The sequence below is a fragment of the Mytilus californianus genome, unplaced genomic scaffold (assembly GCF_021869535.1).
Source record: "Mytilus californianus isolate M0D057914Y unplaced genomic scaffold, xbMytCali1.0.p SCAF_3, whole genome shotgun sequence".
Classification (NCBI taxonomy): Eukaryota; Metazoa; Mollusca; class Bivalvia; order Mytilida; family Mytilidae; genus Mytilus; species Mytilus californianus.
The window spans coordinates 49107123-49179211 of record NW_026262679.1 but is presented as its reverse complement, the minus strand read 5'-3'; the positions used below and the strand labels follow the sequence as shown (position 1 = coordinate 49179211).

General features: G+C 32.9%; 1 protein-coding gene and 4 long non-coding RNA genes across 7 annotated transcripts; 2 read left to right on the top strand and 3 right to left on the bottom strand.

The window, feature by feature from the left end:
* Positions 1-22510: 22510 nt before the first annotated feature.
* On the bottom strand, positions 22511-23543 carry LOC127734770 (galactoside alpha-(1,2)-fucosyltransferase 1-like). Its single transcript, XM_052244779.1, has one exon. It carries the CDS (start codon positions 23463-23465, stop codon positions 22530-22532), a length of 936 nt encoding a protein of 311 aa, XP_052100739.1. The 5' UTR covers positions 23466-23543; the 3' UTR covers positions 22511-22529.
* Positions 23544-34741: 11198 nt separating this feature from the next.
* Positions 34742-38118, bottom strand: LOC127734774 (uncharacterized). Its single transcript, XR_007997750.1, has 2 exons — positions 37731-38118; positions 34742-35481 (listed from the first exon to the last, which is right to left on the bottom strand). It is a non-coding gene; the product is annotated as an uncharacterized LOC127734774 (long non-coding RNA).
* Positions 38119-39064: 946 nt separating this feature from the next.
* Positions 39065-42462, top strand: LOC127734772 (uncharacterized). Its single transcript, XR_007997748.1, has 2 exons — positions 39065-39460; positions 41723-42462. It is a non-coding gene; the product is annotated as an uncharacterized LOC127734772 (long non-coding RNA).
* Positions 42463-45401: 2939 nt separating this feature from the next.
* On the top strand, positions 45402-48791 carry LOC127734773 (uncharacterized). Its single transcript, XR_007997749.1, has 2 exons — positions 45402-45795; positions 48052-48791. It is a non-coding gene; the product is annotated as an uncharacterized LOC127734773 (long non-coding RNA).
* Positions 48792-54730: 5939 nt separating this feature from the next.
* Positions 54731-58262, bottom strand: LOC127734777 (uncharacterized). Of its 3 annotated transcripts, none has more exons than XR_007997756.1 (4): positions 58217-58262; positions 56143-56256; positions 55544-55696; positions 54731-54934 (listed from the first exon to the last, which is right to left on the bottom strand). It is a non-coding gene; the product is annotated as an uncharacterized LOC127734777 (long non-coding RNA). The 3 variants fall into 3 exon arrangements; XR_007997757.1 differs by lacking the exon at positions 58217-58262 and adding an exon at positions 58129-58174; XR_007997755.1 differs by lacking the exon at positions 58217-58262 and adding an exon at positions 57953-57998.
* Between the last annotated feature and the right edge of the window lie 13827 nt (positions 58263-72089).

The window sequence follows — 72089 nt, the reverse complement described above, 5'->3', positions numbered from 1 at the left end:
AGGGCTTACATAATTTGGATTATATGTAGCTTGACATTATGAAGCATTAATAGCCTTTTGAGACATAGAATAAACAGTCAGTTTAAAACCCTATTTTTCACGGCTTCAGAAACATGGGACTCAAGAGCCAGTACCGCTAACCTGCAATAAATGCATACTATATACTATAGTCCAGACTTTTATCTTGATTTCAAACACAGCATGGTGGACTAGCAGATCATATGCACGTTAAGTATTTCAACGCGAAAACGAGCACAAAAAAGTCATGTTTAACTTTCAAACTTAAAATAGTCAGACCTCATTTGAAGGGAGTTCCATTTATCTCCTCGATTTGACGGGAACTGCATAACTTCAACTTCAACCTAATAAAAACCAAAAACAGAATGTACGGAAAACGATTGTTTTAGTCGGAAAGAATAATATATTGTAGGGTAACCCAGTTGACCGCAGATACTAGTATTCTAAAATTAAAAAATAAACCAAGACAAGAAAAGAAGTTGATAAAGACAAAGCAACAAGCTCCCAAGTCAGGAGCCTGTAATTCAGTGGTTGTTGTTTGTTGCTGGGTAACATATTTGTTTTTGGTTCATTATTTTGTACATAAATTAGGCCGTTAGTTTTCTCGTTTGAATTGTTTTACATTTGTCTTGTTATAGCTGAATATGCGGTATGGGCTTTGCTCATTGTTGAAGGCCGTATGGTGACCTATAATTGTTAATTTCTGTGTCATTTGGTCTCTTATGGACAGTTGTCTCATTGACAATCATATCACATCTTCTTTTTATATAAAGCAGTTAGTTTTTGTTTGAGCTTTATATATATCCTCACCTTGTCGTCACATGAAAGAAAAAAAAATGTTGAGTTAGTTCTTATTTACGCTTTAATAGACAAAAATATATTATAAACAGTTTTAAACTAGAGCATACGTCTTTCATCTAGATCTATGTGCATCTTCAACAATGGGCACTCTTCAACATTGTAGACTTAGAAATAATTCATGACTTAAATCTCTTTTTTTTTTTAAGGTTTTCTGCTGATTATTTTACTATCTACAGTTTGTTTTCTGCTGATTATCTGTCTATTGTCCATATTTTTGCTGAAAGTAAAAAGAGGGTAAAAATTGTCATTTATTGGCAATAACTCCTATTAGAGTTTGGTAACATTTGGCCAAGTAGTGTCAGAGAAGAATTTCTTTTTTTTTTTAAAGTTTATAACAACTGACTGATGGACGGAAAAGGACGCAGAATGAATGTAAAACAAAAATTTCGGTAAATACTTGTTTAAGGGCAATAACTCCTATAAAGAACCAACTGACAATTTTAGCCGTGCTGACTTATTTGAAGCTATTGTCTTGCTATTTTAAGTTTATATCTATCTATCTATTATAGTTTTCAAGATAATAGGCAAAAATGATAAAAAATGGTAAAAGTCGTCATTAAAGGCTAATAAGTCCAAAAAGGATTTGATTGACAAGTTTGACCATGCTGACTGATTTGTAGATCTTGTCTTTCTGATCATTTCTTAAATGAAAATTCTCTCTATCTACATGTTTTACAGTTTTCAAGATAAAAGCTAAATATGAAAAAAAAAAATGCCAAAATTTGTCATTTAAGGACAATAACTCCGTTAAGAAGTCTTCTGACAGTTTTGATGTAAATGGACAGTAGGTAGATTTAAACGTTCTGAACATTTCTGCATCCCCCAAACCAGATTTTCTTAGGGATTTTCATGATAATTAACAAAACATACATTTTTCCATATTTTCTTTTTTTAGTCATGTTGGCCATATTGGTTGGCAGGCAGGGTCAATAGACACACTTTTTAAAACTAGACACCTAAAGCAGTTTCAGAGGAGAAATTTTTATTACTAGTTAATGGGGCAGACTACTACAGACAACTTACCCAAAGTGGTGAGAATAGCGCACTAAGGGAGCTACCATTTGACTTTTATGGGTGGGGGGGGCTAGGATGAAAAATTTTGTCCTGCATTTTTTTAGTTGTAATCTCTGTCCTGCCTTTTTATTTTTCACTTTATTCGGATGTGCTTTTTTTATTAGTTTATCCTGACTTTTTTTACATAAATTGTAATCCTGTCTTTTTTTTTTGCAAAGTTGCTCATCCTGCCTTATTTTTTTTACTCAAAACTGCTGCCTTTTTTTCAAATTTCATCCTAGCTCCCCCATAAAAACCAAATGGTAGCTCCCTAACATGACTAAGCTCTTTGTGCCAGGTGAGCTATAAAGATTTGGATTCATTATATTAAAAGAAAATGAATAGTAAATATTGATTTAATAGTACCCAACCAATCAAAATCTACTAAATAGAGACCCTAGAAGTCTGTATCCCTTATTACTGGCAAATATGTAATCTTGGTGCCAGTAATAAACGTGAAAATGAACTTTCTTAAATAACTCAGAACAAAATACAAGTAGCATACCAGTGTTCAGCTATTATCTTACATGTCTAAGATACATGAGTTTTTTTTATAAGTTGTTATTGGCTTTGAACTAGCTGTCAGTAACTGTGAGTACTCTCAGATCTGCACTTAGTGTCTTTTTGTTGTGGGGATGTGTAAGTACCCGTCCACTCTGTGTTTTTGTTAGATGTATTTATATTTGTATTCATCTGATGAGTTAAGCCTTTTTCAACAGATTTTATAGTTTGTTCTTATGTTGTACTGTTACACCACTGTCCCAGGTTAGGGGGAGGGTTGAACGCTAACAAACATGTTTAACCCCGCCACATTCTTTATGTGCCTGTTCCAAGTCAGGAGCCTGTAGTTCAGTGGTGTCGTTGGTTCATGTCTGTCATATTTGTTTTTCATAAATTGTTTTGTTATAAATTAGGCCGTTAGTTTTCTCCATTGAATCGTTTCATATTTTTCATGTCGGGGCCTTTTATAGCCGACCATACTTAATGGGTTTTTCTCATTGTTGAAGGCCGTACGGTTGCCTAAAATTGCTTACATCCACTTCATTTGAACTTTGGTGGATAGTTGTCTCATTGGCAATCATACCACATCTCCTTATTTTTATAAGTATAAAACTGACAAAATTTGGAATGAAAATTTTCCAAAAAGAGTGGTCACCACCGTCACCTGCATGTACAAAGCAAGCATCTGCCATGGATGCTTCAAATGTCACACAATTCCCAATTCCTGCCTCATATGTCAATATCAGGTATATTGAAATGACATCTGTGGACTTGTTTGATTCATGACAGATTTAAACTATCACTAACACACAATAGCAACTTTAAGCAATTCACGAATCAGACTTAAAAAAGTAATTTCTTCCTAATAACTTATCTGGATTTGTTTTTGAGTAAAGAGTGTATCACTTTTATTGAAATGATCAAACTGATAACAACATCTAACACATTTATCATGACAGATACTTTTCAAGAGTGGGAAGTTGACAATTGGAAACTGAAATCCTCACATTTGTGATCCTACATTCTAGATGTCTGTCAACATTGATCTCAAAAAAATAGATCTAGTCACTTAGCAGACACTGCTCCTGTGCAGTATCCCAAACATAGGGACACATAAGGAAAAAAAAAGGAAAAAAAAAAGATCCATAGAAACAAAGAACATTATCAACATATTTAAAAGTGAAAGTAAAGAATTTTGCAAGATGACAAATAAGTAATATAAAATATCTGTGGTATGATATTGTAAAAGGTTTTATATGCAATATAAAATATTCCATGTTCTAATATTTGCTAAAGACTGCTGATTCTTTTTTAATTTCATTTCCCCATGTTTTTCTTCAGAGAATCCTAAGATAAGTAAACGGAATACACAGTGTAAGTACAGTCTTTTTTATTGAAATGAATGTATTCTTTTAAAAAATTGGCCATACAATTTCCAAAGATACACAACATTTAGAAGAAAATGGAGAGATTTTTATTTTACTGTCATTTCAAATTTCAAGAGTGAGCAATCCAGAACAAGAATATATATGGTTTTTTTCTTGCAGGGTATTAATTTGCATGTCATATAATGCACTACATTTCCTCTTATAATGTTTTCATATTCAAAACTATGAGTGCTTGGATTTCTTTTATATTGTTGTAAAAGACCTCTTTTATCTTATTCTCTCAATCTAATGGGAGATAACTCAAAAAAAATATTTTTTACTCTCGTGGAAATCTTAATTATTTCATAATTTCCATAATTTTCCGAGATTAAAAAACACAAGAACAAATATGTACATTCCTTCGTTTAGACATTTGTTCAATAATTATTGACATGATCCTTGTACAAAGGGTTCATGCATAGTGAAATATCAAAAATGATAGTTATGAATAAACTGGTTTATTCATTTATTTGTTGACACTGATATTTGATATCCCATCCAGAATTCCAGTTTTCACTATTTGAAGTAATACTGTTTGAGAAATTTTAAACTATATTCTCAATTCTATTAACTTTTTGGAATATTTTCTTACATTTTTCACTATATCAATAGATTTTTTATTCTATATCCTAAGTGTTCTCATTAATTTCCCATGATATATATATATCCCAATTAAACAGGCGCTGAGTCTTTATATTAGATCCAGAATTTTGTAATTTTTGATCATTTCCAATATCACATTCAAAATAATTATCCTCACTTTACAATTTTTTTGGAATATTTTATTTATATTTTCACTATATCACTTGATTTTACTATATCCACAGTATTCAGTTTGTATTTCATTCTCCATGATATAATATGTCCTAATTTAACAATATTAGATCCAGAATTTTATAATGATTATTTCCAATATCACATTGCATGAATTATTTCCTCCTTGATACATTCATGACAACCCATTCAAAGTCACATTTTAAGAAGCAAAATTAAATGCCTCTAAGAATTTAATTCAAATAAAATAGATCCCAATATTTTATGCAAATTGATTCCAATAGATTTCAAACACTGCGAATAAAAATCCAAAATGAAAAATTTGAAGGGATATATGAAGAAACACATAACATATCCATCTGAAGACTGAAACTGAAAACACCTGAATAGCTACTTCTTGTTCCACTGACAACTGGACAATACCATGTATAAGGGTTAAAAATTTAAAGATTCATTTATTATGTAAAAACAGTTTTAATTTTCATACACATTAAAATGCAGTTCCGAAAATTTTTGACTGATATAGATTATTGGGTCAAAATAAGTTTAGTCATCTATATTGGGGGCTTAAAACAATGAAAACCAATAATATTTTCTTCCCTATCAATTTTATAATAGAATAACCCTAGGTGAAGAAAAACTCCAGGAAAAAAGCATGTTGTATGGTTGGGTTAGGTGAATGAAAATCAGTACAGGTAGCATCAATGTAGACTCAACTCTAACAATACCAACTGGTCAATTTAAAAGTCCCAATTGTATTGTCTTCTTTTACAATCTGGTTGAACAATAGGTAAAGGTAAACAGCAACACCCATAGTAAAGTCACAGTAAGAAGGTTCTGTATGAAATCTGTCTCCTATAAATAGTTAACAAGGTAAGAAGACGAGCACAGTTGGTTTCCATGGAAATGCCGATTGTTTATTGAAAATCACGTCCTCCAAACGAATATATTGTCAACCAAGAAATCAAGCTCTGGGATATCGTATCAACTGGCAGATATATAATAGTACTCCAAATGCAGGCGCTACTTCTACACGAACTACAACATAGAAATTGAAAGTTTATAATTGGGAAGCTGAACTCATCCCTTTCGTCGTAAACATTTGTACTCAATTCACCCATATTGTCAATTTCTAGATGTAAATCAAAATATGAAACATACTTAACTGTATTTGTGGCAACCTTAATTAGAAGTTTGATTGGATAGATGCGTTCAACATTATCACCGTACTTTAAATTGTTTAGTGAAATAGCATCAGGTATATAACGGAACGTGAATTTCAAGATATTTTTTTCCTAAGAAGCTCCTGTAAGAAGTCTGTCTCATATTAAAGAAAGGCGAAGAGACCAAAGGGATATTCAAACTGATAAGTAGAAAACAAACTGACAATGTCATGGTTAAAAAAAGAAAAAGACCAACAGATAAACAACAGTACACAAACCACAACATAGAAAACTAAAGACTGAGCAACACGAACCCCACCACAAACTGAGGGGTGATCTCAGATGCTCCAGAAGGGAAAGCAGATCCTGCTCCACATGTGGCATCCGTCGTAGTGTTCATGTTAGTACAAACCCAGTAATACTCTAATTCGGTAGGTCACATTCGGGGAAAATGGAACGGGATTGTAATTACGAAAATTGGAACATATCCGCTGTCTTCTGTGAAACGGATATTCCGTAACGGTCAACCAACTCATGATGGCGTCCGTAAAATATTCAGAGACTCAAAAATTTGGTAAGCACATGTCCTTCCTCCATGACAAAAATGTTGTTGCTACCCTGGAGATAAATGCCTAAACAACTTCGTTTTTAGGTGAATAGACTTCACATAAAGTGCTTGATATATTTGATGAGTTTTGATAAAGGAAATAGGTACTTACAATTCACTTGAAACCTCAATGTATATCCACCTTACCAAATAGGAAATCTTGAAAAATCATAGGTCTTTTCTATCTCCCTTTGTAATTTCAACCAAAGATGCCTAACTGGATCCTCCGTCACTGTATTTGGTGAATAAGTAACATAAGTGTCATTACAAGCAATGTTGTATTGTTGGGTCTGCCAATCGTTCCATGAAACCTCTTTTCAATATATTGACATTAATTATAAACGCAATCAAACCTGGACTTCAGAGTTATAGAGAAACTACTTATTACTCCAGTGGCGATGTAATTAGATGTGGATACAAAAGAGTCGTAAGATATGTTGGAGTACATACAATCTAAGACTCTTGCAATAGTATAAACACATTATAATGTTCTTCTTTTACACTACTGTACACCATTCATAATAAGGAATCGCCAACGAAAATACTAATATATAAAATTGAGAATGGAAATGGGGAATGTGTCAAAGAGACAACAAACCGACCACAGAACAGACAACAGCAGAAGGCCACCAACAGGTCTTCAATGCAGCGAGAAATTCCCGCACCCGGAGGCGTCCTTCAGCTGGCCCCTAAACAAATATATATACTAGTTCAGTGATAATGAATGCCATACTAAACTCCAAATTGTACACAAGAAACTAAAATTAAAAATAATACAAGACTAACAAAGGCTAGAGGCTCCTGACTTGGGACAGGCGCAAAAATGCGGCGGGGTTAAACATGTTTATGAGATCTCAACCCTCCCCCTATACCTCTAGCCAATGTAGAAAAGTAAACGCATAACAATACGCACATTAAAATTCAGTTCAAGAGAAGTCCGAGTCTGATGTCAGAAGATGTAACCAAAGAAAATAAACAAAATGACAATAATACATAAATAACAACAGACTACTAGCAGTTAACTGACATGCCAGCTCCAGACTTCAATTAAACTGATTGAAAGATTATGTCTTCATCATATGAATATCAGGCACAATCCTTCCCGTTAGGGCTTTAGTATCATACCATCATAACATATATGAGAAGAACATAACCCGTGTCATGCCAACAACTGGTTTTTAAATAAATGTGTTTAGTGCCGATGCAAAGACCCTATAAGTGAATCAATATTAACGCCAAAATATGCAATCTTTAATGACCTGACAACAGTATCGTAACTATATCCCTTCTTAATAAGTCTATTTAAAGGTTTTGTTAGTTTCAGAGGTGAATACTGACATTTTTGTGCTTTATAAAGAATATTTCCATAAAAAAATGGATGTGAAATACCTGAACGTATAAGAAGTCTGCATGTTGAGCTATATTTACGAATGATGTCCTTATACCGATGATAAAATTTAGTAAATGTTTTGACTAGTTTGTGATATCGAAAACCCTGGTGTAATAATTTTTCAGTAATACATAAATTTCTCTCGTTAAAATCTAAAACATTGTTACATACACGAGCGAATCGTACAAGTTGAGATATATAAACACCGTAAGATGGTGACAAGGGAACGTCACCATCTAAAAATGGATAATTAACGATAGGAAATGAAAAATCATCTCTTTTATCATATATTTTAGTATTAAGCTTTCCGTTAATGATATAGATATCAAGATCGAGGAAAGGGCAGTGGTCATTGTTAGTATTAGCTTTATTTAAAGTAAGTTCAACAGGATAAATTTCTTTAGTATACATACTGAAGTCGTCATTATTGAGAGCCAAAATATCATCCAAATATCTAAAAGTATTATTAAATTTTTGTATCAGATGTTGTTTCGATGGGTCTTTACTGATTTTTGTCATAAATTGTAACTCATAGCAATACAAAAAAAGGTCCGCAATAAGTGGTGCACAGTTAGTCCCCATTGGAATTCCGATAACCTGACGATATACGGAATCTCCAAAGCGAACAAAAATGTTATCTAGTAAAAATTCAAGGGCATATATAGTATCAAAGCATGTCCAATTGACATAGTTTTTTTGTTTATTGCTACTAAAAAATGACCTAAAAGAGTTTGAACATATATATTCACATTCTGACTTTTTAAATGCCCATTTAATTAGGTGTGTGAATTTTTTCTTAATGAGAATGTGAGGCAATGTGGTATATAGGGTAGAAAAATCAAAACTTTGAACAGATTCAAAATCACCAATATATGCATGCAATTTATCAAGTACTTCCAACGAGTTCTTAACACTCCAAAAGTAATTAATTCCACTATTTTCGAAGGCCTTATTTGAACAATTTATTATCAGGTTTTTGATTGTACCAAGTGTACTGGTAAGAAGAATAGACAATTTAGTAGTGGAACAATGGCTTGAAGACGAAATGAATCTATATTTGTAAGGTGTTTTGTGTAGCTTCGGAAGCCAATACATAGTTGGGACTTTCATTGTATTTGGTTCTGCTTGTAAATCGGTAGCTAAAAGTTTATGTTTGTTACAGATGTCGTTTTCTGAAAATGGAGTCAGTTGGAATGTTGGTGAATTGGTGATTTCTTTTTTCAGAACCTCAATGTAAAATTTACGTCAAACAATAATAATATTATTAGCAGCTTTATCGGCCGGGACAAAAACAAATTCCTTGGCTAGTTCTTTTAGTTTATGTTTGATACGAGAAATAGGTTTATTGTGGTTATTGTTAAGAGTAAAATGTTCTTTAAAATGTTGAATACGTATATCAACTATGTTCATTACTGATTTAAAAAAAGAGTCCAAAGATTTTTTGTCAGCTTTTTCCCGTTTTATCCATTTCAGACAGTAAGTATGGAGTGAGTCGTGGATGATATTACGACACTCATTCCAATCAATTATTGACGGGGGACGATATTTAGGTCCTTTACTGAGGAATGATTTTAACTCTCGGTCTTGAACGATGTTAAGATCTCCTGTTATAACATGGGAAATGGGTCCATAAATGTATTCGGAATTACTGCAATTACATGAAGTAGGTGTATTTTCACTGATATTAACATCTTTACACAATTGGCTATAATTAAACAAAAATTTCCGGGTAGATTTCTTGTAAATATAACAAATAAGAGGGAGCTCAGTATTATCAAAATATCCCGGAATTTGTTCTTTAACAGAATGGTCGTTAAAAATACCGGCAATATTTACAAAATCAAAACCTTTATTGACATACTTTATTTTAATAAACTGTTTTTTATGATCTTCAGGGCGATCAATTTTGGGAAACAGTTTAGAATAACAATATGCCATTATAATTTGAACGATTTCATACTTAGGACTGCTATATGAAATTGTGTTGCAATCCTCTAAAATTTTATTTAACTTATTAACCGGTAATGAACAGAGCTTTGTTAACAGATAATGTCTGCCGTTGTTTTTTGAAATAGAAATCAGGTCCGAAATATTGGTATGATTGGTCCGAAATTTTCTTTGATTGCGATTTTTTCTACGACCATGAGAACGGTTTTTACGAACAGTTTTAGAAACTATATCCAAAATGTTAACAGAATCGGTTCTTGATATATTACCAATTCCCATGATATTATCATTAAGACCGAGAGGGTAGACTGTCTGTAATTTTTTAATCCAATTTAATTCAATTATTTTCCGCGATCGTACAAACTTTGAATGAGATTCACCAGGCTGCTTATTTACTACTTCTAAAGGTTGAACTGCTAAATATTTAATAGGATGATTGTGCTTCTTAAGGTGTTGATAAATGATACTTTTGAATTTATTGGGTCTTTTAAAACGATACAGATGTTCTTGAGTGCGTTTAGATAAATATCGTCCAGTTTCACCTACGTACTGAATACCGCATCCCGGTTTGTTTCATGTGAGTAAATAAATTATACTGTTTGTTTTTCAAGTTATATCAGTTTCAAAATTTAAAGAAAATGTGCGACCATTAAACGTGGACCTTACCGTATTGTTGGTGGAAAGACGGGGACATGTAAGTCATTTTTTGGCATGACACTTATCGATAGAAGGGTAACCACGATTTTTATTGTTAAAAATGTTAGCGATGGTAGTATTTTTAGATAAGCGATTTTGAAGATTGAGACGTGTAGATACCCTTTGAACGAGTTTAGTATTTAATATTTTTCCATTTCTAAGCTTCATATTTGTTTTTTGTTTGTGAATTATATTAGAAAGGAGCAAAGACTGGCGTCCAGAATATGAACCAGCATACAATGAATTAAATTATGTAAAAATGATAAATCTGTTCGGCTAAAGATGTCAAACGCTATCCGTATTAATTACCCGAAAAAGAAAGGGTATATTAGGGTAGCGACTGACGTCTGACTAAATAGTAGAATGGGGCTGAATATTGAAATACTACTTTTTTATAAATATTCCTAAAGTAATGAACTAGAGAAGTTCTCGCTCGGACACACACTCCATAATCTAGTATATTATAAGAGCATAAACCTGAAGCACGGGGAGGCAATCTACTGTCTCCACACGGCACTAAAGACAAACTCTGTAAAAAATAAAATTGAGAATGGAAATGGGGAATGTGTCAAAGAGACAACAAACCGACCACAGAACAGACAACAGCAGAAGGCCACCAACAGGTCTTCAATGCAGCGAGAAATTCCCGCACCCGGAGGCGTCCTTCAGCTGGCCCCTAAACAAATATATATACTAGTTCAGTGATAATGAATGCCATACTAAACTCCAAATTGTACACAAGAAACTAAAATTAAAAATAATACAAGACTAACAAAGGCTAGAGGCTCCTGACTTGGGACAGGCGCAAAAATGCGGCGGGGTTAAACATGTTTATGAGATCTCAACCCTCCCCCTATACCTCTAGCCAATGTAGAAAAGTAAACGCATAACAATACGCACATTAAAATTCAGTTCAAGAGAAGTCCGAGTCTGATGTCAGAAGATGTAACCAAAGAAAATAAACAAAATGACAATAATACATAAATAACAACAGACTACTAGCAGTTAACTGACATGCCAGCTCCAGACTTCAATTAAACTGATTGAAAGATTATGTCTTCATCATATGAATATCAGGCACAATCCTTCCCGTTAGGGCTTTAGTATCATACCATCATAACATATATGAGAAGAACATAACCCGTGTCATGCCAACAACTGGTTTTTAAATAAATGTGTTTAGTGCCGATGCAAAGACCCTATAAGTGAATCAATATTAACGCCAAAATATGCAATCTTTAATGACCTGATAATTGTTTTAGGGACGGATAAATCATACTTAAGCAAAAATCAACTATGATTTAAAAACAAAATTCTCTGAAAACGACATAATTTTATTTATAACATATTTGTTACATTTGGAGGACGTGTTTTCAATAAAAAGCGGCATTTCTGGGTACCAACTGTGCTCCTCTTCTTGTCGACTTGTTCCTTTATCTATCCCATCGAACTTGAGATAAAGGACACAACTGATACAGTTAATAGATATAGGAAGATGTGGTATGAGTGCCAATGAGACAACTCACCATCCAAGTAACAATTTATAAAAGTAAACCATTATAGGTCAAGGTACGGCCTTCAACACGGAGCATTGGCTCACACCGAACAGCAAGCTATATAAGCCTGTCTCATATCTTTACTTACATCTAGAAATTGACAATGAGGCTCGTTTGAAAACAAAACTTTACGACAAAAGAGATGATTTCAGCTTCCCATATGTAAACTTTCCCTTTTTAAGTAGCAACATTCCAGCAGTGCCTGCATACATAAGCATTTTATTTCATTTAACAAGACAAGTGAATATGTACACTAATATCATAGAATTCATCTATAAATTTCTAATGTATTTTTGCTGTTCATTTCAATGCACGTATATATCTGTATCATTTGAATAGAAACAAAAACAAAATATAATTCCAAAAAACAAATCCCGCTCTATCAAAAAGTAAAGTTTGGAATTGATTTTTGGTATCAATAAGCGAACTATTACTTTTAAAAACTTGTGGATATTGATATTTATATGACGCATATACAACTTTTATTTATATTCTTCAATACTGCACTTCCGTTTAGAAATCCCGACATCGTTTTCTTTCTTTACTGACTTCACTGACTGTTCTGTAAATAAAGATATATATGAGCATAAAACTTTAAAATTTCGTACGTCAAATGTCCTACTGATTTGTCTATGATCTTATGTTATGAATTTAAGCAACAGTAGTTTACCGTTGTATCGATTGAAAAGACCATTCAAGTTACAAACAAAAACCGAGAGACTCCATAAGGAGAGAGAACGGGTGCGTTGACAAGTTAAGAATCCCCTGATATGCATGGATCACCCGCCCAGCGAATACACACTCAGTCAAAACATCTCAGTCAACAATAGCACACATTACGGATTTGACCACTATCCTGGTATCTAAAGATCTAATACCGACATTTCATTTTAGCGAAAACTTGTCGCTTGTGAGTTGATATTGACCGTGAAACGTATGAATTGTCGATTCCAGTTCTTCCTCGTAACCCTGCTTATGAACAATCTATTTTAATTAGATTGGCTTATGAAGACCGTATAGTGTAAACTTATGAAAACGAATGAGAAAAATATTTAACTGACTATTCGGTATGTGTTTTGCTCATTGTTGACAATCTTTGGTATACAGTTGTCATTGGCAATCACAACACATCGTCTTATTTTTATATATTTTATGTTATTGACTACTATTAAAACAAGAGGCTCTCAAGAGCCTGAATCGCTCACCTGTAATTTATTGCTTAAATCTTTCATCAATGATTATTTTTGCTTTTCAATATATCTTAATGAGTGGCTTAAAAATGCCATTTAAGTGTTCTTTGTATATGTCATATTTTCTCCAATAGCAAAAAATAATGCATTTTACCCCTATGTTCCATTTTTTTTAGCCATAGTGGCTATGTATCTTGACGTACAAGGAAATAAAATACAAAATGTATACTAGATACTCTGAAACTCATTCAGCCCAAGTTTGGCTGAAATTGATTTAGCAGTTTCAAAGGAGAAGATTTTTTTAAAGTAAGCAAACTAGATGAACAAATTGTGAAAACATGTCTTTAAAGGACAATAACTCCTTAAGGGGTCAATTGACAATTTTGGTCAACTTATTTGTAGATCTTACTTTGCTGAACATTTTTGCTGTTATCAGTTTATCTTTATCTATAATAATATTCAAGATAATAACCGAAAACTGCCAAATTTCCTTAAAATCATCAATTCAGGGGCAATAACCTAAAAATCAGATACCCGATTTAGCTGATAATTTCAGGGCAGGTAGACCTTGACCTAATGAATACTTTAACTTCTTGTCTGATATGCTCTAAATGCTTTAGTTTTTGAGATATAAGTCAAAAACTGCATTTTACCCTATGTTCTATTTTTAGCTATGGTGGCCATGTTTTCAGAGGAAACAGAAAATAAAACTCAAACATTATTCTAGATAACCTAAGAATCATTCAGCTTAAGTTTGGTTTAATTTAATTCAGTAGTTTCAGGAGAGAAGATTTTTTAAAGTTAGAAAACATGATAAACAAATTGTGTAAAATTGTCCTTAAAGGGCAATAACTCCTTAAGGGGTTAATTGACAATTTTGGTCATACAAAAACTTATTTGTAGATCTTACTTTGCTGAAATTTTTGCTGTTTACAGTTTATCTTTATCTATAATAATATTCAAGATAATAACCAAAAACTGCAAAATTTCCTTAGAATTACCAATTTAGTGGCAGCAACCCAACAATGGGTTGTTAGATTCATCTGAAAATTTCAGGGCTGATAGAACTTGAACTAATGAACATTGTTACCCATGTCAGATTTGCTCTAAATGCTTTAGTTTTTGAGATGTAAGCCAAAAACTGCATTTTAACCCTATGTTCTATTTTTAGCCATGGCGGCCATGTTTTTTTACGAAACAGAAAAGAAAACTGTAACTTTATTCTAGACACCCTAAGAATCATTCAGCTTAAGTTTGGTTGGAATTGGTTCAGTAGTTTCAGAGGAGAAGATGTTTGAAATAGTTTACACCGGACGGACGACGACGACGGACGCCAAGTGATGGCAAAAGCTCACATTTCCTTTGGAAAGGTAAGCTAAAAATGAACCTAAAGTACGACAAAATATAGATGGAGCAAAAGAAGTATGTAACTAGTAGAAATTGTTTTTCAAAACAGGTAAATTATCAAAAAGTTAAGGGGAATCATGGCGTTTTTCATAGGGATGGATGTACGAGAAGAGCTATTATCTTTCCATGAAATTACAGAAACAGATCATCATTCATGACATTTTAAAGTATGTTAATTGTTTTGCTAAATGAACAATGTGGTTATATTTTGACACTTAAGTGAATATCATGATATATCACAATGTCGTCATTGACATGTTGAAAACAAATTATTATCAAAAGTACCTAACTCAAAAAAATTTTGGATGATGGTCGAGGCCGTAACTGGCTACATACTACAAATGAAAGTTTACGAGGGGAAACATATTATCCTGTTCTTATGGTACGCTTCAATGTACTAATGTCGTAATGAATCTTTTGAGCTCCACTTCTCTATTGGGAAAAAAATTACCACGTATTTGTTGATAGTTTTTGTCGACCATTGGCCTCGGTGAATATCATATCTCTGGGGTTGATAAATCATTGTATCAACCTCATCAAAAGTCAATAATTGTACAATATGCCATCAAAATATCCCCATTGCTTTATTTATTCTTTCAAATCGGATGACTGATAATTTGTTTCCTATTAACCCTCAAATGATAAAATCATAATTCTGCTTTGTAACATACTTTAATCACGATTATGATTCATTATGGTATTTTGACGTGAGTAAGGCACATGTTTCAAGATAGTGGAACAGAAGTTCATTACTCGTCAATAGAATCTATGAAATAGTCACACACACAAAAAAAACGACGTCTAGATGACACTCGTCCACGTGTTAAAGGTTGCCTATTGGACTCACAGCATGTACAGATCTGTCTACATTACATGACAGTACTTTTGTATTTTGTGTGTTTGTTTTAAACACACAAGAACCAGAAAAGTTGTTTAGAGCAGAAAACATGTTGAATGATAGTATATAATGAAACTTACACTCAAGGCGGTTAAAATACATTTCCAATCTGGTATGCAAAACAATATACATTGATATCTTAGGCTTTTCATTCCATGTTGAGTGCCTTTACTGTTTCCTCTAAGGTATTACATGTATTCTGTAACATCCGTGTGTTTCTTGGAGTTGAAATTCTTTTCATATAAACATCTCAATGTCCATATGTCTAAATTTACTGACTGGCCCTGACACAAATTCGAACTTTAATAATGAAAATATCTAGTCTGGTCAAAGTAATGTCCAGGGATTGAATTATATGTTTTCCCCAAGAATGTTACCGTCATGTATTGTTATAATTTCTACATAAAACACAATTGTGGGTAAAAAATCGACATCAAGAGCAAGTACTTTTATAACGAGTTAAAATAAGTTTTCGGACATTATGTCTTATATGTAGGTTGATCCTGGTATTTTAATTGTTTTTGTATTAAATTTTACAGTTTCTCTCTATGTAAAAAGAATCCGGAAAAACTTTAAAATTGGTAAAATCGTAATTCAAGGACTTATAAGGAGTCAATTGAGAAATTCTAGTTTTATGGAGATCGTGTCTCAAAAAGTTTGTGCCAAAAAAAATGTCAAAAGTGTCATTCAAGAGCAATTACTCCGATAACGAGTTGACTGAAGTGCTCAGCCATTATGACTTATTTGTAGATCCTGATCTGCTGTTAATTTATGCTTTTTTCGCAGTTTAAAAAAAATAAGCAAAAAAAAAAAAAACAGCAAAAATTAGTAAAAACTCTTCATTTAAGGACTAAAACTCCTATCAGAAGTCAAATGGCAAAATAAGATATTTAACGTGTCCCGTTCAGTTCATTCAATGTTTTGGTTCCTGTTTGCCGAAAACCTTTATGCACGTTGTGTCACATTTTTCTCAGCAACTACATGTCAGACATTCTTGATATATGGCACAGAGTTTATCCTTATGTTTATACCATACAGTGTGACTTGTGTTTTTTTTTTTTATTATTATTATTATTATTTTCCACTTCCTGTCCGCTACAAACATTTATCTTTAAATGTTATTCGTATCCATCATATTTTTGTCGCATTTAACAAATTGATTATTTTTATGGAAACTTCTTTTGAGGACACCATTATGTATATTTGCCTTGATATCATTGGTATCTCACCAAAGGGGTGAACAAGAGTAGAAAAACAAGATAATAATTGTACTACTCCCATACTTCAGTAAAACCCTTGCTTAAGTGTCTTTACGGGATGTATAAATACGCAGCAACGTCTGGTCGGAATGTAACATAAAATCCGAGCCTGATTGGAGAGAGTGTCATGCTCTCTGAGCGTTCAAGAACTCTTTGAGGGAACAGCAGGTGGTCCTTTGCAAAACAAAAATTCGGCATTATCCAAAACATCCTCCGTCTTTTTCCATTGGAAATCGAATAATTCTCCCTTCAACTCGGTCGACCGACATTGCATAAACTACCTTGTGCATAAATTAAATTCGTCCTGAATAAGCATGCAATATTTGCTACGATATAGAGTCAACAACAGTGACCAGATATATCAGTAGTCACCAAAAGATCACAGTACTTTATACTTCATAAATTATCGTATATATTTTTCAAGATGATACCAGTAAATAGATGTTTCAAGTATTTGGCTAAAATTTAATATTGATTTAACACTTCAAAATTTTACATAATTTGTAAATTTGCGGTACACATGGGTCTTTCAAATTCTCGAAATTTTCAGAACAGAACGCATATGTTTTCATGAAAAAATGCATTATAAATCAAAAGTGAGACATTCATTTTCTCACAAATGTGGCAAAAAACAATATAGAAATGTCCCTATCGTTCATTTTTTGTTAAACAGCGCTTATTTATAATATAAACTATAACTTTTAGCTACCTATTTACAAGCAGAACCGAATAACATGAAAGTTCCAAATATGAACTGGCTTCCGAAGCTGCACAAAACACCTTACAAATAGATTTATTTCGTCTTAGTGCAAATTCTGGTTATGACAAAAGACAAACAAAAAAAATGAATGTCCTATACTGATTTGGGCTGTAAAAACTCAATGTCCTATGACTTGCATGCAGAATAAAAGTATGTGGCCTATTACACTACAAACCACTAAGTCTGAAAAGCCCATATTTTGACTGGTCGACCACAGATTTGACATGATTCGACATAATCTCGATTTTACTCAAATTTAATCTCGACTTTACTTAATAAGTCTGATTGAGTGCTTGATAATCCTGGTATACTCTAAATATGATGTCAACAAATTGCTGACCAGTCTTGACTCAGTCTGGACCAGTCTCGGCCAGAATCAACCTGTCTTGACCTATTAATTGACTGTCTGAATCAGCCCATCTATCTCAGTTTGGTAGTTTGGTTCATTGCTGTCAAATTTTAGGATTTGCTTAATAGGTCAAAAAGGCTAGAAGTTTCAGTTCAGACTAAATTCAGATACTTGTAATCACCTTTAAAAATTTCTATAAATTTTTCAAATCAACTTGGATTTTCATATAACTCTACAGCAATCTCAATTATATATTGATCTTACATAATGCCAGGTTGTTTGGTAGTTTGGTTTATTGCTGTCAAATTTAAGGATTTAATTAATAGGTAAAAAAAGCTTAAATTTTCAGTTTGGACAAAATTCAGATAGTTACTTTTAAAAATGTCTATAACTTTTTCAAATCAACTTGAATTTTTATATAACTCTGCAACTATTTCAACTACATATTGATCTTACAGAATGGCAGGTTGTGTGGTAGTTTGGTTTATTTGTGTCAAGTTAATGGATTTAATTAATAGGTAAACAAAGCTATAATTTTCAGTTAAGGCTAAATTCAGATAGTCACCTTTAAAAATTTGTATAACTTTTCCAAATCAACTTGGATTTTCATAACACTCTACAGCTATCTCAATTGTATATTGATCTTACAAAATGCCAGGTTATTTGGTAGTTTGGTTTATTTCTGACAAATTCTATGATTAAATTAGAAGGTAAAAAAGGCTACAATTTTCAGTTTTGACTCATCATAGTCAAAAACATAATATGTCTGCTTTTTCTTTAAAAAGACCAAAATTGCTTTCTTGAAAACTAGAACAGATAAAGTAACATTGTATATTTAAAATATATACATGCTCTGTTATTAAGACAATAATTGTTAATTCAGCATATGATAATATGCTTACTAGTATATGAGTTATTGTCCCTTAATGTCAAATTTTGCCTTAATTCTAAATCAATAGGGTATTTTGAAAATTGTATACATGTACATGTATATTAAAGGTAGATAACCAATGTAAATTGCAAATATACAGTATTTTTTCAAGTTAAGATCTCTACAATTGTGACAATCATAAAAAATATCAGGGAAATTAGATGACAGGTCAAAAAGTTATTGCCCCTGAATTGTCAAAATCTATAAAGATACTAAGATAATCATGTTTTATATAAAAAAAAAGTTCAAATTCATAGAGAAAAAGTTTTCCTCATTTAATTTGTCCATTTGATGATTATTTCTTGCTTTTATTGTCCATTTTTAATTTGTCTGTAAATTGTTAAAAATGAGTTAATTCATATGAATATGAAAATATCGTGTATGTCCATGATAATATATCAAAGATGATGATTTAAGCCAAAAAATAAAGAGCCAATATGTTATACTTGATCATTAATAAAATTTGACAATCAATCAATTACTACAGTAAATATCATTTAAGTGCGTTACCTATTATAAAACATGTATACTGAGAAAAAAAGTTTAGCAGCATATATTTTTAATTCAATATATTTTAACAAACAAACTTTACTTTTAAATATAACAAATATGTTAGTTTATATTGTGTTTTGTTATAATCTAAACTATTTTATTGATTGCACAAATGTTTTGTTTGGATATTTGGATATTTAGTATTTTTTTTTGTTTTTTTGTTTTTTGTTTGATAGCAATAGTTTGAATAATTAAATCTTCATGTCCTATGGTCACCAAAGGTGAAAAAAATGGAGACGCTATGCCTGAAGTGGATGAAAAATGTGTTTTGTCCTACTATGGTTTGCACCGGTCCCACCTGCCTAATAAATATTGCACGGTCCCTTATTAAATGGTCATTTAAAAGCCTGTTGTTCAGTGGTTGTCGTTTGTTGGTGTGGTTAATATGTGTTTCTCGTTTTCGTTTTTTATATAGATTAAACCGTTAGTTTTCCTGTTTGAATTGTTTTACACAAGCTTTTTGGTGCCCTTTATAGCTTGCTGTTCGGTGTGAGCTAAGGCTCCGTGTTGAAGGCCGTACTTTGACCTATAATTGTTTACTTTTTACACATTGTGACTTGGATGGATAGTTTTCATATATAGGTGCGAGACTGCAATTGGAAGTAGGTAGACTTCAAGTCGAACATTTTATTACAACCCAATCTATTTCATATCTTGCTAGACTAAATACTGATCATTTAAACCCACCATTGAAAGGGTTTTTTGGTAAAAAGGTGTTTCGCTCTGATCTTCTATCAATTCAAAACAGTTGACCTTGAAGTTTCAGAGAAAACTTTTGGAATTCGACCAATTAGAATCAAAGTTTGTCTCTAGTCGCCATGTCTTTTTTTATCCGATTGTCACGAAATGCGTATATTTATATAGAATCTTCAATAAATGATTCCTGTGGAGTTTGTTTTAACTTGACCTGGTATTTTAATACATGTATATACGTTATAAAAATCTTATCTTTCGACGAATGGATGGACGGACGACGGATGTAAAGTGATGACTATTGCTCAGACGGCCTTGTTGTCCATGTAATTATTTTAATAAATAATAATAGTTCATTTTCATCCCAACGTAAGACTAATTAAAACAGTTCTACACATCCAGCATTTCATGGTAACAAATTTTAGAACAAGTTTAGGAATAGTTCTTAATTTTTTAATTTGTAGGAGGGAAGTAAACTAAGGACTTATTAATAAAATGTACTATACTTTAATGTTGATCAATCATTGCGTCTGCATCAAATATTCGATTTCTACATTGAAATTATGACCTGTTTGTTCTAGTCAAAGTCAAAAACATGGTTTATGCTGTTAAAGTTGTCTATGGAGTACAAGGTACAGCCACCGATATTAGAGAATAGGACGATATGACTTTATAGAAACAAGTAATATGTACCGATTATCAGAATTATCGCAGCGAACGAGTTCAAAAAGGCTTCATATTGTGTCGAGCAACTGAAATTAATTCTATTGTTTGTCTTCTCTACGAGTGTAAAAGGGAAGCGACGAGATATAACACAATGATTTAACCTACATGGCCATTTGAAAGTCCAAATAATTAACACCTTTTAAACGAGATTAGTGTTGGTCTCAAAAGATTCTACTGCCACTTAAAACATATATTGCTGTTGACTGATTATATGGCGACCATTGGGTATTCTTCAGATACGGTCCGGGGGGGGGGGGGGGGGGGGGGGGAGGGGGGGGGGGTAGTTGTAGGGTGTTTGTGCACAATCGATTATTTTAAGTCATTGCGATGATTGATCATATTTTTTTAGATTATTTTAGAATTTTAGACAATGCCTCATTTTTCATTCACAACTATTATTGCCAACATTTTTACTAGTTAGCTCATTTATTTTCAAATTGTCTTTAGAAAGACTTTTTTTTTGGTAAGTTTATATGTCAAGTCATTAATTTTCTCTCCCTGGAATATCAAATAGTCGTCCCATAAATTCGGGACCAATTGAAATGAGGACAATATTTTGGGTATATAACTTGGTAGGAAAAATTACGAGAAAACATGTTTTGAAAAATTGGTTGTTTTTAACGATGGAAGATGTCTTGTTTTCTTGTCTCGGGGTTGAAAGAGGAGGGTAACCTTTACCAAACAATCTTTCAACCCATGTCATGTACTAAATTGATGGCATCATGTGTTAAACAGTTATCAACCAACGGTATATGTCAGTAAAACTGCACAGTTTCGGTGACTCTTCTTGGCCGGACGACGTCATTTTATAATTGCCACCGACTGAATTGTTCAACAACTATATTACTTAAAAGTCATGCAATTTTGTATTTTCGTGATCAATAAAAAATAAAATGAGCAAAACAAATCTAATTTTTTTTTTTTTTTTTTTTTTTCAATTTTTTTGAAAAAGGGGGGGGGTCTTCAAACGATCTTCAAGGGAACATTTAGGGATTGCAGTTAGAATAGGACCATTGGTCTGGACAGGGTGGTAATCTTAATTTCTGTAGCCACATTTCTCTATTCTTTCCGTGTTCACCCATTGTTCTTTATTCTTTATATATTAGTACCTCATACATGTCATTATTCTCTATAATTCTTAAAAGTTTCATTTAAAGGCCATTTTAATTGTGCTTCTTTTTCCATCCAATTAATTATGTATCATGGAGTCAATATTCAAAGTGGGACGTTGTTATGAAGTCGCACAGAAAAACGGACATGACTGTGTATTCATACATCCGTACAACTAAACGAACACACATCAGCAAGAATAACTGGAAGGGCATATGCACCCAGTAATCATGGCATACTTCCTCATGTCTTTAATAAAACGCTCCCAAAAAGGTTAAGAGGTAGCTGCAGCTGTTTACTTATACCAAACAATCAGTATAGCCAGAAAGTCTTCACAGAATTTTAAAGGGTGAAAAATAATTTCGTCAAAACTAATCGAGGACGGTCATACATTCGGGAGTTACGCCGGTGTAAGATGTCTCTAGTAAGTTGATGCAGAAAAACAGAATATACGGGTTGTCTCCTTTGAAAGACATATATATCTGGTATCTAAGTCATGTGTTCCTGTTGCAGTCAAACAGACAAAGGACAGGAAACCAGTCTACTATACACTGTAATGATTAAACAATTCGTCATTGTAAACAATCGACCCTTAGTCAGACAACTTTAGTCGCTCTTGCTTTTAACGTTGATTATTATGATTGTGTTGTGTTTTTATTTACTATGGAATTCCTACCCAATCAGGATAAAAGAAATCAGTGAAGTTCTTATTATATTGAGAACCAAGAAATGTATTGGGTCTGGCAGGCCATTTATAATATATAGTCAATCCATTTGCTATCCATCCCATCCACCAACCGAAAGTTCCAACGGATGTTATCACGTGATTACAATTTGAAAGAATCGTGAAATCTACTTCTGGTTTATTATTAGTCAGCAATTCAATCTTGTAATTTTTCAAGTCTTTGTTTGAAATAACATTCTTTGATGTCCATTCTTTATCGTTGGAAGCAATAATAAATAAAATTGTTTTATTAAATTTCGAAGACATATAACGAATAGCGCTGGCAAAATAATTTTTCGTAGGAACATTGTAACCGCGTTGAAACTTTTTAACCATATCGCCGCGACGAACATGTATACCTACAGTTATGGTATCTGATCTTGAATGAAATCCGTGTTTTGATATCAAATTCTTGATTACGTTTTCTGAATAAGTAAGTAGATGACGTTTAAACACCAACACTTTTCTTATCCTGTCTTCGTATCCATGGAAATACTTCCAAGAATGCAAATAATGTCTAAGTCTATAATCACGTGATGAATTAAGTTCCCTGAATTTGCTGTCGTAAGCACAACACCCAAACTTCTCTGTTATAATCGGCATTTTATCACAAATATGTCTGCTGTTATGTTTTTGTATATTCTTGTCCTTGATATCAAATATTGTGTTAAAGAGGTCATTTTCTGTAATAACGAGTGTCATGTTGAGATGGAGGGCTATACCAAAAGCTGAAGCGAACTGAAATATTGCATTGCCAATTCCACATGTTCCGCATTCAAACATTGGACATATTTTATGCTTAACTTTAAATGTCTTCGGTTTCGACATTAACATTTGTATCCGGTTTTCAGATAGAGCATTTTCATCTGTCATATAGAACAACTTATATTCAAAAATTATAAAGAAAACTGCTGTAACTAGGGATATCACAATGCACCTACTACACCAACCATTATCTGAAATATAAAACAAAATGTTCTCAACAGCAACAGACTGTGTACTTACGGGTATAAAGAATAAAAAACCTTCACATTTCATATTTATCTGACTATCTAGTTAATAGGGATTTTGGTATTTAAAATGTTCTATCCAGCTCTGAAAGATTGGATACACTGGTGTAAGTCTGTCTGTCTGTCCTTCCGTCAGTCTATAAGCCACAAGAAATTTTTGGTGTACTTTTCTCAAGAACTATAAATTAAAGATTTCTTAAATTTCGAATCAAGTTTTATGTGAGCTGTGTAATGCATTTTCAAGTTCATCCAACTTTCTATCAAAAGGTTTCTTGTCATCTTACAAATGTAAGAAACTAGCCCTCACTCGACGTAACTCGCCGTAACAAGAAAGGATGGAGCATTCATTTATTAAAACGTTATTCTATCTTTTCACTTCCCTTAGAAATGTTGTTTACATAAAATGTAAAGAGTTTTTTTTAAATCATTTGAGTTGTAGACATAATATATTAACTTGATGGATGATAATTATATGATATATAATTAATGATTCAATCAAAAATAGAAAATCTAATTCTTCCATAATTTTCGACAAAGAAAGAAAATGAAGTATTTAGACAATTCGCATGAATCGTACAAGATATTTTGATAAACATGACAGTACCATGTCGTAACATATGAAATAGAGTAAATGTACAACTTTGGAATGGAGTGGCTAGGAATTTTTGTGTATAAACTTATCTCTCATTGAAGTGGAAAGTCATGCTGTAAAAAAAAACTAGGAACACTGCGAGGAAAAAAGGGGTTTTAATTTTTTAAAAAACACCCTCGGCTCCGATATCACGTCGTTGCCCCCTCCTCTATCCGGCCCCACCTCTACATAATCAAAATGATCTCTAACTCATCTCTCATTCCAGTCGAAATAACATTTGTATTCAACAATGATATGTATCAATTTTCTTTTTACACATTAGTTCTAAATGAATGAACCATTTAACAAAGAAAAAAGAAAAACCATTTAAATTACTCTCACTCGATTCTAAAGTCAACTCGTTAAGGTATATGAAAAAAAAAAAACCTGAAAATTGAACCATGCGTTTAAAGCAGGGGCATTTAGGACGAGATCTTTAAAATTATTAACTCTGGATTAAAAAGGTTTATGTGGACGTTAGGTTCATTATAAAAGCTTTCGTTTTAAAAAGATAAAGAAATTGTTTGAATTTTTAATGCTATTATTGACAACGAAAATAATAATTGTTATATCTATTTATTCCGGTTGTCTCGGAAACGAACACGACGCTCATGCATACAAACAACTTGGACCAATCGGATCCGGAGGTGAAGCACCTTTAGCATGTTTAGACTGACTACTGGGTGCTCTTTTTAGGAGACAGTATTTATTTAAACACCTCTCCTCTAGTTGTTCCATATCACATGCATGTAGGTATAAGGCCGTCGTGATTGTTCGGGCAGATGCCAGAGAAAAAATGCGAATGAGAGAGTTTTAACCGACTGCCGAAAGAGTAGACGGGTGTATTTGAAATAAAATATGTAATTTAATAATTAAAAACATATCGAGTCATTTGTTCGTTGTTCCGTCACCCAAGATCGCAAACTGAATGTTAATCTTTTCCTGAATATGCATGAAATATTTGCCACTGAACGTTAAACATTTCTAAATAGAAAATATTTTCACACAAATACTTACCATGCAATTATCCAAGTAAATGATTTATGGTAAGCAAATACCATGCATACTTGTTGGATTGCTTACATTTGCACATGTTTTACAAAGACAAATCAGTGAAAGCACTTCAAATTAGCTCCTTTTTTATAATATGACATTTATATCCAGAGACTGACTGCATGAACAGAACAAACACGCATGCATACATATACACTTATAATAATTTAAACCATTTGATTTTGATTTTAATGCATATGTGTTTACTCTTAAAGAAGCTCTTTGATGACAATTTCATGTGTGACTTATACTTTCGGTATCAATATAAAAGATGGTATGCCATATCAGTTGATATTTTATAGTGTGTCTTTCTATGTTGTGATGTTACACTTTGTTTCAGAAAAAGGGTGAAAGTTTGGTACCATTAAAACGTTTAAACCCGCTGCAATTGTTTGCACCTGTCCTAAGTCAGAAATCTGATGTTCAGTAGTTGTCGTTTGTTGATGTGGTTCATAAGTGTTTCTCGTTTCTCGTTTTTTATATAGATTAGACCGTTGGTTTTCCCGTTTGAATGGTTTTACACTAGTAATTTTTGGGGCTCTTTATAGCTTGCTGTTCGGTGTGAGCCAAGGCTCCGTGTTGAAGACCGTACTTTGACCTATAATGGTTTACTTTTATAAATTTTGACTTGGATGGAGAGTTGTCTCATTGGCACTCATACCACATCTTCTTATATCTATTGACAATGATACAACTATCCATAGATCAAAGGACAAAGTTCAATATAAGCAACAATGCTATTCGGCATTGACATTCCTGTCGTTGAAAGAACATGATTTTATAAACCAGTATCCATTTTTGTCCAATGACTATTTGCCAAGTTGATGTTCTGTGAAACATTTAAGTTCCATGATAGAAACCGACACCAACATTATACCAAGCATGCTCGGGTTAATATAAATAAAAGTGATGAAATAAAAGTAAAAACCTACCATTTTTGAAGATATTCATTATACCTAGCCTGACTATATAGTTATATTATAGACCTGTTAGTAAAACTTTGTGTATTTTAAAGTGTGTTTATACAAGGAATTTTCGTTTAAATATCTATTGTAAATATATTGTAAACGCCGACTAATTTTCAAATTATTTTTCATTGTAATAGTTTTACTATGACATTAGAAAATATGAATTAAAAAGTATGATTAAAGTCAATACTTTAAATAGTTTTAATACAAACACCTAAAGTAAGGTAATCTCTACGGAGTGTAGGTAAAGTTTAAAAATAGAAGTTTATATATAAGGAATATTGAATGATATTCATATCAAAGGATACTTGTTTTAAATGTAACACATTCCTTTCTAATTCTTCTTTGATAGTAAACTTTTTCAATTATTTTTTTACATGACCTTAGTGTACTCGAACTTGATCAAATCACAATTCAAATCGAACTTTAAGAGTTCAAATTGAACTCGAATAAAATTCAAGTTGATTGGAATAATTCAAAATCAGAGTATGAAAGGTAAGGAACATAATTTATGATCTCCAGGACATAAACATATCGAAGCCTCGTAATTTATGATCTCCGGGACATAAACATATCGAAGCCTTGTAATTTATGATCTCCGGAACATAAACATATAGAAGCCTCGTAATTTTCTATTACACTAACTTAATCGAACAAAGGACAGATGCGGTGAGGAATGTCAATTTTGATACTTACACAAGCAGAAAAAGCAAGGTGTTGATGCTTGGATGACATGGATTACAAAATAACAAAATGTAACATAAACAAACTGACTTTGAATGAGGGTTTTATGGTGGATTACCATTCTATGATAACGAGTTTCCTCCGCATGTAGAACCTCGTATCATTTGTGGAAGATCTGCCTTTGACTAGCGACGTCACTAGCAACGTTGGGTGTTAAATATATATCAATGTTTGTAATCGGCTGATATTAAACAGGCTGTCTTTTTTCAGCTTTTCTGACTTAAAGGGTCAGTGTGAGATTTTGCCATAACTTTGCGTCTGTCGTCGTTAATTATCATTAAAAGACTTCTCCTCTTAAAACTACTGAACCAACTGGAATAATTATCATTGAGGTATCTAGTTGTATATTTTTTAATTAATTACTAGTCTAAGATGTTCGTAAGTGGCCACTAATTAAGATACACATTTATTCGGAAAAACAACACATGCTATCCCGTTCGTTACAAGAGAGACTGTGTATGTTAAATACGACCTGAAATTACTATAGTCAGTATTACTTTTTCCCTATAAACTTTAAGAGACAAATCAAGTTATGGTTATTCTTTTTCAAAGATTTGTTGGCGTTTTCTTTTTTGATTACTAGACTTTTTTATGAGATCTCATAACAAATATATCAATTTGGATTTAAAGAATTGCGTTTAAATCTGACTATTACACATGATTTCGTAGGATAAATGTATGATTGGAACCATATGGCAAAACCAAAAGATATTTTTCATTCATCAAACGCTGCATGTTGCTAACTTGTAAAATTAGTTAAACGTCTTAATGTAATAGAAATATTGAAAAATCTAAATAAGTAAAAAAAACACATATGTAAACATATAAACAAATAAAATTGAAATCTTCAAAATATATTTCTTTGTATAATCTGTTAAATTTATAATCCAGATCATTCAAAAAGTTGTAGTTCTTACAGATAATCTAGTTTCATAAGTAATCATATAATAACAAATAGTTGACAATAGACATAATATTGATAACGGATACGCAATGTAAAATAGTCAACAAAAGAACTCAAATCAGTACTGACAAACATTGACCTGTGAGTAACTGAGCTGAGTAAGCTACAACTTTTGTGATTCTAGAAGCATATATCTAACAATTGACATACTCAGTCGATGTTCCTTTTAAAACAGTCCGTCTTCTATAATCTTACATAGCTTCTTGTAATCTTCCTCAGTGTTGTAAACGTTTGCTGTAATTCGTAAATAGGTTTGTTCGCCAAATACTACAGATAAATGGCAATTTTATTTTTGGTGATGTTATCCACAATCTTGTTTTGTTTGTTTTCCTAAAAAAGATGTTGAGAAGTTTATTTCCGTTCGAGTCAGTCTTTGGTCTCGTGAGAAACTGGAAGCAGTATAATTAATATTTTCGTTGAAAAAAATATTTTCATTAGAGAAAATCTTTGGTCTTTAGGGTAACCGGAAGCAAATTGATCATTATTCAAACAAACTATTAATTAGAATCAAACAGAGGCAATTCCCGAAATCAGCGATGAACTATCATGTATAACAGTAACTGGTACTGTACGAAATGTTTCTAGAAATAACATTACTGTGAGGTGGTTGAAGAAACCGTTAATTACATTTCATCTGCACCTCATATATATTGTAAATACTCTACGATTGATGTCCCACGTACTTAATCTATTTCTTATAACTACATGTAAACGTATTGAATGCCTACTGTAATATTGCGTTTTCATATTAAATTTATACTAGTATTCAAGTTTAAGATTTTCATATCAAATTAGGAAGATTTGCATAGATATTGAAGTCCAGGTGATTAGTTTTGTAATCATGTATTGACCATAAATGATGTATGATAATTCATAAACTGTTTTATTCTGATATCCTGAATAATGTGATATATTTTGACTTCATAGCTTCTTTTCCTTCAGCGTTTCTGTTGATTACAGTTAAAATTAACAGTTTTAACTCGCAGGTTATGTCGAAGTTTAAACGCTCACAAATATGTATCAGTGTTGAAGGCCTCTCAGGTGCTAATTTACCGGCTCCGGCAAACTAGCGATTTATATGCTATTTTGCCGGTCTTATTTCAGATTTTTTTTCAGACTACATTGTATATGAAATTAAATTTTTTATTGAAACTAAAGTCAGCGGTTGATGACGGTCTAGTGATAGAGGTGGAACACGTAGAAACCCGCCCTGAAATGGTTTAAAGTTCATGTCTAGACAAACTAGTGGATAAAATTAATATAGCAATATTGTACAGACGATGCATGGCAATCTATTGACAGCATTTATTCTATGAAAGTTGAATATAATGTATATATCTTCAATTTTTGCAAAAGTGGTGCCGACGCAAAAAAAAACAAGTTTTATGTGCAGTTCATGTCTGCAGTGGCAGCATCTTCCTTGGGCAAGCCTTTAATAATGCACTTAAATCAAGGCACTGCATGGTTTTGTAACAGTTGTAAAGCATTTTGATGTTGTTGAATGTTACTTTTAATTTCCAATCTAATTAAAATATAGATCTCGGATTTCGTTATACTACGTTATACTACATACGAAGATCTAACAACTACCCGTATAAGGTTTCACTTCTGAAGGATTTTGCATGTGACTTTTTCAACCAATCAGAATTCTAGTTAACCAATCTGAACAGCGCACGCGGAACATATTTACTTGAATGAGGTTCATTGAAAGGTCCCGAGGGTATCCAAAAATAAAAGCAATGGGACTTAAAATATATCGCTTCGATTGTTAATCGTTTGGAAATAGTTTTTAAATCTCTTTCGTCGTCATATTGTAACTATAGCCATGAATATTTGAAATATGTGACGTTTGTCAAAGTTTTCAGATGTGCCTCATATGCTTTATGACTTGAGGTCGGATCGTAATCGTGGAAATTAAAGAGTACAGTAAACACTGTTAAACTGTACACTATAGCACTGCCAGTGGCGGATCCAGGGGGGGTGGCTTCCGGGGGTTGGAACCCCCCTTTTTTTGACGATCAATGCATTTGAATGGGGACATATAGTTGGAACCCCCCCTCTTTATCCTGGGTTAGGAACCCCTCCCCCCTTTTATAAATGGCTGGATCCGCCCCTGACTGCTTCCCTCTGCCAGACGTGGATCAAGGATTTTGATAAGGGGGTGCAAACTATGCATAGTTTGAATGGGACATGTAAAAAGTAAGCATTGATAAACCATACATATATATGTTTAGCACCCCCCCTCGGCTTGCATACAAGAAAAAAAAACTGTCCTCTATTAGCTGCTCTGGTGAAGTTTTTTTTAGCTCAGTTGGTCGAGTCTACTAGAGAGGTGCCTTACTGTACGAATTTTTGTGAACTGTCAGGGTGGGGGCTCTTTTATTTTGTATCTAGTAAGAAAAAAATCTTAGGTAGTAGGCTATATATTTAAATACATGTGTATTTCCTATACAATTCCCATGCTGTAGCAGATACATATATACATGTACAAAAAACCAATCCTAGTCTATCATTGACATAATAATTGATAAATAAAATTCGAACTTGATCTGTAACTTGTCATGATAAAACAATATACCAAAAACCAAATCAATATCTTCAAGCACAAAGAAGAAAAGTGTGGAAAACTGATTTGCCAGACTGATGGATGGACAGACAGACAGACGGACGGAGTGCAAACCTAAAGTCCCCTTCGACTTTGACGGTAGGGGACTAATAACCAGGCATTTTGTAATATCAATATATGATTTAGATAGCTGCGAATTTAGCTCGAACTGAAAATTCTTGCTTTTTTACCTTTTAAATAAATCCTTACATTTACAGTTACCAATAAACCTGACTTCCAAATAACCTTGCATTTTGTAAGATCAATATATGATTGAGATAGCTGTAGAGTTTTATTAAAATCCAAGTTAATTTGAAAAAAGTTATATAGGGAGCTACCATTTGACTTTTAGGGGGGGGGCTAGGATGAAATTTGAAAAAAATAGGCAGGACAGGAGTTTTGAGTAAAAAAAAGGCAGGATGAGACACTTGCAAAAAAAAAGTCAAGCCACACCTAAAAATATTTTGGTTTGCCCAAACCCTACCCAAAGGTAGAGACAGTGGGTAGGTAGGTAGGCATTTTCTTTTTTTTTCTCTAAAGAGTAATTGAAGTGTCAGATGATTTTTAGTCTTCATGCCTATCTGATTAAAAAAAAAACTTTTTCACATCAGGACAATAAAAGATTTTGAGTAGGCAGCTATTATATTGGTAGATAGGGTTAGGGCAAACAAACATATTCTTTTTGATGGCCTCAGGATGACAATTTAGGTAAAAAAAAAAATCAGGATAAACTTAAAAAAAAGGCAGGACCGAATAGAGTGAAAAATAAAGAGGCAGGACAGATATTACAACTAAAAAAAATGCAGGACAAAATTTTTCATCCTAGCCCCCACCCCCCCATAAAAATCAAATGGTAGCTCCCTTAGTCCAAAATGAAAATTCTAGCTTTTTTTACCTTTTAATCAAATTTTTAAATTTGAAAGCAATAAACTAAATTATCAATAACCTGTCATTTTTTAAGATCAATATATACTTGACATAGAAGGGCTGCAGAAGTCATATGCAGAATATAGTGGCCCTATTGCTTCAAAGTGTCTGCAAAATAGACCAAAATCACAAATAATAAATCATGAAAAAAGGTCAAGGTCAGAAAAAAATGCCTGTGTTGGACATGTTCACCTTAAAATCATTCCATACACCAAATGTAGAGGCCTTATTGCTAGTTTGAGAAATAGACTTAACCACAACTACTAAAGAATGAACCATGAAAAAGAGGTCAAGGTTCGATAAAAACTGCTAGTCCAAAATGCACATGTACATCTAACAATTATTCTATACACCAAATATAGTTGACCTATTGCTTATAGAATCTGAGATAATACATTTGTAAAGTGAAAATTTCAAATGAGAAAAAAAGCATAATTTTTAATCAAGCAGTCACTGAACCATAAAAATTAGGTCAAGGACAATGGACATTTGTTGGACAGAAACTTAGTGACTACACATATAAGGTACACAAAAATGTATCTGTGTACAAGGTATAAAACATCCAGGTCATCTATCTTCTGAAATATCAAACTTTATTCAAATAGTTTATGCTGCTGCACAATTATGCTGATTGTAATCCCTAAGTGTCACATTTTGCAACAATGGTCTCAGGTGACACAAAAACTATTTCAATAAATTCAATCACATTTCATGTGCCTCTACCAAGTATAAACCCTGTTGTATACTTGTAGTACATGTTGCATGGCCTATAGTTTTTATTTTTTTATTTTCAGAATTGTGTATTTAATGCATATGACAGATCTATATAAAATAGATGTGGTACATTTTTGTACATGCAGTGATGTGATGTACATGTACATGAATGATTATCACAGACACAATGAACAAGATATTTCTGCTTAATTTATTCACTACTTTTATAGACACATTAAAGAGTAGAGCTTGACATATTGCATAGACAATTGCCTTTCCTTCTATTGAAGCCTTATATATACATGTAGGTTTCATTATAGATGTCATTTAGTTATTTTTTGCTATTTTAGTTGCTGTCGGTCTATAACAAAGCAGGGTTATTATTCACATCACATAAACATATTCTTGTCCTGAATATGCATATTAATTTGCCACTGGACTGTAAGCAGCTATCCATCATCATTAACATATATATAAACGTTTCATGTATAGTATCTCTTCTTGTTCATATGTAAACTTTGACCTACTGCTTTATATACATTGTGTAGAATCTGAGAAATGGAATTAACCACAATATATATTAATTTGCATAAAAAAATAACCTTAATCACTGATGGGTAAAATGAGGTTGGGGTCACATGAACACCGTCTTTTGTTTGATTTTATTTTTACCTAATGTATATACCTTAATTTTTTATTTAGATATCTGTAGACTTATAAGTTGAAACAAGAGTGCACACGCTGAAATGTCTCGCCTACTATACTGACCATTGATTTTATGTTGATAGTCCTACTTATAAAGTTTTACTACAAGTATCACATTAACATTTATGATCCAAGAAAACGAGGTCAAGGTCAGATAAACCAAGGCGGAAATACATGTACACCTTTAATACAATCATTCCATACACAGAATATAGATGACCTATTGCTTGTAGTATAAAACAAACAGACCAAACCATGGAAATTCCATATGGACCAATGAACCATGAAAATGAAGTCAAGGTCAGATGATACCTACCAGACATACATACATGCATACACCTTACAATCATTCCTTACACCAAATATAGTTGACATATTGCTTAAAGTTTAAGAGAAAGACCAAAACACAAAAGCTTAACATTGAGCAATGAACCGTGAAAATTAGGTCAAGGTCAAATAATACATGTACCTGCCAGACTGATTGCCAGACTGATATGTACATTGTAAAATATTTCCATACACCAAATATAGTTGACCTACTGCATACAGTATTAGAAAAACAGACCAAAACACAAAAACTAAACTAGTACCACTGAACCATGAAAATGAGGTCAAGGTCAGATGACACCTGCCAGCTGGACATGTACACCTTACAATCATTACATACATGTACGCCAAATATAGTAGACCTATTGCTTATAGTATCTGAGATATGGACTTGACCATGAAAACTTAACCTTATTCACTGATCCATGAAACGAGGTCGAGGTCAAATGAAAACTGTCTGACAGGCATTAGGACCTTGCAAGGTACGCACATACCAAATATAGTTATCCAATTACTCATAAGAGAGAAATTAACATTACAAAAATTCTGAACTTTTTTTTCAAGTAGTCACTGAACCATGAAAATGAGGTCAATGACAATAGACATATGACAGACGGAAACTTCATATCATAAGGCTTCTATATACAAAGTATGAAGCATCCAGATCTTCTACCTTCTGCAATATTAAGCTTTTAAGAAGTGAGTTAACGCCGCCGCACCACTATCCCTAATTACACAAAATTTAGATTATTTTTTAACTTTTGTGATAAAATGGCGATATACATGTATGTGCTCAGTTGATACAACATTTTACAATTTTCATGCATCTTGGGACTCGTAAGTTTTGAAAATGATGAGTCCAGACTGATTATGATGAGTCCAGGACTCGCCTTAATGAGAACCCGGGGCTCGACAAAAAATTGAGAGACAAGTTGAACCCCGTCTGACAACACATGTAAACCTTTGATCCCATACATGTATACCAAATATCGTATTACTTATAATATGCCACAAATTCACTTGATAAAATCACTACACATGTAGTTTTTTAAGGAGCACTGAGCAATGAAAATGGAATAAGGACAATGGACATATGTCTTGACAGAAACTTCTAAACATAAGGATTCCTTATACATTATCATGATTATGATTTTAAGTATGACAAATCCATGATTTCTACCCTCTGAAATATAAAACTTCATATAAATAGTAAATGTTGTTGTCCGATTAGCATTTCATGTCTTGCATGTCTTGTATTCTGAAACTTTTGTCACAGACAGGACATAACTGGAGACCTTGGAGGAATTAAGCCTACTTATACATGTTATAAGCCTCATGGTGATAGTCAGTAATTTATCTGGAGGAAAATGAACAAGGAAGATACAAAAAGTGAAGGTAGTCTTCAGTTCCAGAACAGACATAGTTGTCAGAATTTTTTTTTTTAATTATCTGGTTTATCCGTTCAAATAAAGACAGAAGAAATCTATCTATTACTAAAATATAACTGTTCTGAACTGCATTTTATTTAATAGACGTATAGCACTGTCAACATGTACAATGTACCTGACAACCACCAAGCAACAATCTTTTAGTTCACAAGTACAACAGCTTGATCCATATGTGATCCAAAATGTGCAGAATGCTATTATGGTGGGAGGTTCAAATTCACTTTATACTTTTCTACTTTGAATATTATACCCTATATCACCTTCATTGCTGGTGATCATCATGTCATGTACATGTAGAACTTATTTTTAAACTTCTATAAATGGAAACCAGATTGGTCAAATATGTCTTCATAACGAGTTGAAAATATGGAATGTCTTGGACTAGGTACTGTGGCTTCCAAAGATTTAAAGATTGTCTGATGGTCTTAAATCTGTATTGTATATGACTGTTACATGTATAAATGAAAAAGGCTTTTATATCTTTGCTTTTGTACAGACATCATTGACATTTATATTAGCAAACAATTTGCATTTCCTGGCATATCTATTTGTTTGGCGGCTGAACATTTCCAAATGCATGTTTCATGTTTTTCACATCCTTTTTAGTTTTCTGATGAAAATGCTGTTGCTTCCAGTTGATACAGATTCTATAGCTGAGCCTGTGTCTGGCCATTTCTTTAATGTCTAGCATGTGTGTGAATTATTCACAGTGACTCTCAATTTCATTTCCCCAAACTTTCTGTGTCTGATTCCTTTCAATGAAGCTATATAGACCAGGGAAGAATGTCTGCTCCTGAAACATGTGAAATATCAATTTAAATATATTTATGGAATACTCTGATTTCAAAACAATGCTGACTCCATTATAAAGCTTATTTAAGATTATTTAACATCCGTTTCAGAGGAACTCATTTAATTTTTTTCATTAATAATTATTACTAGCTTTTCCAGACTAAAAGATGAAGAAAAAATGTACATGCATGTTTGTTTAGGTTTTCCCTACCTACATGTACATACCCTGTTACTTATTTAATACTAGTGTTTATTCAAACAAATTTTAATTGATATGTTCCTCTGGTTAATGACAGAATGTTTTATTAAATAAATGTTACTTACAGATATACATGTAGGTTATCTAAAAGTAAATTTATAAATTGACACTGTGAATCCATTTTTAGGATCCACATCTTCTTATCTTTGAACATTTTTTGGGGAAATAAAAACACTGGCCCTTGAGTAATCCTTTTTGGGATTAGTCCTTGAGGTGTGGATTCCCTAATCAAATTTGTATGTACATGTATTTATTATCAGAATCTGTACACAAATCTTTAAACTTGTATTTCATTTCATTTCACATTTTTTACTTTTTGTTTAGCATCATCATTTCCAGACATTAATCTTATAAGATACCTATTGATTTTGTTTGATGGTTGGTTGTTTTCTGAACAATTTAACATACATGTATGTACTATGATAGAGATAGCCTCGTCTGTCTTGTTCTATATATTGATCAAGTATATGTATTAGACATGTTGAATTTAAAGATAGAGTATTCTATCAGTCAAGAGCATAATTACTTAATCAAGTCTTCAAAATTATTTATACTAGTAATGTTACAAATGAAAACAAAGCAGTGGCAGACCCAGAAATTTTCTTCATAATGGGGGCCTGTACAGCCATGCTTCAGTGATTCCCTATATAAACAACCAATTTTTTCCAAAAAAGGGGGCCTGAGCCCCCTGAGCCCCCACTCTAAATCCGCCTCTGCAAAGTTACTCAATCATGTAGTTAAAGCTAAATATTTGAGTATAAAAGACTACAATAAATGGGGAATGTGTCCATAGGACACAGATGATGCCCACTCTTGCAGATCATATAAAGTTATAAAACGACATAACTGAAGAACGGTAAAAGTGATGCTACCCAAATTTGTGCTTGATCTGAGTTTTTTTGGTAATAAGTATTGTGTATAAGTTTCATAACATTTGGTTGAGGCAAACTAAAGTTAGAGAATGGAAACGAAAAATTCAGCAATTATACCATTTGTTCTGGAACGGTTAAAGTAACACTTTTTGCCTCTTTCAACTGATTTTTATAGTTCGTTCTTATATTGTACTGTTACACCACTGTCCCAGGTTAGGGGGAGGGATGGGATCCCGCTAACATGTTTAACCCTGCCACATCGTGTATGTATGTGCCTGTCCCAAGTCAGGTGCCTGTAATTCAGTGGTTGTCGTTTGTTTATGTGTTACATACTTGTTATTCGTTCGTTTTTTTTGTACATAAATTAGGCCGTTAGTTTTTCTCGTTTGATTGTTTTACATTGTCATTTCGGGGCCTTTTATAGCTGACTGTGCGATATGGGCTTTGCTCATTGTTGAAGGCTGTACGGTGACCTATAGTTGTTAATTTCTGTGTCATTTGGTCTCTTGTGGAGAGTTGTCTCATTGGCAATAATACCACATCTTCTTTTTTATATGTACATAAACAGGATGAAGTTATTTTTCTCACAAAGCATTAAACTAATATTTAATGAACACTGAAACACTAATTGCCATTCTGACCCACTGTAGCCAAGTCCAAGAATAGTGAACAATTAATTTCTTTCTTGGCAGAAAATTTCCCCTAACAATTATCTGGAGCACCTCATGATATCAACATGTATCAGTGTGTGACAGAAGTAAAAAAAGTATGCTGATATTAAAACTTCTTCTGCATGTGCTGGCATAAGTATACATGTATATCTTTGCAAGTACACAGTAGAATATCATTAATAAGATGACATTATGATTTATATACTATTACCAATGAATTTAGATTTATCTGATCCCATATCTTCATTGACTTTGTAAATTAATAATTATAATTTTTTGGTAGGAGAATTAGGAGAATGAAGACTTGCAATGTGTTTTCTGGGATATTGTCATGTTTTTTTAAAGTACACTGTGAATCCTCCACAAAGATTTTTTTTAATAAACACTCTAGAAGTTGCCCAATGATAGAAAAATGTCAACCTTTAATACTCTATTTTCGAGAATTTACCTTTGAATGCAGACTTGATAATTATCGGGTAGCAGATATCTGGTATGTAAACTCTTTCCATAGCCCGTTTGAAGCATGTTGGAAGCCTGACCATGCAATCTTTGATTTCCAAAATTTGTCTCTTCTCAAATTTCAATTCTTTCACTTTGTACTAAGGCAAAATTTCAGTTAATGCATTTTCTAGGTTGTTTTTCCATTTCTACGTCGCCATCTTCAACATGTTCCTAGGTCGCGTTTATAAAGAGCATTCTGATTGGTCGATATAAATACTTTCTGGGGTCAAATATTACGTTATATAAGGTCACAAAAGTGAAACCTTGTAGGGTACTTGTTAGATCTTCGTATGTAGTATAACGTAGTATAACGAAATCCGAGATCTATATTTTAATTAGATTGTTTTAATTTCAAAACTTATAGGCTATTTATATAGTAACGGTTATAGTGTCAATTTTATTATGCATGCTTTGCTCAATGTGTATTATATCTTTTAAAAAGATATATTTTTTTAAGAGACTTCTTTTAAAAGTAAAGAGTATCAATTTTAATATGCATGCTTTGCTTGTATGTATAAAACGTTTTAAAGAAGACACATTTTTTTAGAGATTGTTTTATTAAACTGTATGTTTCTATACTTTTTCTATTTGTAATTAATATACTGAAAATCTGAATTAAGATCGGCAAAATTGCAAAACTCTATATAAATCGCTATTTTGCTGGAACTGGTATAATAGCACCTAAGAGGCTATTTTGCCGGAGCCGGCAAAATAGCCTCTGCCTATATGTTGATATCCTGGTCCTTTGATCACTAGTGAAAAGCTATCTCTTTGGTAATCATACCACATCAGGGCCCCCTCCCCTGGATCCGCCTATGGCTGCCTTTTATCGTAAATGGAACAGCATCCCCAAAACAGAGAAAAAAATCTAAAACTTTCAATCTATTTTTGTTTACCTGCTACGAACTTGACCGTTTAATAGCAATGTGAGTTTTTTATTTAGGGCTATACGTTATATCCGGAAACCGAAAAGTTGACGATCTGTCGATTACATCACAACAGTGCCATTCATATCTGATAAAGTCACTTTACATTCTTCATTCATTATCACGGATGACTAAATCGAAATAATATTTAATATATAACAAAAGTAATACAACATCCATTTAGATGTCGGCTGTGTCATCTTTTTAAATCCATGATAACAAAAATCATATTAAGATGTACATACGTCTGTCAGTTGTTTTTGTTGTTGTGGTAATTGAACAAGTCGCATAAATGGGGGTTCCATCGATTTCGGGATGGGTAAGGTGTTTGTTTTCCATGCATCGGTTAACATACCAATCTAATTAAAATATAGATCTCGGATTTCGTTATACTACGTTATACTACATACGAAGATCTAACAAGTACCCTACAAGGTTTCACTTTTGTGACCTTATATAACGTAATATTTGACCCCAGAAAGTATTTATATCGACCAATCAGAATGCTCTTTATAAACGCGACCTAGGAACATGTTGAAGATGGCGACGTAGAAATGGAAAAACAACCTAGAAAATGCATTAACTGAAATTTTGCCTTAGTACAAAGTGAAAGAATTGAAATTTGAGAAGAGACAAATTTTGGAAATCAAAGATTGCATGGTCAGGCTTCCAACATGCTTCAAACGGGCTATGGAAAGAGTTTACATACCAGATATCTGCTACCCGATAATTATCAAGTCTGCATTCAAAGGTAAATTCTCGAAAATAGAGTATTAAAGGTTGACATTTTTCTATCATTGGGCAACTTCTAGAGTGTTTATTAAAAAAAATCTTTGTGGAGGATTCACAGTGTACTTTAAAAAAAACATGACAATATCCCAGAAAACACATTGCAAGTCTTCATTCTCCTAATTCTCCTACCAAAAAATTATAATTATTAATTTACAAAGTCAATGAAGATATGGGATCAGATAAATCTAAATTCATTGGTAATAGTATATAAATCATAATGTCATCTTATTAATGATATTCTACTGTGTACTTGCAAAGATATACATGTATACTTATGCCAGCACATGCAGAAGAAGTTTTAATATCAGCATACTTTTTTTACTTCTGTCACACACTGATACATGTTGATATCATGAGGTGCTCCAGATAATTGTTAGGGGAAATTTTCTGCCAAGAAAGAAATTAATTGTTCACTATTCTTGGACTTGGCTACAGTGGGTCAGAATGGCAATTAGTGTTTCAGTGTTCATTAAATATTAGTTTAATGCTTTGTGAGAAAAATAACTTCATCCTGTTTATGTACATATAAAAAAGAAGATGTGGTATTATTGCCAATGAGACAACTCTCCACAAGAGACCAAATGACACAGAAATTAACAACTATAGGTCACCGTACAGCCTTCAACAATGAGCAAAGCCCATATCGCACAGTCAGCTATAAAAGGCCCCGAAATGACAATGTAAAACAATCAAACGAGAAAAACTAACGGCCTAATTTATGTACAAAAAAAACGAACGAATAACAAGTATGTAACACATAAACAAACGACAACCACTGAATTACAGGCACCTGACTTGGGACAGGCACATACATACACGATGTGGCAGGGTTAAACATGTTAGCGGGATCCCATCCCTCCCCCTAACCTGGGACAGTGGTGTAACAGTACAATATAAGAACGAACTATAAAAATCAGTTGAAAGAGGCAAAAAGTGTTACTTTAACCGTTCCAGAACAAATGGTATAATTGCTGAATTTTTCGTTTCCATTCTCTAACTTTAGTTTGCCTCAACCAAATGTTATGAAACTTATACACAATACTTATTACCAAAAAAACTCAGATCAAGCACAAATTTGGGTAGCATCACTTTTACCGTTCTTCAGTTATGTCGTTTTATAACTTTATATGATCTGCAAGAGTGGGCATCATCTGTGTCCTATGGACACATTCCCCATTTATTGTAGTCTTTTATACTCAAATATTTAGCTTTAACTACATGATTGAGTAACTTTGCAGAGGCGGATTTAGAGTGGGGGCTCAGGGGGCTCAGGCCCCCTTTTTTGGAAAAAATTGGTTGTTTATATAGGGAATCACTGAAGCATGGCTGTACAGGCCCCCATTATGAAGAAAATTTCTGGGTCTGCCACTGCTTTGTTTTCATTTGTAACATTACTAGTATAAATAATTTTGAAGACTTGATTAAGTAATTATGCTCTTGACTGATAGAATACTCTATCTTTAAATTCAACATGTCTAATACATATACTTGATCAATATATAGAACAAGACAGACGAGGCTATCTCTATCATAGTACATACATGTATGTTAAATTGTTCAGAAAACAACCAACCATCAAACAAAATCAATAGGTATCTTATAAGATTAATGTCTGGAAATGATGATGCTAAACAAAAAGTAAAAAATGTGAAATGAAATGAAATACAAGTTTAAAGATTTGTGTACAGATTCTGATAATAAATACATGTACATACAAATTTGATTAGGGAATCCACACCTCAAGGACTAATCCCAAAAAGGATTACTCAAGGGCCAGTGTTTTTATTTCCCCAAAATATGTTCAAAGATAAGAAGATGTGGATCCTAGAAATGGATTCACAGTGTCAATTTATAAATTTACTTTTAGATAACCTACATTTGTTGTACATGTATATCTGTAAGTAACATTTATTTAATAAAACATTCTGTCATTAACCAGAGGAACATATCAATTAAAATTTGTTTGAATAAACACTAGTATTAAATAAGTAACAGGGTATGTACATGTAGGTAGGGAAAACCTAAACAAACATGCATGTACATTTTTTCTTCATCTTTTAGTCTGGAAAAGCTAGTAATAATTATTAATGAAAAAAATTAAATGAGTTCCTCTGAAACGGATGTTAAATAATCTTAAATAAGCTTTATAATGGAGTCAGCATTGTTTTTGAAATCAGAGTATTCCATAAATATATTTAAATTGATATTTCACATGTTTCAGGAGCAGACATTCTTCCCTGGTCTATATAGCTTCATTGAAAGGAATCAGACACAGAAAGTTTGGGGAAATGAAATTGAGAGTCACTGTGAATAATTCACACACATGCTAGACATTAAAGAAATGGCCAGACACAGGCTCAGCTATAGAATCTGTATCAACTGGAAGCAACAGCATTTTCATCAGAAAACTAAAAAGGATGTGAAAAACATGAAACATGCATTTGGAAATGTTCAGCCGCCAAACAAATAGATATGCCAGGAAATGCAAATTGTTTGCTAATATAAATGTCAATGATGTCTGTACAAAAGCAAAGATATAAAAGCCTTTTTCATTTATACATGTAACAGTCATATACAATACAGATTTAAGACCATCAGACAATCTTTAAATCTTTGGAAGCCACAGCACCTAGTCCAAGACATTCCATATTTTCAACTCGTTATGAAGTCATATTTGACCAATCTGGTTTCCATTTATAGAAGTTTAAAAATAAGTTCTACATGTACATGACATGATGATCACCAGCAATGAAGGTGATATAGGATATAATATTCAAAGTAGAGAAGTATAAAGTGAATTTGAACCTCCCACCATAATAGCATTCTGCACATTTTGGATCACATATGGATCAAGCTGTTGTACTTGTGAACTAAAAGATTGTTGCTTGGTGGTTGTCAGGTACATTGTACATGTTGACAGTGCTATACGTCTATTAAATAAAATGCAGTTCAGAACAGTTATATTTTAGTAATAGATAGATTTCTTCTGTCTTTATTTGAACGGATAAACCAGATAATTAAAAAAAAAAATTCTGACAACTATGTCTGTTCTGGAACTGAAGACTACCTTCACTTTTTGTATCTTCCTTGTTCATTTTCCTCCAGATAAATTACTGACTATCACCATGAGGCTTATAACATGTATAAGTAGGCTTAATTCCTCCAAGGTCTCCAGTTATGTCCTGTCTGTGACAAAAGTTTCAGAATACAAGACATGCAAGACATGAAATGCTAATCGGACAACAACATTTACTATTTATATGAAGTTTTATATTTCAGAGGGTAGAAATCATGGATTTGTCATACTTAAAATCATAATCATGATAATGTATAAGGAATCCTTATGTTTAGAAGTTTCTGTCAAGACATATGTCCATTGTCCTTATTCCATTTTCATTGCTCAGTGCTCCTTAAAAAACTACATGTGTAGTGATTTTATCAAGTGAATTTGTGGCATATTATAAGTAATACGATATTTGGTATACATGTATGGGATCAAAGGTTTACATGTGTTGTCAGACGGGGTTCAACTTGTCTCTCAATTTTTTGTCGAGCCCCGGGTTCTCATTAAGGCGAGTCCTGGACTCATCATAATCAGTCTGGACTCATCATTTTCAAAACTTGCGAGTCCCAAGATGCATGAAAATTGTAAAATGTTGTATCAACTGAGCACATACATGTATATCGCCATTTTATCACAAAAGTTAAAAAATAATCTAAATTTTGTGTAATTAGGGATAGTGGTGCGGCGGCGTTAACTCACTTCTTAAAAGCTTAATATTGCAGAAGGTAGAAGATCTCGATGCTTCATACTTTGTATATAGATGCCTTATGATATGAAGTTTCCGTCTGTCATATGTCTATTGTCATTGACCTCATTTTCATGGTTCAGTGACTACTTGAAAAAAAAGTTCAGAATTTTTGTAATGTTAATTTCTCTCTTATGAGTAATTTGATAACTATATTTGGTATGTGCGTACCTTGCAAGGTCCTAATGCCTGTCAGACAGTTTTCATTTGACCTCGACCTCGTTTCATGGATCAGTGAATAAGGTTAAGTTTTCATGGTCAAGTCCATATCTCAGATACTATAAGCAATAGGTCTACTATATTTGGCGTACATGTATGTAATGATTGTAAGGTGTACATGTCCAGCTGTCAGGTGTCATCTGACCTTGACCTCATTTTCATGGTTCAGTGGTACTAGTTTAGTTTTTGTGTTTTGGTCTGTTTTTCTAATACTGTATGCAGTAGGTCAACTATATTTGGTGTATGGAAATATTTTACAATGTACATATCAGTCTGGCAATCAGTCTGGCAGGTACATGTATTATTTGACCTTGACCTAATTTTCACGGTTCATTGCTCAATGTTAAGCTTTTGTGTTTTGGTCTGTTTCTCTTAAACTTTAAGCAATATGTCAACTATATTTGGTGTAAGGAATGATTGTAAGGTGTATGCATGTATGTATGTCTGGTAGGTATCATCTGACCTTGACTTCATTTTCATGGTTCATTGGTCCATATGGAATTTCCATGGTTTGGTCTGTTTGTTTTATACTACAAGCAATAGGTCATCTATATTCTGTGTATGGAATGATTGTATTAAAGGTGTACATGTATTTCCGCCTTGGTTTATCTGACCTTGACCTCGTTTTCTTGGATCATAAATGTTAATGTGATACTTGTAGTAAAACTTTATAAGTAGGACTATCAACATAAAATCAATGGTCAGTATAGTAGGCGAGACATTTCAGCGTGTGCACTCTTTTTTCAACTTATAAGTCTACAGATATCTAAATAAAAAATTATGGTATATACATTAGGTAAAAATAAAATCAAACAAAAGACGGTGTTCATGTGACCCCAACCTCATTTTACCCATCAGTGATTAAGGTTATTTTTTTGTGCAAATTAATATATATTGTGGTTAATTCCATTTCTCAGATTCTACACAATGTATATAAAGCAGTAGGTCAAAGTTTACATATGAACAAGAAGAGATACTATACATGAAACGTTTATATATATGTTAATGATGATGGATAGCTGCTTACAGTCCAGTGGCAAATTAATATGCATATTCAGGACAAGAATATGTTTATGTGATGTGAATAATAACCCTGCTTTGTTATAGACCGACAGCAATTAAAATAGCAAAAAATAACTAAATGACATCTATAATGAAACCTACATGTATATATAAGGCTTCAATAGAAGGAAAGGCAATTGTCTATGCAATATGTCAAGCTCTACTCTTTAATGTGTCTATAAAAGTAGTGAATAAATTAAGCAGAAATATCTTGTTCATTGTGTCTGTGATAATCATTCATGTACATGTACATCACATCACTGCATGTACAAAAATGTACCACATCTATTTTATATAGATCTGTCATATGCATTTAATACACAATTCTGAAAATAAAAAAATAAAAACTATAGGCCATGCAACATGTACTACAAGTATACAACAGGGTTTATGCTTGGTAGAGGCACATGAAATGTGATTGAATTTAATGAAATAGTTTTTGTGTCACCTGAGACCATTGTTGCAAAATGTGACACTTAGGGATTACAATCAGCATAATTGTGCAGCAGCATAAACTATTTGAATAAAGTTTGATATTTCAGAAGATAGATGACCTGGATGTTTTATACCTTGTACACAGATACATTTTTGTGTACCTTATATGTGTAGTCACTAAGTTTCTGTCCAACAAATGTCCATTGTCCTTGACCTAATTTTTATGGTTCAGTGACTGCTTGATTAAAAATTATGCTTTTTTTCTCATTTGAAATTTTCACTTTACAAATGTATTATCTCAGATTCTATAAGCAATAGGTCAACTATATTTGGTGTATAGAATAATTGTTAGATGTACATGTGCATTTTGGACCAATCTAATTAAAATATAGATCTCGGATTTCGTTATACTACGTTATACTACATACGAAGATCTAACAAGTACCCTACAAGGTTTCACTTTTGTGACCTTATATAACGTAATATTTGACCCCAGAAAGTATTTATATCGACCAATCAGAATGCTCTTTATAAACGCGACCTAGGAACATGTTGAAGATGGCGACGTAGAAATGGAAAAACAACCTAGAAAATGCATTAACTGAAATTTTGCCTTAGTACAAAGTGAAAGAATTGAAATTTGAGAAGAGACAAATTTTGGAAATCAAAGATTGCATGGTCAGGCTTCCAACATGCTTCAAACGGGCTATGGAAAGAGTTTACATACCAGATATCTGCTACCCGATAATTATCAAGTCTGCATTCAAAGGTAAATTCTCGAAAATAGAGTATTAAAGGTTGACATTTTTCTATCATTGGGCAACTTCTAGAGTGTTTATTAAAAAAAATCTTTGTGGAGGATTCACAGTGTACTTTAAAAAAAACATGACAATATCCCAGAAAACACATTGCAAGTCTTCATTCTCCTAATTCTCCTACCAAAAAATTATAATTATTAATTTACAAAGTCAATGAAGATATGGGATCAGATAAATCTAAATTCATTGGTAATAGTATATAAATCATAATGTCATCTTATTAATGATATTCTACTGTGTACTTGCAAAGATATACATGTATACTTATGCCAGCACATGCAGAAGAAGTTTTAATATCAGCATACTTTTTTTACTTCTGTCACACACTGATACATGTTGATATCATGAGGTGCTCCAGATAATTGTTAGGGGAAATTTTCTGCCAAGAAAGACATTAATTGTTCACTATTCTTGGACTTGGCTACAGTGGGTCAGAATGGCAATTAGTGTTTCAGTGTTCATTAAATATTAGTTTAATGCTTTGTGAGAAAAATAACTTCATCCTGTTTATGTACATATAAAAAAGAAGATGTGGTATTATTGCCAATGAGACAACTCTCCACAAGAGACCAAATGACACAGAAATTAACAACTATAGGTCACCGTACAGCCTTCAACAATGAGCAAAGCCCATATCGCACAGTCAGCTATAAAAGGCCCCGAAATGACAATGTAAAACAATCAAACGAGAAAAACTAACGGCCTAATTTATGTACAAAAAAAACGAACGAATAACAAGTATGTAACACATAAACAAACGACAACCACTGAATTACAGGCACCTGACTTGGGACAGGCACATACATACACGATGTGGCAGGGTTAAACATGTTAGCGGGATCCCATCCCTCCCCCTAACCTGGGACAGTGGTGTAACAGTACAATATAAGAACGAACTATAAAAATCAGTTGAAAGAGGCAAAAAGTGTTACTTTAACCGTTCCAGAACAAATGGTATAATTGCTGAATTTTTCGTTTCCATTCTCTAACTTTAGTTTGCCTCAACCAAATGTTATGAAACTTATACACAATACTTATTACCAAAAAAACTCAGATCAAGCACAAATTTGGGTAGCATCACTTTTACCGTTCTTCAGTTATGTCGTTTTATAACTTTATATGATCTGCAAGAGTGGGCATCATCTGTGTCCTATGGACACATTCCCCATTTATTGTAGTCTTTTATACTCAAATATTTAGCTTTAACTACATGATTGAGTAACTTTGCAGAGGCGGATTTAGAGTGGGGGCTCAGGGGGCTCAGGCCCCCTTTTTTGGAAAAAATTGGTTGTTTATATAGGGAATCACTGAAGCATGGCTGTACAGGCCCCCATTATGAAGAAAATTTCTGGGTCTGCCACTGCTTTGTTTTCATTTGTAACATTACTAGTATAAATAATTTTGAAGACTTGATTAAGTAATTATGCTCTTGACTGATAGAATACTCTATCTTTAAATTCAACATGTCTAATACATATACTTGATCAATATATAGAACAAGACAGACGAGGCTATCTCTATCATAGTACATACATGTATGTTAAATTGTTCAGAAAACAACCAACCATCAAACAAAATCAATAGGTATCTTATAAGATTAATGTCTGGAAATGATGATGCTAAACAAAAAGTAAAAAATGTGAAATGAAATGAAATACAAGTTTAAAGATTTGTGTACAGATTCTGATAATAAATACATGTACATACAAATTTGATTAGGGAATCCACACCTCAAGGACTAATCCCAAAAAGGATTACTCAAGGGCCAGTGTTTTTATTTCCCCAAAATATGTTCAAAGATAAGAAGATGTGGATCCTAGAAATGGATTCACAGTGTCAATTTATAAATTTACTTTTAGATAACCTACATGTACATGTATATCTGTAAGTAACATTTATTTAATAAAACATTCTGTCATTAACCAGAGGAACATATCAATTAAAATTTGTTTGAATAAACACTAGTATTAAATAAGTAACAGGGTATGTACATGTAGGTAGGGAAAACCTAAACAAACATGCATGTACATTTTTTCTTCATCTTTTAGTCTGGAAAAGCTAGTAATAATTATTAATGAAAAAAATTAAATGAGTTCCTCTGAAACGGATGTTAAATAATCTTAAATAAGCTTTATAATGGAGTCAGCATTGTTTTGAAATCAGAGTATTCCATAAATATATTTAAATTGATATTTCACATGTTTCAGGAGCAGACATTCTTCCCTGGTCTATATAGCTTCATTGAAAGGAATCAGACACAGAAAGTTTGGGGAAATGAAATTGAGAGTCACTGTGAATAATTCACACACATGCTAGACATTAAAGAAATGGCCAGACACAGGCTCAGCTATAGAATCTGTATCAACTGGAAGCAACAGCATTTTCATCAGAAAACTAAAAAGGATGTGAAAAACATGAAACATGCATTTGGAAATGTTCAGCCGCCAAACAAATAGATATGCCAGGAAATGCAAATTGTTTGCTAATATAAATGTCAATGATGTCTGTACAAAAGCAAAGATATAAAAGCCTTTTTCATTTATACATGTAACAGTCATATACAATACAGATTTAAGACCATCAGACAATCTTTAAATCTTTGGAAGCCACAGCACCTAGTCCAAGACATTCCATATTTTCAACTCGTTATGAAGTCATATTTGACCAATCTGGTTTCCATTTATAGAAGTTTAAAAATAAGTTCTACATGTACATGACATGATGATCACCAGCAATGAAGGTGATATAGGATATAATATTCAAAGTAGAGAAGTATAAAGTGAATTTGAACCTCCCACCATAATAGCATTCTGCACATTTTGGATCACATATGGATCAAGCTGTTGTACTTGTGAACTAAAAGATTGTTGCTTGGTGGTTGTCAGGTACATTGTACATGTTGACAGTGCTATACGTCTATTAAATAAAATGCAGTTCAGAACAGTTATATTTTAGTAATAGATAGATTTCTTCTGTCTTTATTTGAACGGATAAACCAGATAATTAAAAAAAAAAATTCTGACAACTATGTCTGTTCTGGAACTGAAGACTACCTTCACTTTTTGTATCTTCCTTGTTCATTTTCCTCCAGATAAATTACTGACTATCACCATGAGGCTTATAACATGTATAAGTAGGCTTAATTCCTCCAAGGTCTCCAGTTATGTCCTGTCTGTGACAAAAGTTTCAGAATACAAGACATGCAAGACATGAAATGCTAATCGGACAACAACATTTACTATTTATATGAAGTTTTATATTTCAGAGGGTAGAAATCATGGATTTGTCATACTTAAAATCATAATCATGATAATGTATAAGGAATCCTTATGTTTAGAAGTTTCTGTCAAGACATATGTCCATTGTCCTTATTCCATTTTCATTGCTCAGTGCTCCTTAAAAAACTACATGTGTAGTGATTTTATCAAGTGAATTTGTGGCATATTATAAGTAATACGATATTTGGTATACATGTATGGGATCAAAGGTTTACATGTGTTGTCAGACGGGGTTCAACTTGTCTCTCAATTTTTTGTCGAGCCCCGGGTTCTCATTAAGGCGAGTCCTGGACTCATCATAATCAGTCTGGACTCATCATTTTCAAAACTTGCGAGTCCCAAGATGCATGAAAATTGTAAAATGTTGTATCAACTGAGCACATACATGTATATCGCCATTTTATCACAAAAGTTAAAAAATAATCTAAATTTTGTGTAATTAGGGATAGTGGTGCGGCGGCGTTAACTCACTTCTTAAAAGCTTAATATTGCAGAAGGTAGAAGATCTCGATGCTTCATACTTTGTATATAGATGCCTTATGATATGAAGTTTCCGTCTGTCATATGTCTATTGTCATTGACCTCATTTTCATGGTTCAGTGACTACTTGAAAAAAAAGTTCAGAATTTTTGTAATGTTAATTTCTCTCTTATGAGTAATTGGATAACTATATTTGGTATGTGCGTACCTTGCAAGGTCCTAATGCCTGTCAGACAGTTTTCATTTGACCTCGACCTCGTTTCATGGATCAGTGAATAAGGTTAAGTTTTCATGGTCAAGTCCATATCTCAGATACTATAAGCAATAGGTCTACTATATTTGGCGTACGTGTATGTAATGATTGTAAGGTGTACATGTCCAGCTGGCAGGTGTCATCTGACCTTGACCTCATTTTCATGGTTCAGTGGTACTAGTTTAGTTTTTGTGTTTTGGTCTGTTTTTCTAATACTGTATGCAGTAGGTCAACTATATTTGGTGTATGGAAATATTTTACAATGTACATATCAGTCTGGCAATCAGTCTGGCAGGTACATGTATTATTTGACCTTGACCTAATTTTCACGGTTCATTGCTCAATGTTAAGCTTTTGTGTTTTGGTCTGTTTCTCTTAAACTTTAAGCAATATGTCAACTATATTTGGTGTAAGGAATGATTGTAAGGTGTATGCATGTATGTATGTCTGGTAGGTATCATCTGACCTTGACTTCATTTTCATGGTTCATTGGTCCATATGGAATTTCCATGGTTTGGTCTGTTTGTTTTATACTACAAGCAATAGGTCATCTATATTCTGTGTATGGAATGATTGTATTAAAGGTGTACATGTATTTCCGCCTTGGTTTATCTGACCTTGACCTCGTTTTCTTGGATCATAAATGTTAATGTGATACTTGTAGTAAAACTTTATAAGTAGGACTATCAACATAAAATCAATGGTCAGTATAGTAGGCGAGACATTTCAGCGTGTGCACTCTTGTTTCAACTTATAAGTCTACAGATATCTAAATAAAAAATTATGGTATATACATTAGGTAAAAATAAAATCAAACAAAAGACGGTGTTCATGTGACCCCAACCTCATTTTACCCATCAGTGATTAAGGTTATTTTTTTGTGCAAATTAATATATATTGTGGTTAATTCCATTTCTCAGATTCTAACCAATGTATATAAAGCAGTAGGTCAAAGTTTACATATGAACAAGAAGAGATACTATACATGAAACGTTTATATATATGTTAATGATGATGGATAGCTGCTTACAGTCCAGTGGCAAATTAATATGCATATTCAGGACAAGAATATGTTTATGTGATGTGAATAATAACCCTGCTTTGTTATAGACCGACAGCAACTAAAATAGCAAAAAATAACTAAATGACATCTATAATGAAACCTACATGTATATATAAGGCTTCAATAGAAGGAAAGGCAATTGTCTATGCAATATGTCAAGCTCTACTCTTTAATGTGTCTATAAAAGTAGTGAATAAATTAAGCAGAAATATCTTGTTCATTGTGTCTGTGATAATCATTCATGTACATGTACATCACATCACTGCATGTACAAAAATGTACCACATCTATTTTATATAGATCTGTCATATGCATTTAATACACAATTCTGAAAATAAAAAAATAAAAACTATAGGCCATGCAACATGTACTACAAGTATACAACAGGGTTTATACTTGGTAGAGGCACATGAAATGTGATTGAATTTAATGAAATAGTTTTTGTGTCACCTGAGACCATTGTTGCAAAATGTGACACTTAGGGATTACAATCAGCATAATTGTGCAGCAGCATAAACTATTTGAATAAAGTTTGATATTTCAGAAGATAGATGACCTGGATGTTTTATACCTTGTACACAGATACATTTTTGTGTACCTTATATGTGTAGTCACTAAGTTTCTGTCCAACAAATGTCCATTGTCCTTGACCTAATTTTTATGGTTCAGTGACTGCTTGATTAAAAATTATGCTTTTTTTCTCATTTGAAATTTTCACTTTACAAATGTATTATCTCAGATTCTATAAGCAATATTTGGTGTATAGAATAATTGTTAGATGTACATGTGCATTTTGGACTAGCAGTTTTTATCGAACCTTGACCTCTTTTTCATGGTTCATTCTTTAGTAGTTGTGGTTAAGTCTATTTCTCAAACTAGCAATAAGGCCTCTACATTTGGTGTATGGAATGATTTTAAGGTGAACATGTCCAACACAGGCATTTTTTTCTGACCTTGACCTTTTTCATGATTTATTATTTGTGATTTTGGTCTATTTTGCAGACACTTTGAAGCAATAGGGCCACTATATTCTGCATATGACTTCTGCAGCCCTTCTATGTCAAGTATATATTGATCTTAAAAAATGACAGGTTATTGATAATTTAGTTTATTGCTTTCAAATTTAAAAATTTGATTAAAAGGTAAAAAAAGCTAGAATTTTCATTTTGGACTAAGGGAGCTACCATTTGATTTTTATGGGGGGGTGGGGGCTAGGATGAAAAATTTTGTCCTGCATTTTTTTTAGTTGTAATATCTGTCCTGCCTCTTTATTTTTCACTCTATTCGGTCCTGCCTTTTTTTTAAGTTTATCCTGATTTTTTTTTTTTACCTAAATTGTCATCCTGAGGCCATCAAAAAGAATATGTTTGTTTGCCCTAACCCTATCTACCAATATAATAGCTGCCTACTCAAAATCTTTTATTGTCCTGATGTGAAAAAGTTTTTTTTTTAATCAGATAGGCATGAAGACTAAAAATCATCTGACACTTCAATTACTCTTTAGAGAAAAAAAAGAAAATGCCTACCTACCTACCCACTGTCTCTACCTTTGGGTAGGGTTTGGGCAAACCAAAATATTTTTAAGTGTGGCTTGACTTTTTTTTTGCAAGTGTCTCATCCTGCCTTTTTTTTACTCAAAACTCCTGTCCTGCCTATTTTTTTCAAATTTCATCCTAGCCCCCCCCTAAAAGTCAAATGGAAGCTCCCTATATAACTTTTTTCAAATTAACTTGGATTTTAATAAAACTCTACAGCTATCTCAATCATATATTGATCTTACAAAATGCAAGGTTATTTGGAAGTCAGGTTTATTGGTAACTGTAAATGTAAGAAATTATTTAAAAGGTAAAAAAGCAAGAATTTTCAGTTCGAGCTAAATTCGCAGCTATCTAAATCATATATTGATATTACAAAATGCCTGGTTATTAGTCCCCTACCGTCAAAGTCGAAGGGGACTTTAGGTTTGCACTCCGTCCGTCTGTCTGTCTGTCCATCCATCAGTCTGGCAAATCAGTTTTCCACACTTTTCTTCTTTGTGCTTGAAGATATTGATTTGGTTTTTGGTGTATTGTTTTATCATGACAAGTTACAGATCAAGTTCGAATTTTATTTATCAATTATTATGTCAATGATAGACTAGGATTGGTTTTTTGTACATGTATATATGTATCTGCTACAGCATGGGAATTGTATAGGAAATACACATGTATTTAAATATATAGCCTACTACCTAAGATTTTTTTTCTTACTAGATACAAAATAAAAGAGCCCCCACCCTGACAGTTCACAAAAATTCGTACAGTAAGGCACCTCTCTAGTAGACTCGACCAACTGAGCTAAAAAAAACTTCACCAGAGCAGCTAATAGAGGACAGTTTTTTTTTTCTTGTATGCAAGCCGAGGGGGGTGCTTGTGGCGCTAAACATATATATGTATGGTTTATCAATGCTTACTTTTTACATGTCCCATTCAAACTATGCATAGTTTGCACCCCCTTATCAAAATCCTTGATCCACGTCTGGCAGAGGGAAGCAGTCAGGGGCGGATCCAGCCATTTATAAAAGGGGGGAGGGGTTCCTAACCCAGGATAAAGAGGGGGGGTTCCAACTATATGTCCCCATTCAAATGCATTGATCGTCAAAAAAAAGGGAGGTTCCAACCCCCGGAAGCCACCCCCCCCTGGATCCGCCACTGGCAGTGCTATAGTGTACAGTTTAACAGTGTTTACTGTACTCTTTAATTTCCACGATTACGATCCGACCTCAAGTCATAAAGCATATGAGGCACATCTGAAAACTTTGACAAACGTCACATATTTCAAATATTCATGGCTATAGTTACAATATGACGACGAAAGAGATTTAAAAACTATTTCCAAACGATTAACAATCGAAGCGATAAATTTTAAGTCCCATTGCTTTTATTTTTGGATACCCTCGGGACCTTTCAATGAACCTCATTCAAGTAAATATGTTCCGCGTGCGCTGTTCAGATTGGTTAACTAGAATTCTGATTGGTTGAAAAAGTCACATGCAAAATCCTTCAGAAGTGAAACCTTATACGGGTAGTTGTTAGATCTTCGTATGTAGTATAACGTAGTATAACGAAATCCGAGATCTATATTTTAATTAGATTGTTAACATACATGCTGCTTGCTCTATTAATGGGGCTACATAGTTGTGTATCTTCTCCTTTAAAATAGGCAATAACATCAAGATAAATACTTATAAACTCAATAGAACAAGAAAGGTACTGTTGAACACCTCTCTTTGCAATAAGTTACTTCATTTTCAAAATGACACAAAATAACTATTGACGAGACGATGTAAGTCCCCGACTTGGGGTATATTTAAGAAATGACTGTAATATTTTTTTCTGTCTATGAAAAAATAACATCAAAAATGACCTGCAGACTGAATAATCCGCGTAGTGGGTTATTTAAAATTTCAATTTATTCACAACTTGTATAGTCAATGGAAAATCTAGAGCTTGATATATTGCTAAGACACATGTTTATTGGTGAAGACTGTATGTTGATCTCTGGATTGCTTTGACTACTTTTGTCTTTGGGTTGCTGTCAAATTATTGTCCATCCTCATCTACTTATATTCAAATGCATTATACCCTTTGAAAATAAACACGAGCATGGTATGACAGTAATAATCCAATAAAGTAATTCTTCATTACTGTGTAAAAACGATTTCGAGACATTAACCTTTCCTAGTTTAATACGGTAACAATCTAATTAATAAAAAAAGCAAACTGAAGGGAAAACTTTGCATCAAAATGTTAAGCAATCCATACTTACATAGCCACCAATATCGGAATAGAATTTAATAGCTTCCGGTACAACGCAGAAGACACTTGTATCACGTGTGCCCTGTGTATGGAACATATTGTGAAACCCCTCATAATGACGAAATGATGTTACGAGCGGTTTAACCCAATCCTTGTGAATTTTCTTCATATTGAGGAATGCACATCCTCGTGGGCAATAAAACCATTTATGGAGATTTCCTATAAAAAAAAAGATGAAGAGCTCATTTTAATTAGTCTTTTTTATCATTTTTTTTTTTACTTTAACCTTCAATTTCGTACTTCTGTCTTTGTTGTTACATTTTGTAGTATATGATCGTTCTTTGTGTGATAAGTTTGCCCTATAAGGTTTTGCATTCTATGTTAGGACAATCTATTTTTTACAATTTTCAATATTATTTCAAATTTAAAAATTATAGTTTTTACACCCTCCTTTTTGAAAACTGATGTCTGATGGATATTATAACTTTCATCATTCTTATTCAACTAACATTTATTGTACCAAATTAAATATCACTTAAAATTCTTGATCATGTGAACAAATAGGGTGCTGGGATTTTTTTTAATAATTCGATTTTTTAAGTTCAATAATGCACATGTTCTTAATAAAAAAACAAGTATCAGTAAAACAATGTTAATGTTATTTTACACAAGACAGTTGTGATTTGGTTTCGCCAACTTCCCTATTGTGTAAATCAAAATTCCTGGTTTTTTTTGTGTTTTTTTTTTTTTAATTCAACCATTCAGGAAATTAAAGAAAACATCATTGGATTTTTCGTATCTACTTCTAAATAAAACTTTATTATTTACCTGTATAAAAGTCAGCGTTAAGCTCTCGAAGATTCAGTGGAATTTGCCCTAGTGCATGAGCACCGTCTATCAGACTGAGAACTCCATATTCCTTGCAAAGTGGAATCAATTTCTCTATTGGCATTCTTACAGAAAGAGGACTTGAAATATGTTCTATCTCAGTATGAAACAAATAGAAAAATGTCAAATATTGTAATCACCAAGGTAATTTAAAATACTTGAACTAAAAATTCATTCAATACATTAGATAGATGGATGACTGGATCGGTGTTTAACGTCCAGTGGCAAATATCAAATGCATATTAGAAACATAATAATGTCATATGACGACATGTGTCTATATTGTTGAAGAATGTGAGATAAGTTGATCACTTCAGGATTAATTAATTGTTATTTGCTTCTTTGGGTTGATGTCTCATTGACTAAACTATACTCAACATCTCTGTTCATTCATAATTATCCGTTTTCTTATTTATATACATATATCGTTTTTAACCATGTGAAATATTTATGAGAAGACATCTTTTGTATCTTCTCTTCGTCTTAAACTAAATTGTATTTGTTGAAGCAATACAGAAATTATCCTATGATGTTCTTACCTATTATAGCAATTCTTACATTTTTGTTCTTGCTGAAATAACTTCTAAAAGCTTCAATAACGTCGTCCTCGCTTTTAATAGGGAACTCAAATGAAAGAGCATATGTTTTGACACCTGCAAATGAAATTATTTACTATGTATTTAATTACAATTGGATAATACTAAGAGTATTCAAATAACACAGAGCTGAGAAGGTGATAGAGCAGATTATTACCCCGAGAAAAAATTGTCAACCGAGGTGAAGCTAAGTTTCACAATGTTTTTTCGAAGGGTAACAATCTGCTCTATCATCCTCTAAGCCTCTTCTTCTTAAAGTTTCTAGCGATCCTTCATTTATTGAAGATTATTCGTAGGGCGTCGACTATAAAATTTGATTTATAATTAACAAGATAACCAGAAAAAAGAAACAAAATCAAAAATCAAAATAATATATGTACATTTGAAAAATAACATTTAGATAAAACTATATACATTTGATAACAATAATAGTTAAGGGTTGAACATAGGGATTAGAGCAGATTATGAGATCATATTCTTGAATCCCTGTACTGTACTGCATGAAACTATGTGTTGTGGCAACTGATTCTAATCTATAACTGTACGCGGATAAAATGAATATTTATAACTGTCTTTAGATAGAAATAAGAAGATGTGGTATGAGTGCCAATGAGACAACTCTCCATTCAAGTCACAATGTGTAAAAAGTAAACAATTTTAGGTCAAAGTACGGCCTTCAACACGGAGCCTTGGCTCACACCGAACAGCAAGCTATAAAGGGCCCCAAAATGACTAGTGTAAAACAATTCAAATAGGAAAACCAACTGTCTAATCTATATAAATAACGAGAAACGAGAAACACTTATGAACCACATCAACAAACGACAATCACTGAACAACAAGCTCCTGACTTAGGACAGGTGTAAACAAATGCAGCGGGTTTAAACGTTTTAACAGGCGCCAACCTTCACCCTAAACTGAAACAGTAGTGTAATATTACAACATAGAAAGACACACTATAAAATATCAATTGAAATGGCTTAGACATATTAACAAAAACAAGTAAACATACACTGAACGAATAAATTTGATCTATGACACAATATATAAATACAATATTAATAACAAAACGGGACGTAAAACAATGTCAAAAAGACAACTCTAATCAGGGACAAAATGGCGTTAAATAAAATAACGTACACAAATTACTATAAAAAACGAGAAACCAGAAACGCTTTTTTTAATAGTTTTGTTACACCAGTAAGAAAGCCAATGTTACTCACGGAGCCGCGATTAAAGAACGATTCAAATTATGTCGATCGACTGACGTGTGCATCATCTCACCAAAATTAAGCTTGTTCTAGGGTCTTTTGTTTTGATTTGTTATTCTAATTAATAAAATACTTTCGTTTTGACCCTATCGGCAGCAATAAATTTAAACACTAAAGTCTTGCAATTTTGTTTAGTAAGAGTAGTAACGACTATAAAACGTTTCGTAGTTTTTTAATAAGATAAATAAATAAATATGTGAAAGAACACTAAAAAAATGCGAAAACCATGACACTCAACGGAGACAACCTAATCTACGAAAAACAGCAGCTTAGCAAATATTTACGAATTTTACGTAATGTTTCTTTAAGCGAAAGATTGAAGTTAGCTTTCTTTTATTTTTGTTCTATCTTATCTCAATGTGTATGTTCTTAGACCGTGCAACAAATACTTTACCTTTACATTCTGAATGTTAAACAAGCTCTTCACGCGTGTATTGTATTGCACATGTGTATGATGTTTGATCGTGTAACGAATACTTTACCTTTACATTCTGAATGTTTAACAAGCTCTTCACACGTGTATTGTATTGCACATGTGTATGATCTTTGATCGTGTAACGAATACTATACCTTTACATTCTGAATGTTTAACAAGCTCTTCACGCGTGTATTGTATTGCGCATGTGTATGATGTTTGATCGTGTAACGAGTACTATACCTTTACATTCTGAATGTTTAACAAGCTCTTCACACGTGTATTGTATTGCACATGTGTATAATGTTTGATCGTGTAACGAATACTATACCTTTACATTCTGAATGTTTAACAAGCTCTTCACACGTGTATTGTATTGCACATGTGTATGATGTTTGATCGTGTAACAAATACTTTAGCTTTACATTCTGAATGTTTAACAAGCTCTTCACACGTGTATTGTATTGCACATGTGTATGCTCTTTGATCGTGTAACGAATACTATACCTTTACATTCTGAATGTTTAACAAGCTCTTCACACGTGTATTGTATTGCACTTGTGTATGATCTTTGATCGTGTAACAAATACTTTAGCTTTACATTCTGAATGTTTAACAAGCTCTTCTCACGTGTATTGTATTGCACGGTACGCCATATCAGTTTACACAATAATGTCATCTGGTTTCAGTCTTAACGACTTCAGAACAGTGTTGACACCTAATTAAAAAAAATATGCTGTCCTTAAAATGATCAATGCTTTCATTCCTTATGTGTAATCTTGTATATATTAAAACACGTGTAAAAGAGCATTGCATAAGATAATGTATTCCTCTACTATTTCTAAAGTTGTTGTGAATTGAGATGATCGTTTTTTTTTTTACATAATGAAATCTTAAAATATCAGCTGCAAGTCACGAAAGCTTCAAATTGTGTGTAACGACTGTTATTTAACGATATCTATATGGATATATAAATTCCGATGATATGTGTCCGACATCAGGAACCTCATCAGTGATTGCCTTTTGTCCTTTTTTTATTTTGAAACATTTGGTGTTGAAGGCAGTTTTGTTTATACCCTTACCGTTGAATTTATTCTCGACTCTTATTTTTGACTCTGCCCTTAAATAAATTGTATTGACACACGTTAATTTAAAACTACTGTTTGTAAAACCTCTAGAAGTCTGATGGATTTAATGTTGTGTCGTTGGCTAGCTGTCTCTTCTTTAGTGCTTTTTCATTGAAGTCCTCATGCATCAATTCACTTTCTAATCATAGAATACATTTTGTTATTTAATCAGTGTCTTTGTGCTACCTTTGATATATATATGTTATCGGATTTTCTACATCTTGATATCGTAAAATATCATCATCGAACGACAATGTGAACCTTTATTTTTTGTAAAGTGAAAAACAGAAAACATTGAAATCTTTCACAGGAATTCAAATGAAGTCAAACAAATAATGGAGGGATAAAATAAAGAGAAAAACGAGTCTTTCCTATAGAATAAGAACTTGTTCAAAAGGATATACATGTATGTGCATATGTACCTGTAGTTGTGTTCTGTACAAAAACAAAATCTTCTGCATCTGCTTTGACGAATCCAGCTAATGCCGTTGTCGCCTCTCTAAGTTTCATGAACTCTGTTTTATTACCCCACAAATCAGGTAAATCATACATTTCATCCATAAGCCTGAAACTCGATAAAAACGTATGGTCATGTGTACCCTTAAAGTGATTCAAACTAAACTAGAGATTCCAAGAACCCGATAAAAGTTACTCATGGATGTGTTATTTACGGAAGCCATAAAGACACACTTAAAAAATGAAATTTATCCCAGATCTCTGATTTCCAAATCCGGGATCTTGGTTTCCCAATTCGTGGTCTCTGATTATCAATTCATGATCTCGGTTTCCCAATCTGTGGTCTCGGTTTCTGGGTTTTCCAATCTGTGGTCTCGGATTATCAATCCGTGATCTCGGTTTCCCAATCTGTGGTCCCGATTTTCCAATATGTGGTCTCGGATGATCAATCCGTGATCTCAATTTCCCACTCCGTGATTTTGGGTTCTCAATCCTTAATCTCGGATATCCAATTCGTGATTTCGGATCAATAATATATAGTCTCAGATTTGGAAACTGTGATCTCGGATTAATAATCCTTGATCTCGGTTTCCAATCCGTGATCTCAAGATCTGGCTTGTTAATCTGAGATCACGGATAGGAAACCAAGTTCACGGATTATTAACGTTTTTTTTTTCTTTCAATTTCATCTTTCATGAAAACCCAGGATTCCATTCATGTACATCATAGTGAAATCAACTTAGTAATTTTGACAACATGGTCTATGGAAGTGTACACCAAGGAAAAAAAATTATAATGGATCAATCACATTCAGATATTTGTAGATGTGCAAATTATTATGATAATGAAGTATTCCATATTTTGTAATTCGTGGACAGAAAGTATTTAACAAGCTTAAATTTTTGCTAATTTCAGGCCAAAGAAACTCTGTAAAAAGTCACCTCCTTTGAGCATCCTGAACTTGTTTCGGCACAGCACCAAATGCTCCATGGTTCACAAATGTTATACCTTCTTTTAAAGTAAAGGCTTTTTCACGCATTTCCTTCCCAAATGAAAGATTCATTTTCCTGTAAAGAGGAAATGTTTATGTTTTACAATCGATCCAGTAGATAATAATTCAATTGTACTTTATATGTTAACAAACGAAAGGAACTGAATAGACCAGATACAAGTTAAATTAATATCAGATAATTATAAGTTTATTTGTTTGTGTATTGCAAATATTCAAGGTTACTTTAGTGTATTGCGCATTGTGTAAGAACGTTACAAATATGGGCAAACACCATTTCCCAAAAAATAGTTTACCCACATTAATATCTTCACAGTAGGTATAGTGTCCGGCTGGGATAGTGTTTTTCGAGTGATTTGTGCGGGTTTTATCGAGTGTATTCACTTTTTTTCTAGTGAATATGATCAAAAATGTAAACAAACAGACTTGCTTTCTGGTAAGACGTAAAAAAAAAAGATGCTAGAACCTTATATACAAGATCAAAGAAGGTAAATAAGTATTTGTGATAAAAAGATGTTATCAACCCTTGCTACATTATTTTGTTTTAGAAACGTTTAATTTAGCCTTACTATGCTTAATTCCAAAATATAGATTAAAGCCATTTTTATGCACATACCAATGCAAATGTCAACGGAAATGCATACATGGAATCTATATATACTTAGACATACAGACACATTACAAACATTCTTGTGTTTGCATTGAAAAGACATTTTGGAGAGTAAATTCATTTTTATATGTCCGTTTTTTTTAGAGCAGTCCATGTTTTTTCGAGTGCGTCCTTGTTTTACCGAGTGAAAAAAAAATCCTATGGCTTAAAATGCAATATGTCAGTGCATTTACATTTAATATCAATCGAAAGGTTCAAATAATAAAGTACTGTTTAAGGCACGAAACAATGCATTAAACCAGTTTGATAATGTTGTGACGATGCGCACGATGTTGGTACGAATTCCAGTTGGCTATAGACTATCATAAAGATAAATGCGTAGACTGGTTAGCTCGATAAAAATTTAGTGATTTTTGGTTGATATGAGTTAAATAGGCTTAAAAATAAAGTAAAATAGGAACCGAAATTTAAAAGACCAAAAAAAAACAAAACTTAATTATCTCATGTTTACCCAAAAACGTAAGGTGCAACGTTACATTTTGTGTAAAAAAAATCAAGGTTCCGTGTCTTTCATTTCGTATTTTTTCTCCGATCATCGTAAAACTTGACAAAAATATTGCTTTTGTTATAGTTATTTGCATGTTAAAGCAAAATCAATATCACTGAAACCGTCAACCGGAAAATTTCATGTTTGAAAACGGTCTGAAAAATGTCCAAGTATATTCAAGGTAAGCATATATCGGGTTTGTGTATTTATATCGTGACATTGAACTAGCTGAGAGGGAAAATATTTATACTTTAAAAAGTTTATTTACTTTATTCCTAGTTCATTATATTTTCTTGCCGGAAACATGAAAAATGTCCAAGCATATTTTATTATTTCAAAAGGATCGTATTAAAGCTTACTTATTTTTTATTTCGTTGTTTATTAAATACATTGGACAAGACCCCGAGTTTATCATCAGCACAATAGTCAGTACTTCGGTACTGACATGATTTATAACAAACCTTTCCAAAATAGGTTCTCTTCCGACCGACAGTAAAACCCTTGCCAAAGTGGGGCGTCCGTTTGGCTGTGCGGGATGTTCAAGTACGTAGCCACGTCCAGTCAGTATGGGGTGTGTAGAAAGAGTGCCACGCTAACTGCACTTTAAGGACCCTTACAAGAGCTCTTTGAGGGATCCGTAGGTGGTCGGTTGCAAGGCAAAATTTCTGTTCGTATCCAATATACCCTCATTTTCAGTGACAGTCAATTTCCCGATCTTCATTCCGAAAGTCTTCTGTTATAGGACCTACCTATTGGTTTGATTATTTTAAATTTGTTCTCGTTCTGAACATGCAATATTTGCCACTGGACGTTAAGCTACCAACAGTCAATTATATAAAATCATCCGTTTATCAATTTAAAAATTATAAAGAAACCAAGGTTTTAACTACTACAGGAAAAGTTCACCTAAGATTGTTTTGGCTATTTTTTTAGATTCTTTTGGTCATATAGCTCTTCAAATGTTTCGGTTCTTATACATCATTGGGGGGGGGGGGGGGGGCTCTTTTAGTAGAATATTTGGGTTTATATCGAATTTTTCTGATTTTTTAACTTCTTTTCCTTTGTTTTCTTGCTCCTATGTTTTTTCGTCATTATAATATATGGATCCTTTAAAAAAAAATGTCGAATTTTCAGTTCACAAAGGAAAATACAGTTGTAAGTGTTTAAATGAATTCAAAGTTTGTAGGATTATGAGTCAGAACATCAATAATAAACACGATTAAGATCTATTTTGATAAGATTAAAACATATTTAAGTCAGATTTTTGCGTACTTTTGAAGTACTGAACATCGGATGACTGCAAGTTCTTGTGGATGGTCACAAAGCACCGTTGTCTCAGAAAAACAAATCACATCTCTATTCCTGAAAGTGAGGTTAATGTACAGATATATTTTTTTTCTGAGACAAGTTCGTGCGTGGATGACAAATAAATGTCAGGGAGTTCAACCTCATCGTAATAACTATTATATTGTAGTGATACAAATCAGTATACTCTGGTTTGTTGTTATATATTATATTCATATTTGTATATTACAGTTACATGTATATATAATTTTCATCCATTTGTCTATCATTCTATGTATTCTACTATAAGTAATAGTGCAGTGCAAGTGCATGGTGGGCACTCTTCTGTATTAATTCAATTTTTCTAATAGATTGGATTTGAGTAGGCATTCATATTTTCCCGCCAAACGTTCAATCTCCCATGCAGAGTTATCGGTCCTTGAGAGAGAGCAAAGACCGATAACTCTGCATGGGAGATTGCAAACATTCTTGAGATATTCTTCCGCATGCGTTAACACACTTTTTCTGTACGTGTGCATAGATATTATAGATTTTTTACTTAAATATATATTTTCTAATGATAAAACCTTTTCATATTATTAATTTATGTTCTTAAAAAAATATTTTTAGGAGTATCCATTGAAAAAATGAATTTATAACAAGCGATATGAATGTTATTTTGCACTCGATAATGTCCGCGTAGTTATCATGTTTATAGATCGGTTACAATCCCAACACGAAAGTTACGTAATGGAAATCTAGGCGACAGCAATACACCGGAATGCCCTCACGGTCATCCGATGTAAGGACTACCATTGAAAAAATGAATTTATAACAAGCGATATGAATGTTATTTTGCACTCGATAATGTCCGCGTAGTTATCATGTTCATAGATCGGTTACAATCCCAACACGAAAGTTACGTAATGGAAATCTAGGCGACAGCAATACACCGGAATGCCCTCACGGTCATCCGATGTAAAAATCACAGCTTCTTTATTATTCTATGTAACTTTTTTTCTACAAACTAAATTCAATCGGCGTACATGAAATGCATGTCTATCCTGTTACCGCTACTAAATCAACCGTTAAATTGTTTCTCCTTATGAATATGGAACTATTCAGTGATGATTTCAAAAGCACAAAACATACTAAAAATTTAACACAGCATGATTCTTGCATAACAGTGTAGAGAAAAGTAAATTCAAGACATTTAGTGAAAAAAAATTAGTGGGTACCCTTTTGTCATGTCTATGCTGTTACCAACTTATTTATTAATTACTAGTACACCAGTATTATACTTGTAAAAAGTGCAATTACGTGTTGGAAACCAAACTCACAGCAGAAAAACAGTATCACTTCATCAAAGAGAGTAGTTATTTCACAACTGCATTCATAAATGAAGAAATATGTCTATCCTGTTATGTCTATCCTGTTACTATGGTTACTGTGGTTACAGTAACAGGACAGACAATATTTGCCAGAAACGTCTTTAAAAAGTTTATACTGAATTACATATAGTTTTACACATAATGAAATGTTTGGTTGTTTGAACTCATTTAAAGGTTACAACGTCTTAATCTTCGTAATTTAGCATATACAGATGCAATACTGCTATCGATAACAGGATAGACAACAAGGATAACAGGATAGAACTTAATATGATGATATATAGTTAACGTACGTTCCTGTTCACAAAAAAAAAGACAAAAGTAAACCAGCATGCGAGGGAATTACTTGATGTTGGGTTTAATAGAAAGAGAAAAAACATGCTGAACATTATGAATTGCCATCTTAGACTTGCATTGCTGGTGGTTATTTTTATAACCTTTGAAAATCAATTTTTACAGGTATTTTTCCGTACAAAATAGAAGATTGACAAATAATCTGTCATTACACAGAATGAAAATATATAGAGGTTTTTACTACCTATCAAAAATGTTTCAATATATTATTAAATGACATTATCAAGATTGAATTTTTTTATATGTTGTTCCATAAGTACTGTTTGTTTTGATTTGCTTATGAAGAGGGTTGTTTGAATGAGTAACTTTATTTCAATTTTGCAATTTCAAAATTCGACATTTTTTGAAAATGACCCATATATAAATTGATATTAATCATAAAATATTATTGGCTGTAAAAACAAAGGTAGCATGAAATGAAATTGAAAAGATTATGAGTCCCTGTACTCGGTTCTAAAGACCGTTTTAAAAAGGACCCAGTGATTTCTTATATACCGTAATACTGCTTGGTTATGATCAATGTTTTCAGAAAAGAAATTAAGCATTAAATTGAAAAGGGATAAATCTGATCAACATAGTAATTTGGTCTTTGTGACTTATTAAGAATATATAATATTGTCATTCGCTAAATTACAGTCACAAACTACAAAAAGTCAGTTTTTAAGACCAAGAAAGTTTTCATTCTTATTCACATTTTCTTCAAAAAACCACCCGGACCGTTTGTTGAATAACCCGGACGTTTTAAATGTTGCTCTTGAAAAAACACGGACAATAAAAAACATTGAATTGTAAGTGAACTACAAAGAAATTGTGCGTCGTTTGTGCTCAAAACATGTATGGCATTCAGAATAAGATGAACTGTCACGAATAAAACTATTATACTCGCGAAATAGCACTGAATCGATCTGATCGCATGATATATCTCTCGAAAAAACCTGATGTACACTCGAAAAAATTGGACCGATTCACTCGAAAAAACACGATATCAACCGGACAATATACCTACCGTGATCTTTGTATTAGATATCTTCTGTCAAAATATCATTTTTGGCAAGACCTTGGTTCATTTCTAATTTCAACCACATATTTTCAAAATGAGGCTTTTTTGGCAGTTATGGCAATTTTGCATTTGCAACAAGAAGTCATTAAGCATAAATGCAAGGCACAATTTAAAAATATGAATATTGATATCGGACAGACTAAAGTTTTGTGCACATCTGAAGGATGCTATTCGGTAGATATATTATAGCTGAAGAATTTCCAATTCAAGGGGCCAATAAGTGGCCTTATCATACGTTATTTTGATACTGAAATATCAACACAATATCATAGCAAGATATGTTGAAAGGTCTGAATAAAAGATATGTACAATGTCACCCTACTGGACAGCTATCGATTGATGGTTATTTGCTAAACGTCCAGTGACAAATTATAACAGAATGCCATACAGAATATGTACATGCTTCTATATAATCTAGGTTTTTTTTTCAGAAATAAATGTGTAAATTATTAACAAAAATAGAATAGAGAAAGGAAACGGGGAATGTGTCAAAGAGACAAAACAGGACTATAGAAAGTCCTTATATTTGACCATTTAGTGTGTCTATATAAAATACAATATATGAAGTTATAAATAAAATATTCACCCGTGTTGTCAGTTGTGATAAGTTAATTCAAATTTTCAAATCACAAATCATTTTTTAAAGCAAAAAAAAAAAATAACAAAAAGAGATAATGATAGAATTCAAATACAATGGAGCTCACACTCATTTTGCTGAAGGCCGTACATTGTCATATAGTTGTTTATATCCACGTCAATTTCGTGTCAGGTGGATAGTTGTGTCAATTGCAATCATACCATTCATACCACATCTCTTTATTTTGATACTGAAATATCAACACAATATCATAGCAAGATATGTTGAAAGGTCTGAATAAAAGATATGTACAATGTCACCCTACTGGACAGCTATCGATTGATGGTTATTTGCTAAACGTCCAGTGACAAATTATAACAGAATGCCATACAGAATATGTACATGCTTCTATATAATCTAGGTTTTTTTTTCAGAAATAAATGTGTAAATTATTAACAAAAATAGAATAGAGAAAGGAAACGGGGAATGTGTCAAAGAGACAAAACAGGACCAAAGAGCAAAAAACAGCCCAAGGCCACCAATGGGTTTCAAGAGGGTGTGGATGGGGGTTTATAGAAAAGAGAATAATGGGCAAAAAATATAAAGAATAGAGATAAATGGACCAAAAAATAAATAATAGAGAATAATGGGGTGCTAAAATATAAAGAATAGAGAATAATGGACAAAAAGTATAAAGAATAGAGAAAAATGGCCTAAAAAATTAAAGAATATAGAAATGAAGGACCCCATCTAGACCCTCTTTCAAGTATCGTTTGAAACGAATAGAAAGTCCTTATATTTGACCATTTAGTGTGTCTATATAAAATACAATATATGAAGTTATAAATAAAATATTCACCCGTGTTGTCAGTTGTGATAAGTTGCCATGCATTTATTTAGTTTTTGTCAAACACATTTTAAAGTAACAAAATCATATACTTAATTTTCAGTCTGTTTTTAACCAACATGTCGAAAAAGGTTACCTTCCAGTTGATATATAGAGCAAACTGTGTAGAATTGCCTTGAACTTTTAAACTACCTTGAGTTTACTATGGCTAACTTTATTATCTAGAACAAATCTTTATCACATATATGCAAAAAAAGTCATTTCGTCCCATACCCATTTCGTACCATCTATTTCTAACACAAATACATTTCGTACCATAACCATTTCATATTATGATCATTTGTTTGGTACTATATTACAGACTTAGATGTATGCATGTCATTACATATCATACGGAAGACTTAAATGTGCATGTATACCCATTTATACCATATAAACGATTTTATATGTACATGTAAATGTATGCTTTTGTACCATTTGACCGCCTCATTGTATGCAATTTCGTATCAACCGATGTTTTACGCATTTCTTACGTTATATTTGTAAAAAAAAAGGGAACCCGCATGCTTTTTCGTGACACATCACAAACTACAGTTATGACATTTGGAGAATCATCTGAACCCCAAGGGTTGCTGTCAACTTGACTAGGCAAAATAAATATGGTCATCCTTGGACTTCCCCAGTTCCGACAGTAAAACCCTTGCAAGTGGGGCGTCTTGTTGGTTGTATTGGATGTAAAATACGCATGCACGTCCAGTAAGAATTGTGACGTTAAATCTGTTGTCTCGTGTAGAGAGAATGTCACGCTCTCTCCACGTACAAGAATATTCAGGGGTTCAAATTTACTTTAGGCAATGGAAGGTCCAGGACCTTTGACCAAAAAGACAGAAAGGTCCTCCTTTATTCTTAGAAGGTCCAATTTAAATTGAACTTGAATTTTCAAATTTAATTTATAAAAACAGATAATGCTTACCCTTCGAAAGCACTCATCAGGTCTTACTGTTTATGAGTATAGTATTTAAAAACCCAAAAGGAACCATGCATGCAAAGTTTTAGCAAAGTAGGCAACTAATCTAGGTATGATCTTTGTTTAATTAAATGACTTTGTGTTGTTTGTGAACATGTGAGTCTACTGTTTTTCATATTATATGTTAAATCTTTACATTAATTAATAATGCATTTCACTCAGTAAAATATAATTTTGTAACATAAACAACAAGTAAATAAAGTTTATAAACTGATTTTCTTTAATTCATTCTCAAATAAATCAAAGCATCTAGTATTGTAACTATGAAGATAGATAAATGATAATAACATTGATCCATTGTCATTATATGGCCATTTGAAGTTCTTATATATGATTATTTAAAACTGAATTAGTTATTTTAATTTATTTTCCAGACACGGACAGTTCAAATCCTTCCTCTGTTTCAATTTTATTCTCTTTAATTTGTGCCCACTGCACTGAGGGGTTCTTGTGCTATTTTCAAACCAATATATTATACTGGGTAAAGGTTCAAATTCTTGAATAGAAGGGTCTTCATTCATGATATACAGCTGATTTTGCAGAGATTCATGTGTTAATCTAGTTCTAAGTTTACTTTTCAATGTATCCTTTAAGGAGAAACCCCTCTCACAGCCGCTAGTAGATGGTGAAATAGTAAATAACCAATAATTTACCTTCTCAATAGCTGAAAGTGTTTCACTTTCAACTAAAGTAGGACAAGCACCATGCAAGTACTGCACCCTCATTTTTCCTTGTGGCAGCTTTGTTTTGTAATAGAATACTGTACATATTTAACAATGGATTTGCCCTTAATCTGCTTAAATAAAGTTTCAGTTCTGTCCATTCAGATTTAATTTGCTCCTTTTCATTATCAGAAAATATTTCACTAAACTCAGGTTGATTTACCAATTCTTCTAACTGGTCATTACCAAATTCAGCAAGTTCAAATCCCCCAGCCAAGAGGCCACGGATGAAAATTAAATATCTACATTAGTGAGAGGGGTTTTTCATTCAAAGACTAGAATCTTGATTCAATATATTTGATGGTACCATCAATTAATGCATGGAGATCTTTATCAGATTTCATGTCAACAGAATGGACATTTCTTGTACTTATTTTTATTTCCCCAAATGTTTTGTTTGTAACATAAAATTTTTCTTCAAATTGTTTACAATATTTACCAATTCGATGTTTTAATTGAATAAGATGGATGACTGCTGCTTCAATGTGATCATTAAGTTCAATAATTAAATAATCATCAAGCTGAAATGTACGAGATAGCTTGGCCACAATGGGTAAGTAGTCCATCAGGAAATGGAGAAACTTAAGAAATTTGACAGATGTAATTACAGTGTGGTACCCTTTTGCTCTATTTGCATCATCAGCACGGGATCCAGCAACAAAATCATGCTGTAGATGACTTACAACAACCTCATAATTTGAAAGTATTGCTTTTACTGTCCTTTACTTGCTTGATAACCAGCGTACTTGTTTTATATCACCAAAGTGCAAAAGAATTTGATCAAGAATCTCACTTATACCTGTAAGTTCACGTCTGCGCTTAGGAGAATAATAGTAGAACTTGAAAACTCCTTTCAATGTGGTTTCAAATGTTGACATGTGTATATATGGAATATATATAGTTTTATTCGCATCAAGTATTGCATGTTCAAGTTTGTGAGCAATACAGTGAATACCTATTGCTTGAGGTACCTCAACTTTCTTTCTTTTGAAGACACCAGATTTGTTACCACAATTTACAGAAGCTCCGTCAAAATTACCACAAATAAGTTTAGGACCTGGGGTATTATGGCGGATCTTTTCCTCATTTAGGCCCACAATTTAAAGAGCATTAAAAATTGCCTTGAAAATCCCCTCTGCTGTAGCTGATTCTTAGGATATAAGATTTATCATTTTAGTGGTAGTCATATATTGGTCAACATACCGGAGATAAGCTATTTCATGTTCAATAACAGACCTGTCAGTACTACCATCTGACAAAATAATAACAAATGGTGCTGCAAGTAAACTTGAGACAATTTGTGATCTTAATTGCTGGGATATCCATTAAGGAACTTACAATTTACTTACATCCATCAATGTTGAAATACTGTTCTCCTACATCAACCTCATTTTTATCTGAACTTCTAAAATAAATTCATAGTCAGAAAAAGGCTTCCCCTTTTTCCCAACACTATACGCTGTGTTAAATAACACCTTATACCGTTTTAATTGTTCTGGTTTTAATTGCTGCTTCAGAACACACTGATCTAACTTTGTGTCAGATAAAAACTCGACTTTGTTGTCAAACTTTGGATCCGTTTCTTTAAGCCACTGTTTTTGGCAAGATAGATGGTGAGGGGTTGTTTCAGGATTTTTTATGGGGTCAAGTTTTAAGTTTTTTGTCCCTCGAACCAGGGCACTTTCCCTTTCACTGTGTGTGGGATATTTGACACAATACATGCACGACATTAAACCAGTTGCCTCATCGAAATAAAGCCCAAGGACGATTAACCTTCCATTGGGGGCAAAAATTGCGTTCTTAAATTCTCCCTCGCCTGCTCGTCCGAATTTAAAGCATTTCTTTACTAAATTCCTTCGTATAAACAAGACAAAACTCTAATATAGGTTTGGTTGCTCACAGTAACTTGTTCTTTTCTCTTGCAAACAATGTTTAATAACATAATAATCTGATATAAATTAATAACCATCTTCAAATTGACATTTGCATACAACAAATTTATCCAACACATCATTATATTTAAATGAACTTAAACTCTAAATGATCCATATTCATAAATGTGACAATAAACAGTAAACTGTACGTTGTAGTTACTGTGAGCACAGGGGTTTGTTACTATTTGCCGTGTTTACTATCCATGGGAACCCCGAAAAAAATCATGATTTTTCGGGGTTCCCATGGATTGTAAACCCGGCAAATAGTAACAAACCCCTGTGCTGTGAGCACCTTCAATGAACTGACAGTTCAACAATTTCTTTATATAATATAACGGAACCCCACCCTTTAAACCGCCAAAGGATTTCACGTGCCTATATAACCAATATATCTAAATCCAAAATAACAATAACCCTTTTTACAACTTCTCTAATCAGTTTGAATATATACAACTATACTTAACGCAGGGAAATCCCTATAGTCAAACGAAAAGAAAAATATTCTCTTTTCCCTGTTATATTTCTGGTCTTTGGTAAGATCCTGTTTTTTTGGCCGAGTTTCATCATTCACCCCGCCCCCGATGTATCACCCGTTTCATTTGGTTTTCTGTTAGAAGAGGTCATCCTAAAATGAAAAAGACTCATACCATGCATACCGTTTACTAGTTCTGTTTGAATAATATATTCTCGAGATTCGCGGTATCTCGTACGACGACCGGTTACGTGACTACACACCAAATTATATTGTGAAGAATGTAAGCAAACTCATAAGTTTCCTTTCAGTAAAGTTAAGTATTTGAAGATTATTTTTATACTAGATTTATTTATATTATTCAAAATGCTTTTGAAATTTTTTTAACCTGCAAAATACGAAAGTCCGTCGGGTCTAGCTAACTAGCGGTGGGAAGGTCCGAATCCGAAAATGGAGGTCACGGACCTCGTACCACCGCTAATTATTTGTAACATCTCTCTGAGGTGCCAAAATTACTGCTCATATCCAATAGACAAATTTCGAGGTTTTTTTTTTATGAATGATATATTCCGGTTGACCCGAGGTCAATCGGCGTAAAAGACGACATTGGACAATAGGTTCTTACTGCGACGTAATAACAGCATTGTGACATAGGAAAATTTGATGCATGGAAAATGCACTAAGTTGAAAGTCGTTTATATATCTCCATTTTACAGTGGCAGTCTAAATTCCCTCTCTTTATCCTGGTCGGCCCACTTTGCAGAACCAATCTTAGACTATTGTATTA

What these genes read in the sequence shown, in the direction of transcription:
- LOC127734770 (XM_052244779.1), bottom strand. Translation starts at nt 23,465, where the DNA reads ATGACAGATGAAAATGCTCTATCTGAAAACCGGATACAAATGTTAATG.